Source organism: Peromyscus eremicus, chromosome 8a, assembly GCF_949786415.1.
Source record: "Peromyscus eremicus chromosome 8a, PerEre_H2_v1, whole genome shotgun sequence".
NCBI lineage: Eukaryota > Metazoa > Chordata > Mammalia > Rodentia > Cricetidae > Peromyscus > Peromyscus eremicus.
This window is the reverse complement of record NC_081423.1, coordinates 41,310,526-41,382,090: the sequence shown is the minus strand read 5'-3', so window position 1 is coordinate 41,382,090 and position 71,565 is coordinate 41,310,526. Positions and strand designations below refer to the sequence as shown.

The following is a 71,565-nucleotide window of genomic DNA, read 5'->3' as shown; positions in this document are numbered from 1 at the left end:
ACCCAGCCAAGGACTCTCCACCAGACTTATTCTTCAATGTTAGCAGGTTTGGGTGAGTCTCTTCCAAAAGATTCCTGGCGCTTGAGACTTGCAGGAAGTGAACTTACTCACCTAAGACACTGGGAATTCTGAAAAGCAGGTTCTGGACTAGCTTCTTAAAAATTAGCATATATTAGTTCCACATAATAACAGGTTTCATTATGACATTATCACACTTGTTCATAGTGTATTTTAATCATAGTCGCCCATTTTGTCCCATCCCCACTCCCGCTGATTCCCACATCTTCCCAACCAGCTCCTCTTCTACTTTGTGTCTGTTTGTTTGTTTTTGTGAGGCAGTGAGTTTCACTAGGGTGAAATGGTCAGTTTACTAGCAGCTACACCACTAAAGAAAATGTCCCTCTTCCAGAAACCATTAGCTGTGTGTAGACAGACCCTCAGGAGGGGTGGGGGCTTCAAGATGCCCCTCCCTACTCCATGGAAAAACCCACACCCATTTTTACAAGTATTAGCTCCATGAAGTCAAGCTTAGCTCTTCAAATCTGCCTGCCCATACCACACTTCCTGAGTTATTATCAAACGCAGTATTCTCGTCCAAGCCATGGCAATGTGAGTGACCTTTCCAGCTCTGTCCTCTCAGCATGAGGACAGCCCCTCATTGGCCTTATGAAAATAACCGTGAGTTCCTGAAAACAAGAATTCTCAAGTATTGTTTCCAAATTATGGAGCGATCAGGTAGGAAGAAAGATAGCCATTTCAATCTCACTCGAAAGCCAGAAGGCATCACAGTACCGCAGAGGCTCTGTGAGGACACGGCACAGCACCGATCAAAACAGCAGCCCCGGAAACGATCAGCCTGGGAGACGGCTCGGGGCATCAAAACACTTACTGTGCAAGCGTGAGGACCTGAATTTAATGCCTGGCACCCACGTGAAAAGCTGGGTGTGGTGGTGCACGTCTGCACCCTGGCCCTGGAGAGGTGGAGATAGGCGGATCCCTGGAGACATTAGCTAACCAGCGTAGTTAAATCAATGAACTCCAAGTTCAGTTCCAGACTGGTTCTGAGGATAAGATGGGGGCTGGAGAGACGGCTCAGTAGTTAAGAGCACTGGGTGCTCTTCCCACTACCCATAATCATCTGTCACTCCAGTCTCAGGGAACGTGATACGCTCCTCTGACCTCTGTGAGTGCTGCATGCAGCCAAAAAACCCATACACATTAAAAAATTTTTTTTTTAGAGAAAAGCAAGTAGAGAGTAATGAAGGAAGACACTTGACACTGACCTCTGGCATCCACATGTATGTGCACACATGTGCTCATGCACACACACATGCGCACACGTGAAAATGTGGCATGAGCTCAGTGTAGCATAATAGGCAAGGAGATTTGGCTGTTTTTTTGACATGCTCTAAAACATGGCTTCTGGCATGAAAACAGGGCAGCAAGGGCATTGATGGATTTCAGACAGTTTCTGAGATACTTCTGTCAAGTATATAAATATCACCATGGTATCTGTGATGGTTAATTCTGTGCATCATTTGGACTGGACTAGGCCACCTACCTGCATATTTCTGGGTGTGACTGTGAGGGCATTATCAGGTGAGATTGTCATTAAACGGGTGGTCTGTATAGCAGGTTGCCTTTCGTAATGGACAGGGCATAGGCATCATACAAGCCACAGTCATATGCATTGGTTCCGTTGAGCCCCAGATCCTCAAGTAATTGGAGCCTGAAGCTATCCTTCCTCATTGTCCTGCATGCCTACCATAGCTGTGACCTTGGCTCAACTTCCAGGCACCTCTGAGCTTGTCCACCATCTTGTCCTGCCCTTTCTCCATATGCAGAAACATCCAGAGACTGGCTGTGCCATTTTCCTGTGAAGCTTTCTGCACACAGGGATACAATAGGACCAGGATGATTGGGAATGGCAGGTCCTGAGAGACAGCCCCTCAGAACTTCTCATCTCCCTGGTGGCAGCAGGAGCTTTGAGTAGGGAAACCCTTGCCCAAGTCTAGGAGGCCCAGAAGCAGGACTTTGGAACTTGTCTCAAAGCATCTGTGTCCCAAAGCCCTGCTAATCATGTCTGGACCCCCAACTCCAAGCCACCCTTTGTCTGCACTGGTTCAAACAGGCCAGACCTCCACATCTGCCTTCCAGCATGAATCTTTGGAGGTGCTGCATGAACAAGGCAAAAGATGACCACTTCTAATGGGGAGCTGGCATTCTGAAGTCTGAAGGTGATGCTGACTTCTCACCAGCGACAGAACACTGGTCACGTCTCTTGACCTGCCTGAGTGATGGTTAGTTTTTGCCAATTTGCACAAACTAGAGTCACCAGGGAAGAGAGAACCTTAGTTGGGGAATTGCCTCCATCAGCTCGGCCTGTGGGCAGGTGTGTGGGACACGGTCTTGACTGATGGATGATTGATGTGGGAGTGTCTAGTCCACTGTGGGTGGTGCCATCCCTGGGCATGTGGCGTTGGTTGTAGAAGAAAACAGGCTGAGTGTAGACAAGGGAAACAAGCCAGTAAGCAGTTTTCCCCCATGGTTCTGCAGCAGCTGCTGCTGGAGTTCCTGCCCTGACGTCCCTCAGTGATGGACTTTGATGGTGAAGTATAAGCCCAACAAATCCCTTTTTCCTCCTAAGTTGTTTCTGGTCATATTGTTTTGTCACAGCAGCAGAATGCTCATGAGGACAGTGAGCATCATGAGGACAGTGAGCATGACTTTCCTCATTGACAATGTTGACCTTGTCTGGTATGGGTGAGATTAAGGATGGCTAGTGAAAGCCGCTAGTGTGACCTCTGACTCTTTGACACATTTATTCCTCTGCTGGGACTGGAACAGAGAGCTGAACACTAGGGAGGAATGGGGGAACTTCTAGAAATATGTCTCCACTTGAAAAATATAAATATGTTTTTGTAATAAAATATACATAACTTAAAATTTATTGTTTTATGCTTTTTTTTTTTTATACAAGGTCTCAGGTAACCTAGACCAGCCTTTGAATTCCCTCTGTATCTAAGGATGAGCTTGAACTTATGTTCTTCCTGCCTCCATCTACTAAGTGCTGGAATGCCAGGCACGTGCCACCATGCCTGGTTCACAGTGCTGGGGATGGAACTCTGGGCTTCATACATGCTAGGCAAGCGTTTTCTGTCAGCCGAGCCACATCTCCAGCCCTGTTTTATGCATTTTTTTGAAAAAGAGATTTGTCTTATTTTGAATCGTGTGTGTGTGTGTGTGTGTGTGTGTGTGTGTGTGTGTGTGTGTGTATGCCTGTGTGTCTCTGTATAGGTGTATCTGTGTATGTTTGTACTCAAGAGTGCAGGTGCCTACACAGGCCAGAAGAGGGCGTCAGATCCTCTGGAGCTGGAGTTACAGGGAGCTGTGAGCTGCCCATTGTGAGTGCTGGAAGCGGAACTCAGGTACAATGAAGGAGCAACCAGGGCTCTTGTCTGCTGAGCCATCTCTCCAGCCCCCATTGTAAATATTTTTACACACAGTTCAATAGTGTTTAGTACCTCTGTGCTAACATCTGTCATGCATCACTTTATACAGATAGACTCATTTTCCACTGTGTGTGTGTGTGTGTGTGTGTGTCTTCTTTGTTTTCCTTAATGTCTGCAGGGCTCAGCTATGTGAAAGACTTTTCCTTTCTGTCCAGGGCTTTCTCACATCCCATTGTGTATTTCTCCATCCATTCATTCATGAATATTCAAATTCTATTTTTAGATTAGTATGTTGGCGGAATGACTGGTTACTGATCTCAGAAATGAAGGTAAACAGTAGGGGAGAGAAGAGAGGGGCACAAAAGGCGGTTGCTGTCTGGAGGTGGGAGGGAGGTGACCAGACGATGGCAGGGGTGAGTCTCTCTTCCTGGGTCACTGACTTCAGTACGGCTTGCTGGGAATTCCCATGACTGGAGCTCAAGGTGCCCTGACCCCATCTTCCTGCCTGCTAGACTTCGGTGCTTGCATGCCATCCTTCATCCTCCACCCTCACCCTCCACCCTCACCCCTACTCCCATCCACCCCACCCCCGCTCCCCTGCACTCCAATCCCACTGTTGGGCATTCAGCCTCATCCTGCTCCACTGAAGCTGAAGCATCTAGAAAAGCATCCCTGTTGAGGGCAAGAGGGCAGGCTGCCCTTCCCCCTGTCAGGACTCAGCCAGACAGGTGGGTGGTAGGACCAGCTGGGCCAGTGAGCCCCTCCCTAGCTTTTCAAAGATGACAGGCCCCAGGCCCTCTGGGCAAGCTTCTTCTCTAGAGATAGCATCCGCGTGAGTGGAGGACTGGGGCTTCCCTGCCCTGGCAGATGCCGGGGGAGAGGACTGGGAATGAGGGTTACATGAGTGGTGGAGTTACAGCCGCACACGCCTGCCCTGGTGAGACCTGTACAGACGGAGCCAGAATGGAGTTGAAGCCTCGGGACTGCTGCGGGGATTGTGGACCCGTACAGATGGAGCCAGAATGGAGTTGTCTTCCAGTCTCCCTCCCCGCCTACCTGCTTTGGCTCCTCATCAGGGGTCATAGTCCCTTTCCTGCTACCCGCCCCCACCCCCTACCCCCCGCCCCCGCCCACCCGGCTCTATCCCTGCTGCTCCTGACTGCTCTTGCCTTTTTTCTTCCCAGGGCCTCCTCCAGATCACCGAATAGTGATACCACAAGAAAAACTGCCCATCTGTGGGTAGGCTGACCCACATAACCTCCAATAACCTTCCTTGGAGCAGCCTAAAGGGCTCATTAACAAAGGGGATATGGGGGGGGGGAATCTCATTCATCCTGGGCTGGATACAGGACTAAATCCCGGGAGTCTTTCTTTCCTGGAGCTGCTCCCTCCTACCACAGGCCTTCAGTGGTGCTAAGAACTGATTGAGTAAATGATCCTGCATGCCTCCAGGAGATCAGACGCCAGATGGCAGAAAGAAATGCAAAAGATTTCCTAGACTGCAAGACCCAGTGTCAGTCACAGAGTAGACAAGAGAGAGAGAGAGAGAGAGAGAGAGAGAGAGAGAGAGAGAGAGAGAGAGAGCGCTTGTCAGATGACTGGAAAGAATAACACACGGGAGTCTCTATCTATGGACACTGGAGAGCCATGAGGAGCAAGAAGCCCAGCATTCCAGCATCCCTCAGTTACATGCCTTCATTCCCCACCCCCCACCCCCGAAATAGGCCTAAATAACTGCTAAGGAAAGAAGGCAGACAGAGGGCTCTGGCCACTATGTATCTGCAGTGTCAAAGCTAATTAGGAAACTCAGAGCATTAGAAGGTTGTGACTGGAGATGAGGTGGACTGTTTGGAGGCTGTGATGTATGTGGCAGAGGTGGGTATGGGGTAGGATGGGCATGTGATAGAGGCATGTGTGGTTGAAGTGTGCATGAAAGAGACTCACGTGGTGTGAAGGCGGTTACTCCTGTGAAGGCCCGTGACGGGGAGCATGTGCAGTTACTGCCGTGAAGGCCCATGGTGGGGAGCATGTGCAGTTACTGCTGTGAAGGCCCATGACAGGGAGCATGTGCAGTTACTGCCGTGAAGGCCTGTGACGGGGAGCATGTGCAGTTACTGCCGTGAAGGCCTGTGACGGGGAGCATGTGCAGTTACTGCTGTGACGGCCGTGACGGGGAGCATGCGCAGTGGAGGCACCTGTGGTGAGGCTTTACGTGTGGCAGAGCTCTGTTGCAGATGCCATGCTGGTGTGTCTCTGCCTTGGGCATCTAGACAGGTATCCCTGGGAGCAGGTGTCCCCATTCTTGTGGCACTAATCTTGGGTGTGGTGTGACCTTGCACAGCTTTCCTACTGGCACACCCAAGTGTGTCCACCTCTCTGCTTTCAGTGAGACCTGTTTGAATGGGGCAAAGGCAAGTGTAAGTCTCAAAGCTGCCCCGGGGATGGTTTGGGAACGTGTTAGGTCATGGACTGCATTTTTGGGCTTCCCGCCCCAGCTTTGCCTCCTCATTCAGCAAGAGGACAAGAGAACCCCCACATGCTTCTGCCCCCATTGCTCTTCAGCCTCATGCTTGCTCTCACCTCCTTCCGATCACTAAGTAGTCCAGGCAGGCTGCAACCTCTGGGCCTTTGTACTGGTTGTTGTCTGTGTCCAGGGTTAGATCGCTGCATGGTCCTCGCTAAACCACATACATGCCTCACCCCTCAGCTCTCAATTTATTCCGTCCACTGTCACCTTTCAACAGCCTAATCTCCACATCATGAAGAAGAAAATGACACTTGGGTGGGGTAAGATCGGAAAAGCTGAAAGCTGAGCTGTGTATTGAAGTAAGAGGCCAACTTTCCACAGCTGGAAGAAAACCATTTCTAATTGTGTCTGGAACCTGCTGTGACAGAGGACGTACAAAAACAGTTTTAAAAGTAATGTAAAGGGAGCCAGGCTCGGCACGCCTTTAGTTCCAACACTCAGGAGGCAGAGCCAGGCGAATCTCTTAAGTTTGAGGCCAGCCTGGCCTATAGCTCAAGTTCTAGGACAGCCAGAGCTACACAGTGAAACCCTGTTTCAAAAAAACAAAGCAAAGCCAGGCAGTGGAGGCCAGGAGGATCTCTGAGTTCGAGGACAGCCTGGGCTACAGTGTGAGTTCCAGGAAAGGTGCCAAAGCTACACAGAGAAACCCTGTCTCTAAACACCAAAAACAAAACAAAACAAAGCAAGAACAACAAAAAAAGCAAAACAAAACAAAAAATTCATGTAAGGAACACTGGAGGTGATAATTGTGACAGTGAGTCAGGCTAAAACAGCATTTGGGTGTCCTTCCCATAGATTCAAAAATGTCCTGCAGTTTGGGGACAGATGTTTGAGACAAGCAGCAGCACAAAGCACACTAATATAGTCCCAGAATTTAACCCTCCGGGCCGGGGAGATGGCTCAGTCAGAAGCGTGCTTGCCACACAAGAGGAGAATCAGTTAGACCCCCGGACCCAGGTGGAAACAAACCTGAGCATGGTACCACACACTTGTAATCCCAGCCCTGGGGAGGCCGAGGCAGGACGACCCACGGGGTCTTGGTAGATAGTCAAACCGGCCTACTTGGTGAGATCTGCGCCAGCGAGACACCTTGTTTCCAAAACCAAATGGACCCCAAGGCTGTCCTCTGGACTTCTCCCACATCTGCATGCATGTGTACAGTCACCTGTACACACTCACACCCCCACACATGAACACACACACACACACACAAACAAAACTCAAATATCTATCTTAAGTAGTTTATAAAGTTCTTCTAGGAAAGACTAGAAAAAAAATGTTTAAAAATACTATTATATACTGTTCCCTTATGTATCATTTGTTAATTACACTAGTATTTGTTACTAAGTACCACTCTTAACAGGTCTTGTTTTATGGGATGAATAACACTGGTATAACAATAAAATGACGAATGGAGAATATGAACTAATATATCCTCTTTAAACAAACACAGTTTCAGGGTCTACGGGTCTAGCACAAATGTGCATCGTTAGCATCCATTGAACCATCACTTCATTGTTGGCTGTCAGGAGCTGGAGAGACGACTCCTCAGTTAGCTGCTCCCACAGGGGACCCGAGTTCTCTTCCTGGCTCCCCTGTCGGGTGGTTGAAAACCAGTGGTAACTCCAATTCCAGGGGGATCTGATGCCCTCCTCTGGCCTCGGCAAGCTCCTGCCCTTGTGTGCACAAACTTACGCAGAGACGCACATAAATCAAAATGAAAACAAATCTTAACATCAAACTCTGACCCAGGGAGGAAGGGGACAGGTAGGGGTCATGTTTTTTTTGTTTTCTTGCTGTCTGCAGAAGTGGGTTGAGCGAAGCAAACCTGCTTCAATAACTCCAGGCTTGGCCAAGCAGGAGTCTGGGGGTCCAGGCAGAGAAATGAGAGGAACGGACTGAGATAGATGGTGGAGACAGAAAGTGATTCCACACACAGAGCCCAGGCTTGGAATGGGGAGTCTGCATCTATATGGCCCCTCTGAACTTTGAGATGCCCTCAGGATTAGGAGTTTGCCTCAGATAGGAAGACCCAGGTTTCAAAACTTTACCCTTTTATGGTGGGGGAAGAGGGTCTAATGTAGACTAGGCTGGCCTCAAACTGCCGATGTAGCCAAGGATGCTCTCAAATTTCTGATCTCTCTGCCCTCACCTCTTGTGTGCATGGATTACAGGGATGTACCAATAAAATGAGTTTATGTGATGCTGAGGATTGAAGCCAAGGCCTTACTTTTTTTTATGAAGATGGTAAAGTTCAAATCCAGAGCCTTGTACATTCTAGACAAACATTCCACCACTGAGCTAAACCCTAGCCCCAAAGGGGCCTTTTACAAATAACCAAATTCACTCCCATCGTCCTCAACACCGTCACTCATAGAATTCCAAGAAGCTCTGGACCAGAGGAAGATCTGTCCATCTCCAGGTGCTCACACCAGCTCAGCCCTTCCCCCTTTCTTCAAAGAAGAGACAGTGAGCAAAAGAACATCAGAAAGTACCAAAGAAAGCTGGATGTGGTGGCTGAGCTGGTCATCCTAGCCCTCAGGAGTGAAAGCAGGAGCATTACTGTGAGTTTGAGGCACATATGGGCTACCTAGTGAGTACCAGGTCACGTAGCACTACCTAGCAAGACCTTGGCCAAATAAATATACACCAACAATGTCTACCCAACCAGAAAAACAACCAGGAGAATTACAGGATCTCAATAATAACCCTAAACGTAGTCTTAATTATCCAATTAAAAGAGCAGACTAGCTGATGAGACTGAAAACAAGACCCAACTACCTGCTGTCTCCAAGAAGCACAGTTCCCTGGCAAGGGGACACTCAGACTGGGATAGAGTGGAAGCTGATGCCCCAAGCAAGTGGAAGCCAAGCCAAGCAAGAGTAGCCAACTGCAAACTTAGTCAGAAAAGGAAGAGAGGTCAGTGTATGTCATAGAGGGAACAACCCATTAAAAGGTGCAGTAATTGCAAATGTCTACACATCAAACATTGGCACACTAGGCTTTATAAGGCAGACACTGAACAGAGAGGAAAGATGGAATCAAATACAACATAGTGGGTGCCTTCAATATGTCACACTCTTCAATAGATGATAGATAGATAGATAGATAGATAGATAGATAGATAGATAGATAGATAGATAGATGATACACAGATGGATAGATAGATATAGATAGATTGATAGACAGACAGAATCAACCAAGAATCTTCATGGGTAAGGTGTGCCATAGATCAAATGGACTTATGTAACATCTATAGAATATTCCTTCCAATAGCTGTGGAAAATGAGTTTTCTCAGCGGTCCACGGAGCCCCATCCAAAACAGATCATATTTCAGGACACAAAGCAAGCCTTGGTAAACACAAAATAAGGGCTGGGAAGACCACTCAGTGGCTAAAGTGCGTGCTGCACATGCATGTGAATCAGAGTTTGGGTCTCTTAGAACTCATGGAAATGTTGGATGGGTGTGGTAGCCCACCTGTAATTCCTGCCTGCAAAGGTGGAGACAAGGGATCTCCAAAATAAACTGGATAGTAAGACTAGCCCTCTCTGTGAGCTCTGGGTTTGATTAAGAGACCTTGCCTCAATGAATAAGGTGGAAGGGAGATGGTGGATGATTTCAGACATCAACTTCATGTGTACCCTCCCCCCACATGCGTGCCTATACATGCAAACGTGCACACTACAAATGCATGAAAATAAAAAAATATAAAGCAACCAAAACAATATATTTTATCTTATCAAATCATAATGGAACAAAACGGAGTCAACAGCAGGAGAAACCATGCGAATTCTTGAGTAAGTGAACTCTGGTCATTGAAGAAATCAGGAACCATAAAAATTACGAGAGCCTTTGTGATTCAATAAAGTCAGTTCTAAGAAGAAAGTTCATAGCGGCATGTTTGTCCACTAAAGGAGCTAGAGATTTCAGATAAATAACTCAAGGATGTCTCTCAAGGCTTTAGAAAGATAGGAAGAACAAGTTGAAAATCATTAGACAGAAAGAAATAGAGAATAGAACCCAAATTAACAAACTAGAGATTACAAGAACAGAGCACATGCACACACACACACACACACATGCACGCACACACGCACGCACAAGCATAAACGCAATGGAACAAAGAGTTGGTTCCCTGAAAAGAAATAAGCAAGATCAAGAAGTCTTTAACCAAACTAATCAAAAGAAAGGGAGAAAATTCTAACTAATCAAATTAGAGGTGAAAATGGGTATTCACCAACACAGGAACAGATAGAGTAAATGTGGTCCATGCATGTGCACACTGGAAGTTCTTCTTCATAAGGAAGGGTGAAGTTCTATTGTTCCAGGAAAGTGGAGGCAACTGGAGGTGGTCACAGTAAGCAAATTAAGTCTTGGAAAAACAAACATCACATTTCCTCTAATTTACAGATTTTATAGAAATCGTATACGTGCAGATGAAAAGAAAGTAGAAACAAAACTGTCTGGGCACAGGATGAGAGGGGCTAGTCGGGGGAGAAAGGGCCAGTGCTGGGTTATGGGGCGGGGTGCTCAATGATCATTATACACTTGATGAACACAGCCATCTGTAACTCTGTATAACATAATTGTAAAGACAAAAACTCACAACAGATACCAAAAAATCCAGAGGATCGGTAGAGCATACTTTTTGAAATATGGATAAACTCTTAGACAGCCTATCAGAATTTAGCCTAGAAGTTACAAAACACGTGACTGACCAATAGCCAGCCATAGAATGAAATAATAGCCAGGCGGTGGTGGTATACACCTTGATCCCAGCACTCAGGAGGCAGAGGCAGGCGGATCTCTATGAGTTCAAGGCCAGCCTGGTCTCCAGAGCAAGTTCCAGGACAGACAAGGCTACAGAGAGAAACCCTGTCTCGAAAAACAAAAACAACCAAAGTCCCTGACAGACCTGTAAGGCAGAACCAGCACCAATACTCCTTACCGTATATCATAACATACAAAGGGAAGAAGCATGGCCAAGCTTATCGTATGAAGTCAGTACTACCCCGATATCAAACCCAGACATAGACTCAACAACTGCACAAAAAAGGGAAACGATAGACCAATTTCCCTGATGAACACCAATGCAAAATTTCTCAACAAATACTTGCAACAAACTAAATTTGATGACACATTAGAAAGATCGCACACTGTGATCGGTTAGATCTCATTCTAGACTTTCGAGGATGATTTGACAGACGCAAATCAAAAAAGTAACATAATGCATGAGTGCACTCAGATAAAGAGAAATCACATGATCATTCCAACAGATACAGAAAAAGTTTATGAAAAATCCAACATCCCTTCAAGATAAAATCCCTGAAAAGAAAAACTAGAAATAAAGAAACTATACCATGACACAACAAAAGACATATTAGACAATAACCTGTAGTCAACATTATAACTAACACTGCACTAAATGTAGAAAAGCTGAAAGCAGTTTCTCTAACGTTAAAAACGAGGCGAAGAGGTGGAGAGATGGCTCAGTGGCTACGAGCGTGCACGTTGTCTTTGACCCATTTTCCACTGACTTTTGTTCAGGCTGCGAGACAAGAATTTGGTTTTGTTCTTCTAACTCAAGCTGCATCCCTCTGGACGTGGTATCCCATCTCCACAGAACCATTCATAACATGTTATTTCTACAATGTCCATTTTTGACATCGTTGGGGGGAAATGAAGGATGTAACCATACGGGTTTATTCAAGGTTCTCTGTTCACTACATTTGTCCGTGTGCTGTGCCAGCACCAGGCTGGCTTCCCTACTGTGGCCCTGAAGTGTAGTTTCCGGTTAGATGCTGTGATTTCCACAGCGTTTTCTTCTGCTTGGGATTGCTTTTGTTACTTGGTGTCTTTTGTGCTTCCTTGTACATTTTAGGACTGTTTTCATTTCTTTGAAGAACGCGTTGTTGAATTTTGAATATCACACTGGATTTGCAGATTGCTTTGGATAATACAGCCTATTGATATTAATTCTGCCAGTTTTTGAGTGGAAAGTCTTTCCATCTTCTAGTGTCTTCTTCAATTTCTTTTTTTATGTTTTATTTAAAATTTTCACTGTAAAGGTCTTTCACTTCTTGGCTAGGTTTATTTCTAGATTTTTATTTCAAAGCTATTGGGAATGGAATTTTTTTCCAGACTTCTTTCTCAATATGTTCCTTGTTGGAATGTAGAAAAGCTGCTTGCTGTGGGATGGTCTGTATGTCAAATTGCTCTGATTGTTCAATAAATAAAACACTGATTGGCCAGTGGCTAGGCAGGAAGTATAGGCGGGACTAACAGAGAGGAGAAAAGAAAGAACAGGAAGGCAGAAGGAGTCACTGCCAGCCGCTGCCAGGACAAGCAGCATGTGAAGATGACGGTAAGCCACGAGCCACGTGGCAAGGTATAGATTTACGGAAATGGATTAACTTAAGATATAAGAACTGTTAGCAAAAAGCCTGCCACGGCCATACAGTTTGTAAGCAATATAAGTCTCTGTGTTTACTTGGTTGGGTCTGAGCGGCTGTGGAACTGGCAGGTGAGAGAGATTTGTCCTGACTGTGGGCCAGGCAGGAAAACTCTAGCTACAGCTGCTGGCTCCTGGAACTTGATCATGTTGCTTTGCTGAAAGTGTAAATTCTAAGGGTTTTGTTGGAGTCCCTCCCTCCCTCCCTCCATCCCTCCCTCCCTCCTTCCTTCCCTCCTTCCTTCCTTCCGTTCCTTCTTTTCGAGACAAAGTCTTGCTACGTAGACCAGGCTGGCCTTGAATTCACAGAGATCTGCCGCTGCCTCGTGAGTGCTGAGACAGAGAGAGAGGGAAAAAACAGACAGACAAGGATTTAGGGGATGAGGAGAATCCTTATGTATTGCTAGTAGAAATGTAAATTAGTGCATCTACTAAGGAAATCAATTTGGAGCTTCCTCAAAAACAAGCAAACTGAAAATGGAAGTACTGTGTGATCCAGCTACACCACTCGAGGGTACACGCAAGCCACACCACAGACACTTGTACACTCATGTTTGCTCCAGCACTACTCATAGCAGCTTAGTTACGGAACAAGTGTAGGTGTCCATCAACAGATAGATTCCTTTTTTTGGTGTTGTATACACACACAATGGCTCATTCAGCTTTACAGAAGAATGAAATCATGTCATACATGGGAAAATGGATGTAAGTGGAGATTACCATGTTAAATGAAATAAGCCAGATTCAGAAAGACAAACACCACGTTTTCTCTCATAGGCAAAATCTAGATGTAGGGCTGGAGAGATGACTCAGAGGTTAAGAGCACTAACTGCTCTTCCAGAGGTCATGAGTTCAATTCCCAGCAACCACATGGTGGCTCACAGCCATCTGTAATGAGATCTGGCACACTCTTCTGTATACATAACAAATAAATAAATAAATCTAGATGTAAAATGTATATAATAGGAAAAAATATTCAAAATATAGTCATATCCACATGGAAAAAATAAGTAAAAATGACAAGGCTCTGTTAACTATTGAATTTTCAGGGTGAAGCAATTTGGCATATTTTGGGGGACAATTTGGTAATATATCTAAAACCTTCACATATACACACACACACACACACACACACACACACACAAACCCATATTGTCTTCTATTCGGAAATTATACTTCTAGAAATTTCTTCTGGGGAAATAATCAAGTTTGCAAAGATAAATATATAAAATTCATACAAGCATCATATGTATATAAGAAACCTAGAAAACATACAGATGCGACTCACCCATTAGGAGTTTGTTAAGGAAGTCATTGTAAGTTAAAATAATGGGTTCCTTCACCTTAACTGCAACCTGCCTTCCGTCTACACATATCTGTTAGCCCTCTGATATATATGTATATATATATAAATTTGTATAAACATATGTATTTGTTGTTGCATGATATACACGTATATATATTAAATATATATGGGTGTGTATATGTTTTTTTATAATGACTGTGTATTACACTTATAACTGAAAAACTAGTCTATAAAAAGTTTACAGAACAAGCTGCGGTAATTACAAGGCCCGGTTTGGCCCCTCGCTCGTCTGAATTGTATTTGTAGCCTACAGTCTCCTCCACACCACTTAAGTGTAATCATCTGCCTTAGTCACACTTACTCACTAATGACTTTGTAAGTGTCCCTGCAGCTGCACCCATGTGAATGCCGACTCCCGAGACTCCTGATTGCTTTTTGGCTTCTTTGGCTTTCGGCAGCCACAGAATGACCATTTTCACCACTCGTGAGAAGCCAGACACATTTTTTTTTCTTTTTTTTTTTTTTTTTTTTTTTTTTTGGTTTTTCGAGACAGGGTTTCTCTGTGTAGCTTTGCGCCTCTCCTGGAACTCACTTGGTAGCCCAGGCTGGCCTCGAACTCACAGAGATTCGCCTGGCTCTGCCTCCCGAGTGCTGGGATTAAAGGCGTGCGCCACCACCGCCCGGCGCCAGACACATTTTAAAGGTTAAGCACAGTTTACATGCTCCCATGGTCCCTTAAAAATGTATGGAAGGTTAGTGAGCTCCAATCCACGGCTAAAAATTCAAAGTGGTCCCAAGGCCACTGATGGACTCTGGGACCTGTGATAGATAGAATAATGCCCCCTGCAAACAGGTCCACATTCTAATCCCCAGAACCTGTGACTATGCTTCCTAACACGGTAAGGAAATTAAGGTGGCACAAAGAATGAGGCTGCTTATCAGCAGAACTTACAGACATGGTATTCAGAGCCCTGGGTTGGGCCAGATGTAATCACAGGGTCCTCGAATGTGGAAAGAAATAGAAGAGCAGCTGGCAGAGGGGTGTAACAGTGACTCAGCCCACACTGCTGGCTTTACAGGTGGAGGATGGACCAAGTATGAGCCTGAAGTGGGAGGGTGGCTGGGGATTCAAGGCAAGGAAGCAGACTATGTCCCAGGGTCTCCAGAAAGAACACAGCCTGCCAACATTCTGACTTCTGACAGATAGAGCTTTAAGATGTTTTAAAAATCCTCTCTCCTTTAAGCCACCAAATTCATGTTCCTTTGTTACATCACCAGTAGAAAACAGATACAATCTCCTACAAGATTGCTCTGTGACACAAACATTTATGCACTCGAACAACAGATCAAAGGAACAATATTACCAAAGTCCAACTTGATGAACCAGAGACAGGAGTATGGGTGAGGGGTTCCTTACAAGAGTATAGATGACTCAAAGACAGTTGCATCACTGAAAGCCCCCCACTCCCCAATGTGGGGACTACTCATGAACCCTGGTGCTCTATGGGACTCAAGGCAGCTCAACAGGTGGAGGAGACTCCTTTCTACGCAATCTTCCTGAGGAAAGACAGACTTGCAAATCTCCTAACCTTCAGGGATTTCCTAAGACTTGTGAATTGTTTACTTCTCAAGTCTCAGTGGGTGTCTCTTTAGAATTTCCCTAGTTTTTGGGGGGTTTGGGCGTTTTTTGTTGTTGTTGCTTGGTTGGTTGGTTTTTCAAGAAAGGGTTTCTTGTGAAATAGAGCTGGCTATCATGGAACTCTCTTTGTAGACCAGGCTGGCCTCAAACTCACAGAGTTCCTCTTGCTTTTGCCTCCTGAGTGCTGGGATTAAAGGCATGCGCCACCACAAACTTCTCTATCTTAAGGAGCTCTTTTTCTGGGTGGAATGCTTCAATGCTGAGGAAATGGCTACACAACAAAGCCATGATCATTTTCACACCTAAACCCAGTCTTGTCCAGAAACGAACTCCTTTCAAATTAGTCTTGGAACTAACGCAGGAAAATTCTTCCCATTCCTTCCCTGCTAGAGGGACAATGCCTGGTAAAAAATAATCCTACCTTGCCTCTGCTTCCACCCCAGCTCATTCTTTACATATTTGGTAAGAAAGGAAGCAGAGACCAGCTCCCTTCTGAGCCTCAGCATCCAGAGCTCTGGCTCCCACTCAGCATGGCAACTCAGTTTACAGGGAAGCGAAGGAGCCCATTTCAATGCTGCTACACAAGGCAGTGGCGGTTGGCACGAACAACCGTTTCGGCTGGCCTGTGGTACAGTGTGCTGTTGGAACACAAGGTTTTCCTCACACAAGGCAAGCCTGTCTGTGTGTAAACTGCAGGCTACCATCTTTCTTAAGAAATTTTGTGCCACCAATGGCTGTCAAAGACCAGGCTGAGGTTATTTCAGATTGTACCAACTTGTTTCATCTCTGAAGCAGGAAAGTGATGAAGACACGGTTATTCCCAGTTCCCTCAAGAGGATTGATCACCTGAAATTAGCATAGAGACAGAGGCTAGGGCATGTGTGGATTACCATTATTGCTTTGGCAAGCCTGATAAGTGAGTGTGTGTCCACTAATAGAAATACTATCACCTGTGATCAATCCTAATGGGATCACCTGAGTGAGTCCTTTCCTCTGGGGTTAATTACCCTCTGGCCTCATTGAGAAGTGAGACCGATTGTTGATTCAGCAGCAAGGGACTCATTACTTTCCTGGCTCCTTCAGGGGATCTTCCTGGTCTATTGAAAGCTTCATCTCATTGAATTCAAATAATAGCCAACTCAGGTATTGAGTATAAAGTACAACCACCTTAGGAAAGATCCTTCTTAGGCACTGAGATGAGTGGGGGGTTGGGGGACCCAGTTTCCATGTCAAAGGGGATGCGTTTATGCAGTTAAAAAAAAATGCCCAGCTTCCCACAAGCCCATCCTGGCCTCTTGCCACACTTGCTGGCTCTTGCAGATGGGTGGGGCTGTGGGGCTGTGGAGCTCAGCTTGGCTTTCTGGGAATGGGAAGTGTTGGCAGGGGCAGAGGGAGCAACAAGACCTCATTAACCCACGCCTCCTGGGATCCTCCCTGGGGGTTTCACGGGAAACTTTTTTCTTTAATTGGTGTTTACATCCTGTGATAATGAAGGCAGTCAACAGGGAACTTACAGTGAGAGGAATATACTTTCTACACAGCAGCTAATCAGAGAGTCCCAAGAAAGCACAGCTCTGCAGTGTGAGGGTGGCTTGGCAGCCAGACATGATATAACTTCATTAACTTATATTCTTGGTTACTTTTAATTAGCTTTCATGGTGTGCTGAAGGATTTTTTTTTTTTATAAATCTTCTATAGATCGTATTTATTCATTTGAATGCAGATATATACTTGGATATATACACATATGCAATTTACTTTTGAAGTGTTTTATGTATTTTCCACGTAGAGGGGGTTTGTGCACATGAGTTGTGCTCGCTAGTTTTATGTCAACTTGATACAAGCTAGAGTCGTTTTGATTGATCTATTTAATGTGCATAAATGTTTTGCCTGATGTATGTCTGTGGCTCATGCCCATGGAAGTCAGAAGAGGTTACCCCCTGGAACTGGAGTTACAGATGGTTGTGAACTGCCCTGTGGAAATAGAGCCTGGGTCCTCTACAAGAGCAGCAAACGCTCTTCACCACTGAGCCCTAGGCTACAGTCCCTAGAGTAATTTTTGAGAGAGAACTTCAATGGAGAAAATGTCCTGAATTGGCCTGTTGGTAAGCCTATGGCTCATTTTCTTGATTGATGGTTGGTGTGGAGGGTCCAGTCCACTGTGGGCAGTGTCATCCGTGGGCTGGTGGTCCCGAGTGCCATAAGAAAGCAGGCTAAGCAAGCTATGAGGAACAAGGCTGCCAGCCATGTTCCTCCATGGCCTCTGCCTCAGCTCCTACCTCCAGGTTCCTGCCTTTGAGTTCCTGCCCTGACTTCCTTGGATGATGGACTATAAGCTGTGAAATGAAATAAACTCTTTTTGCCCCAAGTTACCTTTGGTCATGGTGTTTTATCACATCAATAAAACTCTAAGACATGAGTGAAGTGTCCACAGAGGCCAGAAGAGGGCATCAGATGGCCAGGAGCTAGAGTTACTGCCAACTCTGAGCAGCCAGATGTAGGTTCTGGAACCTCAACCCAGGACCTCAGGAAGAGGTAGTGTGTAGGACGAATCGCAAAACCGTCTTATCAATAAAATCTGGAGCCAGATATTAGGGTGAATGCTGAAAGACTGGAGAAACAAAACAAGCCACAGCCAACCTCACCAATTCCTCAGCCTCCAGAGCGTGAGTTCCTGTTTCCTCACGCCTTATGTACCTTTCTGTGTCCTGCCATATTACTTCCTAGGATTAAAGGTGTGTGTTCTTCCCAAGCAAAGACATGAAGTCTCAAGTACTGGGATTAAAGGTGTGTGCCACCACTGCCCAGCCTCTATGTCTAATTTGGTGGCTGGCTCTGTTCTCTGATCCTCAGATAAGTTTTATTTGTTAAAGCACAAATAAAAATATCACCAGAGTAGTGCATGCTCTTAAACAATCTCTCCAGCACCTCAGAATATTTTAAATTTATAGAAAAGTATGCCTGTATGGCACACACACACACACACACACACACACACACACACACAGAGAAAGTTTTTGGTGTTTGTTTGTTTGGTTTTGGTTTTTATCATAGCTCTTGGGACGAAAAAAATCAGAAGGGCTGGAGACATAGTTCAGCAGTTAAGAGCACTTGTTGCTTTTCCAGAGGACTGGAGTTCAGTTCTCAAACCCATATCTGGTCTCTGCATGAACCTACACCCATGTGGCAGACACATGCATGTAAATGAAAAATAAAAACAAATCTTTTTAACAATCAGAAACTTTTTTAAAGGAAAACAGGGAGGAGCGAGGGAAAGAGAATTACTTTCTCACAGTCCAAGTTCCTAAGTGGCAGTGTCTAATGAGGTCAGACCTCCTGGGATTGGTACCACACACTACTCGGCCCCTCTCCTGCTGAAAGGCCATAAGCATAAGCCAAGTCATAAAAGGACTCCTCCCTTCCCCTCCCCTATCCCATTGCCTACCTGATTATAATATTTTAATTCTTTGAGAATTTCATGCAATGCATTTTGATCATATTTACCCTCTGCTCTTCCTCCTATTCCTCCCATATCCATTTTCATCTCCCTGCCCTTGATTTCATGTCTTCTTCTTCTCTTTTCTTTCCTTTTTTGGATAACCACGGAGTCTAATTTGTGCTGACCATAACTCTTGGGTGTGGAGCCACACCCTTCAGGAAAATGACTCCCTTCCCCGGAAGCCATTAACTGTCACAGCTCCTTAGTTAAAGGGTACATTTGACTTTGAATTTCTATTAGCTTTTTTTTTTTTAACAATCTGGTGAAATAAATTTTGTATACTAACTGTGTCCATCAGATATACGGTATGTTTGAGGAGTGTCCAAACTTTTGACATTGCAACATGATCATTTATCTTCAAGGGTTATGCTTGAGTATCATACAAGTGGGTTATTTTGAAGTCCATTTTTTAAAAAAGCTCACCTCGCAATGTTTTAAGTAGTTTTATGGTTTTGTGTTGGGCCGTGCTCACAGGCTGGGTAAGCCAGACTTGGTCTCATCACTAAGTCAATCACCATTCTCACGTATCCACGAATCAGGTTTTGGCATCAAGAACATTTAAGTTCTGCCCTCCGCTTGGGTTTGGATGAGTCACCCCAGAAACTCTGAAATCTTAGCATCATTACTGGATATTAAGGGGGGGGCAAAGTGAGCTTTTAAGAGGTGATTAGGGTTTGGCCCTAAGTAGTATCCATTCATGCAATTAGCTGATTAATAAGTGAATGGCTCATCGTGGAAGTGTCTGACATCAGAACCAGTCTGGCCAAATCTCTCACCCTGTCTCTCACCATGGAAAGCTCTATTTCTGCCATCACCAGATGAGGCACCCTCAGCCTAGAGCTAGAACTGTGAGCCCTCACACCCCCGATTTCTTCATCATTAACACGATCTGTGGTACTGTGGACAGAAGCAAGATGGACTAAGACACTCTCCCAGCAAATTTTCAGGGCACCATACATGTCATTTACTGCAGCCACTGAGCTATACGATAGATCAGAACATGTTTATCCTGTCTGAAGTCTTCTACTTCTCGATCAGTCCTCCACACTCCCCCGTCCATGGTAACTACCATTTGATTCCATGTTTATGAGCTCAGCCTTTAAAACATTCTTCGTGTAAATGGAATAGTGAATTGTCTGTCTTTCTATGCCTGGCTCACTTCTCTTGGTATAATATCAGGTCCATCCATCTTGACACAAGTGACAATTTCATTCTTTTTTCTTTTCTCTCTTTTTTTTCTGAGACAGGGTTTCTCTGTCCAGGCTGTCCTGGAACTCACTCTATAGACCAGGCTGGCCTCTAACTCACAGAGATCCACCTGCCTCTGCCTCCCGAGTGCTGAGATTAAATACATGCACCACCACGGCCTGGCTGACAGTTACATTCTTTAAAAGGGTGAATTACACTCCATTGTGTATGTGTACATTTTCTTTTCTTTTAAAGATGTGTGTATGTGTGTGTATGCAGGTGCTCCTACATATGGCGGCCAGAAGAGAGCATCAGTGCCCTGTTCCATCTTCTATTCTTTTAAAGATGTGTGTGTGTGTGCACGCACATGCACGTGCGTATGCAGGTGCTCCTACATATGGCAGCCAGAAGAGAGCATCAGTGCCCTGTTCCATCCCTCTCTGCTTCTCCCTCTGAGGCAGAGCCTGAACTGGGTTCACATCTCGGCAGCCAGCAAGCCCCAGCAATCCTCCAGCCTTCCACTGCCCTGGGAGCTGAGGTTACAGGTGTTCAGGCATTGCAGGGATGACGCCACTCACATAACTGCAGAACAAGCACCCTGAAGTCCGAGCCATCTCCTAGCCCCTGTGCACCACATTTTCTTTATGTATTGCTTGATGGACGCTGGTTGTTTCCGTTCCTTGGCTTTGAGAATAATGCTGCCATGAGTATGGTAGTACAGACGTTCTCCTATATACTGAGTTCATTTCCTTAGGATACATGCCCAGTTGCCGGAGCATACACTAGTCATATTTTTAATCTTTTAAGGTACCTCCAGAACATTGTCCACAATGGCTACTAATTCAGATTCTTACCAACCACTGTTAGGTTCCTCTTCTTTATATCTTTGTTCTTACCATCCACTGTAAGGGTTCTCTTTTCTTTATATTTTCACCAATATTTGTTATCTTTTGAATTTTTGTTTTTTAGATTTCCATACAAGTATATGCTGTATGTCGAGCATATTCCTCCCAAGAACCCCCACTAGGCCTTTTCTCACCTCTCCCCCTCCCATTAGTCCCTGTCATCACCTGGCTTTACTTCCGCTTTCATGTCATCTATACATCCATCCGTGCCTACATCCATACATAAAGATTCCCCCCACACACACACCCCGTCTCTGTCTCTGTAGTATTGGGGATTTGAACCCAGGAGCTAGGCAAGTCCTCCTCTTCTGAGCTAGCTCCTCAGCAATCCCACTTTTCTGTTTTTGCTTTTGTTATCTGCGCTTTGTCATCAAATCCAAAATACCCTTGCCTAGATCAATGTCAGGAAGCACTCCAAGCAGGAAAGGCAGTTGACGGAGAATCAAAGAATGAGGACTATGGGGAGGGGGGTGAAATCTCTCCACCCCCCTCCCCATAGTCAGCTCATGGAGAGTCAACTCAAAGGGAAATGCGGACGGTCCCTCTGGGAGGAGGGGAAGCCCAGGTACCATGGCTCCTGTTGGAAGGGCCGAAGCTCAGGGACCCTGTGCAATTAAAAGTGAATGATTTAGGAGCAATTTGGTGGTAATCACTGTGTTTTGTGCAAATTGGCATTTTAAGAAGGGTTTAAACTAGGCACCAATGTGGTGCATATACATACATGCAAGCAGAACAGTCATATACATGAAATAAAGCTTCAAAAAATTAAAAACAAAACCGGCAGTGGTGGCTCATGCCTTTAATCAAGGCACTCAGGAGGCAGAGGCAGGCGGATCTCTGTGAGTTCGAGGCCAGCCAGGGCTACAGAATGAAATCCAGGACAGGCACTGTCTCGAAAAACCTAAATAAATAAATAAATATAAATAAATAAATAAATAAATAAATAAATAAATAAATAAATAAATAAAAACAAGAACCTAAAAGCTCATGTGGTACCCCCAAAGATGGACTTGGGGTCACTGGACCCTATATCTATCTGTTCCTCAGCCCAGTGTGGCTCTTAACTCTCCTCCCTCTGCCTTTCATCATTACTGCATTACTCGGGTCTTTAACTGGTGCACAGGGGCGAGGGGCCAGGCCTAACCTGTTGGGACCACCCAACTCGGGCTTTCGTCTCCTAAACTCTAGTTATGCAAACACTAGCCTTTGCCACTGGCCCTCTTTTTCAATGTTAACGTAGGTTGATCCTCTTTTTGAATAAAACAAAATAAAACACGTTCGATAGAGCCGTGGAGTTTTCTTCTATACACCTCATGGGTGGGAGGCAGAATTCCTTGGGACAAAGTCCTTAACAGAGCAGCGACTCATATGACGCCGGGGCTGAAGTTGGACTTTTGATTTCCAAGGGACAGGGACACCATTTTAGTTACCATAACTGTAGTCCTCAGAATCCTGGGTGCTCCACATCCTACAATTAACCTCTGTATTTTAAACAAACCAACGGGGTTGCCAAATGAGCTATGAGGACTCACAGCTGTCTGAAAAACAAATCTCACTGTATTTTATTCGGCAACCCTACCTATAATGAAGAGAGCAGCTCCTCACAGTAAATAATTACCCAAGCATGAATGTTTTGAGTATGGGGATTGAGAGAACCGCCAATAGCGGTCTACATTCGCTTTCTTCACAGTCACCTCCAAAGCCTTGCAAGGCTTGCTGACACTTCCAGGTCCGAAGTGTGAGCGAGGTCCATGATCAACAGTTCCGCCATTTCCCCAGGTGATGCTATAGGCAGTATGAGTCTAGGTGTGAGCATCATTGCCTGAGCTAGAGAAAAAGGTATTTGGACTCTGAAGAGCTGAGGAAGCTTCTGGGCCAGCACCGCAGGTAGCCCGGATCTCAGAGGCAAGTTCGATCCTCTCTAGGTGCCCGGGAGGCCTGTGCTCTTAAAGATCAATGATGGCTAGGCTAGGGGGCGTGGCTGTCCTGGGGGCTCGGCCGAGTCGGGGGCGTGGCGTAGAGGTGGGTCCAGACTTGGTTGCAGCTGTGGCGGCTGCGATCTGAGCCGCCCAGGTAGGTGTCGCCCGGTCGGCGCTCCAGGCAAGCTTCTGGCTTTAGTGCGGCGACAGCGGCGAGTCCTGATGCGTTCCCCAGCAGCGCCCATGCCGTTCGCAGTCATTGCTTGTGCGTGGAAAGGGGGCTGACGGGACCCAGACCAGGACAGTGAGCCGGCGAACGCTGAGCTCCGAGTGCCGCCAGGGGACGCTGGGGCGACAGGCCTGAGGGCGGGGCCGGCTAGGCAGAGGACAAGCCAGGTCGCGGTGGATGGATGATGACCTGTGGGCGAAGTCAAAGGCCGGACCGACTGAGTCCTGGAGACCCGGCAGGAGTGGGTGTGGCATGGGCGGGGCAGGCTGAAGTGGGGTGGGATGGAGGGTGGGGACGGCTGGATGGGGGTGGAGTCTGGCGAGGATGAATTGGATTGTGGGCGGGGCGAGAGCTTTCTCACTGAGTTGGGGGTGTGGCAAGAAGGCGGGGTCAGGCTGAGGGTCTATCTAAAGTCGGCGGGGTCGGGATGGGTCTAGTGAAGGAAGAGGATGGAGTTTGGGTCAGGATGATGGATGGGGAGTATGTCTTAAGTGATGTCCCTTAAGGGTGAGGTGAAGCGTATCAGGCTTGGTTTAAATCTGCTTTTCCGTAGCCAAGGGTCCTTGTTCCTCTCCCCTTTTTTTCTGTTATTGTTTTGAGACTGGGTCTCACCTGCTAGCCCAGGCTGAACTCTTCTCAACTCTCCAGCCTCGATTTCCTGAGGGCTGGCATTATAGGTTGATGCTATTGTGCCTAGCCCCTTGTTTTCTTTGATACAGAAATTTTACAAAAGGAAGGCGCTTATGTCAACCAAACTCTTGGATCCTTGAACATGGCTTAGGGTTGAGGCATTTGTATTTACAAAATGCTTTTATAAATAAAAATCACTTTATTGCCGGGCAGTGGTGGCGCATGCCTTTAATCCCAGCACTCAGGAGGCAGAGGCAGACAGATCTCTGTGAGTTCGAGGCCAGCCTGGTCTACAGAGCGAGATCCAGGACAGGCACCAAAACTACACAGAGAAACCCTGTCTTGAAAAAAAAAAATCACTTTATTGTAATAATCCCACAAAAAAAAATCACACAGCTATATTAAGGTAGTCACTCAACAAACACTAGCCAGGTTCTAAAGTCTGTATATCTCAATAAACTTCTGTACGCTTAAAACAGCTGTTTGAAGCTCTGGAGCTTCTTAGGGTCTACACTTTTGTTTTTCTAGTTTCATAGTTATAATTTTTTCTTCTTCTTTTTTTGAGTTTTTGTTTGTTTGTTTTGGAGGGGTTGTTTTGTTTTGTTTTGTTTGAGACGGGTTTCTTTGTGTGACAGCCCTGGGCATCCTGGAACTCACTCTGTAGACCAGACTAGTCTCAAACTCACAGAGATCCACTTGCCTCTGCCTCCTGAGTGCTGGGATCAAAGGTGTGCACCACCACCGCCCAGCTAGTTCTTTCTTATTTGTAATTGATAGTGAAAAATATATAATTGATGGTATAAAACACTTTAAAATTATTTTTTGTTATTGTTCTGTTTGTTAGATACCAGGTTGGATTCAGATTCCTTATGTAGCTCAGGATGACCTTAAACTTCTGATCCTTCTTTTTCACCTTCTGAGTTCTGGGATTACAGACATTTGCCTCCAAGCCTGGTTTATTCAGTGCTGGGGATGGAGCCCAGGGCTTTGTATATACTAGGCAAGCATTCTACCAGTTGATCTCTAGTCCTAGCCCTAAAATAAAATTTTATTTTAAATTGTTTTCACAATTTAAAAAAATGTTGCAAAACAAATTGTTTTTTTTTTTTAAAAATCTATCTTTAACTCACCCAGATTACTTCAAGCCCTCCACTAAATAACCATCTTCTTTAACAGAACAACACAGTTGTGCAGGCCTTGTTTAAATCTCTATTCATCTTAAGGATTTTTTGTTCAGGGGGTGGGGGCTCTAATTACATTGAGATGCCCTGTCTCCTTAGATAAGTTGATGTATTACACAGCACTGTTGCTGATTTCCTTTCCCCCAAGATCCTTCAGAATGGTCCCTGAGGCCCCAGGTTTCAAGCCTCATCAGTTAAGAATGGCCACTGGGTCTTGGAACAATTCTGCCCTCCACCCCATCTGCCCGTCTCCTGCCCTTCGGGCTGACCTGTGCTTTGCAGGATTCAACCATTCCCTTCCATCACCTCCACTAGTCTTTAAAGACTCCTTCCTCAAGAGTCTTCTCATTTACTCTGGGCTTCCATCCTGGGCAGCCTTCTGTGGCTCTGTCCATAAACCCTGAGAACAAACACATTCATAAGGCTAGGCCAGGTGTCCCTCCCAAGTCCACAGGACTGTCACTCTCAAGCCTGGTTCAGCTGTGCCTGGGCAGGTGTCTGGGACAGGCTGTGGCAGAATGGCTGGTTGGGGCTTGCCAGGCAGCCTGCTGATAAGTAAATGAGGCCTGCCTTGGGCCCAGCAGAGGAAAAGGCATGAGCTAATGAATAGAAGGCAGGGCACACTCCCTGTCCCAGACATCACTGGAAGTGGGGGAAAGGTCAGACATCTCTTATCAAATTCACCCCAAAGCACAACAGTGTGTCTTCATCAGTGTTTCAAGGCAAACCTGACTACCTATCTAAAGCAAGTTATGGGAGGGAGATAATAAAGAGCCTTAAGTCTGCTCAGGATGTGATGCCAAAGAGTTCGTGGCATGCTCAGGTTTCAAAGCACTTTTGACTTCGGTCATTGCGTGGGAGAGGTGGGATCTGAAGCAGTCCCCTGCACTGGGAAGCCACGCCCATCGTCCTTCATTACACACAGACTCCCTGTTTTCACAGCCCGGGGAAAGTGGGGACCAAAGTGACCCCATTTGCCCAGATGACGTGAATGACTTGTCAAGGTTGCACAGCTTCTCGCTGGTGGCTCCGTGTTCCACATTTCCACCAGGCTCATGTGTGTGTGGAGGGGCGTAGAACTGGAAGACCCAGGTCTTCCCTACAGGCCTGGCAGTTGCTTAGAACAGTGAGGACAGAAGGCACACACTTGCCTGTGGACTTTGAGGAGATTCCTCTCCAAAGGGTAGAGACTGTTGAGTGGGGAGGTGACTCTAGGTACTTGTCATCTTTAACCTTGGTGAAATCTCTCAGCAGGTTGATGTACCCTTCCCCTCTTGTATGGGGCTGCAGTCTTCCTGCTGGGCAGTATGACTCGATGTGGTCACATGTGTTTCTCTGTAGGTGTCCCTATGCTGTGCATTTATGTAAAAGACACATAATTGAATAGGAAGAAGGGAGCCGTTGAAAGGGTCCTGAAACAGAAGTAGTGCTTCTGTGCCAATGAGACGGCCCAACGGGTTAAAGCACTTGCCACCAAACCTGATTCCCAGGACCCACATGGTGGGAGGACAGAACTGAGACTCAAAAGTTGACCTCTGACCTCTACATGTGCACCATGGGTGTGTATCCCCTCCCTACCCCCATAAGTAAATGTCATTTCAAAGGAAACTGATCCTGATCCAAAGTCTAGTGCCCTGGGGGTTGCCATGATTGCACCTTTCTCTTAGAGTGTCTTAGTTAGGGTTTCTAACGCTGTGATGAAACACCGTGACCAAAAAGCAAGTTAGGGAGGAAAGGCTTTATTTGGCTTACACTTATATATTGCTGTTCATCACCAAAGGAAGTCAGGACAGGAACTCAAACAGGGCAGGATCCTTGGGGCAGGAGCTGATGCAGAGGCCATGGAGGGTTGTTGCTTACATGCCTGCTTCCCCTGGCTTGCTCAACCTGCTTTCTCGTAGAACCCAGGACCACCAGCCCAGGGATGGCACCACCTCCCGCACTGATCACTAACTGAGAAAATGCTTTACAGCTGCATCTCATGGAGACATTTCCTCAACTGGAACTGTATAGCCCTGAACTCATGACGATCCTCCTGCCTCACCCTCCCAAGTGCTGGGATTACATCATTTCCAACCCTGGTGTTTTTTTCAGAATCATTAGTGATTTGTGTGGCTGAGATTTGTTCCTTTCTTATCGTGTCCATTACATCCATTCTGTGAGCCATTAGGGCTACTTCTGGCTTCCTGTCCTGCCATGAGCATTCCTGAGCATAGAGCAGTACTCCCTCTAGGCCAGGATTCTCTGAAGGTGTGTGTGATGAGGGAGAGACGCTCTGGGTCTGCGCAGCTGTCGTCGGGATGCTGCTGCCCCCTAGTGGCAAGTGCAGGACATGCTGAGCACCCTGAAATTGACAAAACAGCTTCCCGGCTCCCACAACTGCGAGGCCCGCCCCAAACATACACAAAGAATTGTCTAGCTCCTATGCGGGGTTGGAAAACCCTGCCTTAAATATGTGGAATGGATTTCGGCTCAGTCAGGTGCTCTATGTTCAGCTTGCACGGCTAGCGTCCCTCACTCTTCAGTGGTCTTGCAGCCTCTGGACTCACGCTTCTCAAATCTGCTTCTCGTCCTGGTCATGCCGGCCTTTAGCGTGTTTGTTTGTTTGTTTTTCCCGGATTTTGTACCTCCAAAATGATATCTTGTGGTTTTAATTTTCATTTCCTGAGTAGTGGAAATTAAATGTGTTTTCACATTTATGTTTCTTTTATCCCCATAAATCTTTTTGTCCATTTTCCTATTTTATTGTTGATTTTTTTTAACAGTTACCGGGATTTTTTCCCCTGCATGTTCTAGATTCTTTATAATATCAAAATATAAATATTTTACATTTGCTGCAGATAACTTCCATTTGTGACTGTCACTTGATAAACAGGAACGTTCTTACTTTATTTTTAAATTCGGCATTATTACTATTGGTTCTGCAGTGCAGGGGATACCCTTGGGTCTTCCTACCTGCTGAGCAAGCTCTCTGCCCCTGAGAGCTGTGTCACGATGTAAATACAACAGAATTTGCCAGTCTTCACAGTTCCTTGGGAGTTGGGTCCCTGTTCAGTGTTAGAGTCAGGGCCTTGGTTATCTCTGGCTGTTGGTTTCTTGTCCTGTCCCACAGGCCTTTCTTATAGGACAGCTTAGCTGTGGGAGCTGGCTTCCCTCAAAGTGAGTGGTAGAGACAGACAGAGGCAGTGTAGCAGGCCAGTCTCTCTGTGGCCTCTCCTCAGAGGTTCCCAGAGGGGACATCTCACCACATGGCCCTATTCTGATTGTCAGAAGTAGTAGGTAATGTGGTCCCCATGCTCACACCAGGGCATAGACACCAGGAGCGTGAGGACCATGGGGCTCTCATAGAGGCTGCCTACTACAGATTTGTAGGAGGGCCAAGGATGTTTAATTTTTCATTCTAAAAAACAAACAAACAAAAAAGCCCTCCTCTATACTGATTTTCATTCATTCTTTAAAAGTTTACACTTTTTTCCCCCCCAAGTGTGGTGGCCTTTAATCCCAGCACTCAGGAGGCAGAGAGAGGCAAATCTCTGTGAGTTCCAGACCAGCCTTGTCTATATTGTGAGTTCCAAGGCAGCCAGGCTTATATAGAGAGACCCTGTCTCCACAGACAAACAAAAAGTTTAACAGCATGGTGGCACACGTTTGTAATCTCAGCATTGGGAAGTAGAGGCAAAGGGGTCAGAAGTTCAAGGCACCTCTCGGCTACAAAGTGAGTTCAAGTTCAGCCTTGGATCACATGAGACCTTGCCTCAAAAAAAAAAAAAATACTTACAAATAAACACTTTAAAATTTTGGCTTTTTCATGGTTAGTTTTTAAAGTTTTTAAAATGTATATGTTTGCCATGTGTGTGCAAGTGCTGTGGAAACCAGGAGGGGGCGTCACACTCCCTGGAGCTGAAGTCACAGGTACTTGTGAGCTGCTGCCTGGTTCGGGCACTGGGAACCAAACTGGGTTCTTTGGAGGAGCAGCAAGTGCTCTGAACCACTGAGCCCCCACAGTTAATTCTCAATATACTTAGAATTGGTCTAGTACACTGACCACATGTGGCTATTTAAATTAAAAACTCAGCGTCTTCGGCCATATTTCAAATGCCCGGCAGCCACTTGTGGCCTGTGGTTTCCAAATTGGATAGTTCTGAGGCAGAATAGTTCCATCTCCACAGAAAATCAGGTGATTTTGTGTCCCCGGCCCAGAGAACACGTCAGAATGTCTGGAGATTTTTGTTATGTTGTTATTGTGCCGGGGGTGGGGGTGGGGGACAGGTAAGTGCCGAGGCAAGTGTGTGGTGGTCAAAACAACTTTGTGGACTCATTTCTCTCCTTCTACCGTCACGTGTGTTCCAGGGACCAAACTCAAGTCGCCAGGCCTGTGTAAGCAAGCCTTTTACCCAGTCTTTTCAGCCCCTGGCAATTTTGTATTTCAGCAGTTAAGGAGGCTGGGTATTCTACAGGTGCCTAGTGAGCAGAAACCAGGGATGATGCAGGGGGCTGACTCTCCCTCCACCCCCACCAGCAAAGACTTATCTAGCCCCAAATGTCCATAGTTGTGTCAGTGAGCTACACTGATTTAGAATGTACGTTGGTTTGTGCTCTGAGATGGGACAGCCAGTTGATACTATTTCCTGTGTGTGTCCCATCCTTCTCATTGGCAAGCCTTAAGCAAGAACTGTCGCTTTAAATGGTAAAGAGTCTGTGGCTTTGCTCATTAAAAACACTGACTTTCGTTGTCTTACAGGCTCTTAGACCCTGAATAAGGACATCCTCTCTTCCCAGCTTGTGATGGCTTCAGACTCACGGTAAGGGATGCATACAGTGCTCGTGGGAGCACGGTTAGCCCTAGTTAGTGACTTTTTAAATCCCTTCATCCTGCCAGCCTCACTGTGTAGTTCAGAAGGCATAAAGGAGGAAAGTGGTCAGATTTGTGGACGCCCTTCAGGAGCACGGCTCCCTGCCATACCACATAGTCTTTGATAAGGTCTTTACAAGCGTCAAACTGATGTCCATTTTGAGGACAAAAGGGGTGAAGGCCACAGGAACTGTTTTTGAGTACAGAACCGAGCGTTGCCCCCTCAAGGATCCCAAAGAACGGAGGAAAAAGAGAAAGGGCTCGTTTGACTCCAAGGTGGACGAGAGCGAGGAGATCATTGTGTGCCGCTGGCGCACCAGCCGCGTGGTGAATATCTGCTTCAATGCCGTGGGCATAGAGCCAGTGAGGCAGACCAGCCGCCACCCGGGAGCAGCCAAAGCTGGGGCACAGGTCCACCAGCCATCCCTGGGAAAGCTCTATCAGAAGAAGGCCAGAGAGGTTGACCAGATGGACCAGAACATCGCCGAGGACAAGGTGAAGATCCGCGGCATGAAGTGGGACTTCTCCAGCTACATCATCGACACGGCCCTCAACAATACATGGTGGCAGCTGCACCGGGTGTGACCCGGCGGGTGGAAACCAAGAGCCGCTTCGATATGATTGGACATTGGATTGTCCATCAGGACAAGAGGACCCAGTGTGCCCTCTGCCACTCACAGACCAACACCAGCTGTGAGAAGTGCCAGAAGGGTGTCCGTGCCAAGTGCTTCCGGGAGTACCACATTCCGTGAGACCGGAGAGCTGCTTCTTCCAGCTATAGTGACATCACTGGGATCATCTGCAGGTTTTATTTGTGGCGCTTTTGATGCCGATCACTGATGACTTAGTTTTGTAGTCTCTCCCAGGCCCCGTCACAGTCCTCTTTTTGATGTGTTCTATTATGTTCTATTATGCCTACATGTCATGTAAATTAGTATTTATGTTAGTAATTGTACATATTTGCAAACCTGCATTTTATATTCTTACTTATTTAAATGTATTCAAATACAAGTTTTGCTTTTGTATGTATTTGAGTCTGGGTAAAGATAACCAAAGCCTTGTGAGTAGTGAAAAGTAAAATGTTTTTGCCATTGTATGCATAGTCTGTGCTCTAAGGCAGAGGCAGCAAGATGTCCTAGCAGTATGATGAAAAGCTTCCTGACCTTACATCTATCTATCTCATGCCTGCCCACAGCTATCAAACTATGGGGGCATAGACAACCTGCTGTGTATCTATTCAGAGGGCCTGAGTTGCAGAGCTCATATTTTCTTGATAAAAATGCTTTCCTAATGAGGCTGGAGAGATTGCTCAGTAGTTAAGAGCACTTTCTGCTCATGTGGAGGACCTGAGTTTACCCAGCACTGGCAATGTTCACAGTCACCTTTAACTCAGGCCCAGGGTATCTGCCACACTCTTCTGGCTTTTGCAAGCCCTTGCACACTTGTGCACAAGCACATACACATATACATAATTAAAAATAAAATAAATCTTAAAAAATATTTTCCTAATGAAAATATATCCATGTGGAATCTGCTTTTATAAATAGCTTGAGGTAAGCTTCCACTTTGCCCTCCGAGGGGTTCATCTGTAAATTTGTTAGAAGCTGTATGCATTTCTCTACTGATTTAAATTTCATCTTCATACGTTCCTGAACTTGGAGTAAACACATTGAAATAAGGAAGCACTCTGATGTTAAAAAGTCTGGTAGAATGTATTCCAGAAGAATAAAAGAAATTTGTAAAGAAGAAAGAAAGAAAGAAAAGAAAAAAAGGAGAAGAATTAAGTGCATAGGTAATCTAAGAAAACAAGCTGAATTTCTTGTTATCTAGGAAAGACAAATAGAAGAAATAAAAACTGAATCTGCAGTTGAATTGTATAAAATTATAAAATTTATGTGCATCTAAATTCAGGGGTTAGGGGGATAGGTCTGTTGGTAAAACATTTGTCTTGCCAGTATGAGGAACTGAGTTCAATCTCAGAACCCACATGAAAAAGAAAAAATAAAATAAAATAAAGCCAAGCAGGGGAACATGCATTTGTAAACCCAGCACTCAGATTACTGGGAGACAGACAGATCCCTGGGGTTCACTGGCCAGCCAGCCTGGCTGAATTATCAAGTTACACATTCACTGACAGACCCTGTCTCCAAAAACAAGGTAGCTAGCTCCTGAGGAATGACACCTGAGGTTGTACTCTGGCACACACACACACACACACACACACACACACACACACACACAAACACAAAATTAAAATATTCAAGTTAGTAATAGGAGAGAACCAACTCCACCTGCCCTCCGCTGCATGCACACGTCCAGACACACAGCACACACACCAGCGTTGTTTTTATTTTGTTACATTTATCACAAACACAGAGACGGCAAGAAAAAAAACTGCAGTGTTCTATGAGGGAACAGAAGAGAAGTGATCGGAGTGTGTGGAAAGACACTGTCTGCTGGCAATAAAGTGCTGAGCAGCAGTGACAGACCCCTCCTTCACTGACCACACTTGCTGTGTAAAAGCGATGGGTTGTGGGCACAAAAGCTGGTGGTGGGCTCTTACAGTATCCAGGGAAGTGAAGGTCTGCTCAGCCTTTCTGGACAATTTAATAAGGTCTGCCCAAAATCCTAAAGGGTGTTAACACCCATAGAATAAAGCAGATGTTCAGTCTGTAGTGATAAAAAGTCAATGAAGTGGAGGAAGAAACAGAGTCTCCTCCCAACAGAGTCCCAATGAGTCACTGCAGAAGTACAGATGGGCTCTAAGTCCGCTGTTAGAACACCACCTAGAAATATGTAGGCAAGGGTGGAAGTGGGTAGTGTCTCTTCCCATGACACACCAGTTTCAAACGGAAAAACTTGCTACAGGCTGCAGGAACGTATCGTAAGAACTCAGCTGCTTATGGCAAAGCCACTGCCTGAAGGGATCAAGGAATTCCTTCAGAGGAAGCCAAATTCCAAGGAGCTTTTGGTGTTATTTGGCTTGTTATATATCAGCTGAGTTCTTGTGATATATTCCTGAGGCCTGTAGCAAAAAAAAAAAAAAATCATAAGAAAAGCAGGCATCTCTTCCATCAAGCCCCAGTACCACTCCAGATATTGACATCACAACCTCTCTCTCCCCCGCCATTCCTGCCCCCAACACGGTGTGCTGCAGTACTCCTGCCCAGCATGCAGAGTCCAAATCCAAACCAGGGAGAAGCAAGCAGACTCAAACTGAGCAACATTCTGCAAAGCACATGAGTACTGGGAAATGTGAGAGCCATGGAAGACAAGAGAAGGTCCCGGGGTTACGTGAGACCAAGGAGGTAAGACAATGCGAAGTGTGGTACTAGCTCACCACACATCAAGAGGCTTACTAATGAGAACAGTGCAACAGCTGGGGAAGCCTGGAAAAGGCCAAGAGACTAGCTGACAGAATTTGTAAACGTTAATTCCCCAGCTTTGATCATTGTACATTGGTCGTCTGCGCAAGACCGGTAAGGGGAGCCAGTCAAACACTGGAAGCTTTTCGTAATCTTAGAATAATTTCAGGCTGGACCTTCACATAATAGTCATGCATTTGAGGCCTTGTTTCCACCTGTGGAAATCCAGCCTGGGGCAGGGGAGACGGCAGCCCTTGAAGTGCTTCTGATCTGTGGGAGGGACACCTGGTTGTGGCATGTGGGTGATGGTCAGAGGACAACTCGCAGGGATTTGTTCCCTCCTGCCACGTGGGGTCCAGGGGACTGAACTCTGGTCAATCTTTCTTGTTCCTGGTAACACTCACATACACTATGTGGTACATATTCAAAGATGTGTACCTTTACATTTTTAAAAAGAAATCTAGGCTAGGCACTTTCAATATTTCTTTTTTATAGGTACCATAATTCTTCATTGGTCCTTTGGGAGTTTCACATCATGCGCCCCAATCCTGCTCAGCTCCCAGTCCCTCCATATCCTCCCCTCACCCCTGCAGCATCCCCTCAAAGAAAACCCCCCAAAAACGATTCAAAATAAAACAATGACGACGACAAACCCACCTTGCCGCTCTGTCTTTCCAACACCTCATCATTCATCCTAGTGGCATTGGGAGCTGCAGTGTGTCACACAGCATACCTTTTGGTCCAATAGTCCCATTCACAAAACGTTCATCTTCTTGGTCTGGTTCAAGGCCTCTGTCAATCATCTTCACGGACCCTCACTGAAACGCCTCTCGGATAGTCTGCTGTTGTCCCCAAGTCATGGAGGTCCCTGCCATTATTGTTCAGTCACTCACTCCAGCAGGTCACAGATGGGGTAGATGTTAGGGTGGCCTAACCCAAGGTCCAGGATGTGGGTCTGGGTGGTAGCTGAGCTGGTAGGTCTGAGCCACTAGGACTGTCCCCCTCACCTAAGGGGCAGAGTCATACTAGGCCCGTGTCATCGGGGCCAGCTCTCCCACAACCATGGTGAAGAATGGGTCCATCTCGCCTGAGTGGGAAGAGGGGTGTCCAGCTCTCCCATGGGGGGTGGGACTTGCTCTCCTGCTGCGGTGTCCAGCAAGGAGCAGGGCCAGATATCCCAGAGCCAGCAAGGGGCGAGGCCAGCTCAGCATGGCCCTCGGATTTCAACGCCCCTGGTTCCTATGACCCTGTGGCAACATGGGCCATCGACCTCATCACAGACCCCAGTTGCAGCAAGAACACAGACCCAGACATGGCCCTCGGCAGCAGCCATGCCTGGACGTCACCATGGCCCCAGTGGCAGCACAGGGCACCCAGATCAGTATGGCCCTGGTGGCAGCAAGGCCCTCGAACACCAACATGGTCTCAGGTGGCTGACCAGACCCCAGGCATCTGCACAGGTCTTGGTGGTAACAGGAGCCAGGGACATCAATTCAGACCCTTGCTGCTGCTGGGGGGGGGGTGTCATGGACCCAGACATGGCCCTAGGCAGTAGTCCAGGCCCAGATGACACCATGGCCCCATGTAACAGCACAGGCTACCCAGATGGGCAGGGACCAGATGACAGCACAGCCCTCAGGCACCAATACGGCCTCAGATTATGGCCTAGACCCTGGGCATCTGTGTGGTCTTTGGTGTTACCATGGGCCATGGACATCAAAACAGACCCTGGCTGTGATAGGACCATGGACCCAGACATGGTGTTCATCACCATGGGACCCAGATGTCACCATGGCCCCAGGTGGCAGTACAGGCCACTCAGGCAGCATGGCCCCCACGGCAGCATGGTCCTTGACGCTGGCATGGTCCCAGGTGGTGGCTCAGACTCCTGACATCAGCATGGCCTTTAATGGTATCAGGAGCCACAGACATCAACACAGACCCTGGCTGAGGTAGGCCCAAGGCACTTCCAACATTTCTTATCAGGAAGCTTGCTGTTAGCTGGGGGGTGGTAGCACACACCTTTAATGTCAGCACTCAGGAGGCAGGGGCAGGTCTACAGAGCCATTTCTTTCTTTCTTTTTAAGATGTATTTATTTATTTAATAGATTTATTTATTTATTATGTATACAGCATGTATCCCTGCAGGCCAGAAGAGGGTACCAGATCTCATTACAGATGGCTGTGAGCCACCATGTGGTTGCTGGGAATTGAACTCAGGACCTCTGGAAGTGCTCTTGACCTCTGAGTCATCTCTCCAGCCGTCCCCCCCCCTTTTTTTAAAGATTTATGTATTTATTATGTATACAGTGCTCTGCCTGCATGTACACCTGCAGGCCAGAAGAGGGCACCAGATCTCATTATGGATGGTTGTGAGCCACCATGTGGCTGCTGGGAATTGAACTCAGGACCTCTGGAAGAACGGCCAGTGCTTTTAACCTCTGATCCATCTCTCCAGACCCCTCAGAGCTATTATCTCTCCAGCCCCCTCAGAGCTATTTCTAGGACAGTCAAGAGAATGTTAGATTCCCTGATACTCCTCATGTTGAGCAGATCGGTCCAAGGGCGGAGTTTTTTCTTTTGCTTTGTTTTTTTAAACAGTCTCCATTCAGCCATTGCCTCCCCCTGTTTGGTGAGTCACCTGCCACAAGGGACCAGAGCAAAGCATGATTAATCAACCATGCTTTTGGGGGAAGGGGAAAGATTATTGAGAGACAAGAGTGAAAAAAATATCCAGCTGAAAAGGGAATTGTTGATAACAGCTTTCACAAATGAAACCCAGCAGAGCCCAGAAAGGTCACAGAGTTCCTTCTGCAGTTGCCAATCCTTCCACTAGGGGGAGCCTCCCGCTTCCTCTCCGTTTTCAGATGGTGCGGCCTTTTCGGAGTTTGCCCATAGCTCCGAGTGCGGTTGATGGAATCTATACACCAATCCAGCGTTGGGATCCCAGCGCCCGGAATTTCTAAAGACTTAGGAACAGGCGAGAGAAAGGAGAAAGATGAAATAGCGGCTTTCAGAATTAAGATTCCTCCAGGAAAGAGCACGCCAGGAGAGGAACCAGGTACCTAAGAGAGCCGGGATGGGACAGGGAGACACATCATCCAGCAGAAAGGCCATCTACAAGTGCGCATGTCCTGGCTTTTGTTTCTTTTCATTTTAAAGCTTTTATTATTGTTTAGCTTATTGTACAAAAACAAGTTTCATAATGGCTTTTCAAACTCTTCCTTTTTTTTCAGACATCTATTTTTGTGCATGTGTGCATAGGTATGTGGGTGTGCATATGTATGTGGGTGCCTGTGTGTGAGAGTGTCTTTGGGTGGTGTGTGCATGTGCTTGTGTGTGTGAATGTGTGTAATTTGATGAACCCTGGATAAGCCAATCATCCTCTGTCACACGTATGCCTGATGAAGATTTCTGCCATTCTCTCCATGTCCCTTCGGGCTTCTGATTGTTTTGTCTGCCAGGCAGCCATTTCATTCATACCCTCCCCTATGCAGTTCTCACATGATCTCTGGAGCCATGGAGTCTTCATGGAAGTCCTTACCTGTATCTTGACATGTTTTCCCTGCTTTTCTGTAGTAGTTTCAAGTCTCACATTAACGCCTTTGATGAGCTTTGTATTGACTTTTGTGCAGGGCAGAGAGAGGAATCCAATTCCATTCTTCAGCCACATGGATATGGGGTTTCCCCAGCATTGTTTGTTAGACTGTTTCCACCTTGTGTGTTTGGCACAGATTACAGAAAACCACAGGCCTATAGCTGTGTGGTTTTTTTCTGGGTCCCCTGTCCCATGCCATTGGTCTGTGTGCCTGACTTTATGCCTGTGCCACGCTGTTTTTAGTGTGAGGCCTCTGAACTATAACTTGAAATCTGGTGTCGGATACCTTGTTCTTAGCACTAATCTTCCTCGTCAAGATGACTTTGGCCATTTGAGATCTGTCCTAGTTTGCTCCCTATGCCCTGACCAAAAGCAACTCGGGAGGAAAGTATTGCTTTGGCTTACACGTTGCAATCACAGTGCATCATTGAGGTACATCAGGGCAGGAACTCAAGGCAGGAACTGGGGCAGAGGTGTGGAGCAAGGCTGCTTACCATGTCTTGCTTCCCATGGCTTGCTCTGCCTGCTTTCTTAGACATCCCAGGACCACCTGCCCAAGGATACCATCCACAGAGGGCTGCTCCCCTTCACTTCCATCATCAATCAAGAAAATCCCCCACAGACTTGCCTACAGCCCAATCTGATGGTGACATCTTCTCAGTTAAGGTTCCCTCTTCCCAAACTATTGTGGCTTGTGTTACATTGGCAAAAACCAGCCAGCACAGTTAGCACAGTGAGTTCTGTCCTATTATGAACCACACATTATATTTCTGGAAAAAGAAAAAATCCGTTCATTGTACCTGAAAGATGGCACATCCTCTGGCTGCCTGCCCTGGATTTCAAGGAGTGCCATGGTGGTGCAAGAAAAAGTATTGCTGCCGTGAGAACCAGCCCACAGCAGCTCAGGAGTGAAGGAAATCCAGAGAGTCAGTGAACTAATCACCCTACATGACTTTTCTACCTGAGGGAGTAAAACTCAATTCTCTGGGGCCAGAGAGAAAGAGAAAACACACACACACACACACACACACACACACACCCCTTTAGGGTCTCTCCATCATCGCCTTTCTCGTCTCTTTATTTTTCTTACTTCTATCCAGATGTTTCTCTTCTGTCTCTCTTGATGTCTTCCTTCTAGCTTTCCTTCTACATCTTCCCTGATGTTTTCCTTCTCTCGTGTCTTTATTTTCTCCCTCACAGCCTATATACCCCAGCAGAGTCTTTCAAACAATATAAAAATTACAATGTGGTTACATTCTTTTTTTTTTTTTTTTTTTTTTTTTTTTTGGTTTTCTCTGTATAGTTTTGGTGCCTGTCCTGGATCTCACTCTGTAGACCAGGCTGGCCTCAAACTCACAGAGATCCATCGGCCTCTGCCTCCCGAGTGCTGGGATTAAAGGCTTGCACAACCACTGCCTGTGGTGGTAGTGTGTTCCCCAAAATATTGTGCACCCTGATAAACTTATCTGGGGTCAGAGACAGAACAGCCACTAGATACAAAGGCTAGAAAATGGTGGCACTCACGCCTTTAATCCTAGCATTCCAAAGGTAGAAATCCCTCTGTGGATCTCTGTGAGTTCACAGCCACACTGGAAACAACCAGGCATGGTGACACACACCTTTAATCCCAAGAAGTGAGTCTTTAATCCCAGGGAGTGATGGCAGAAAGCAGAAAGATATATAAGGCATGAAGATCAGAAACTAGAAGCATTTGGCTGGTTAAGCATTTGGCTGGTTAAGCTTTCAGGCTTTAAGCAGCACAGTTCAGCTGAGATTCATTCTGGATGAGGACTGAGAAGCTTCCAGTCTGAGGAAACAGACTAAGATTCCTGCTACAACTGCCCCACTACATTCTATTTTTTAAGTGAATGACTACAATAAATATAAGTAAAAAACTGTAGCACAAATTGTTAGAAGGTCTTATTAATAAAACAAACCTGGGGGCAGGTATTGGGGTGAATGCTGAAAGATCAGAGAGACAGAACAGGCCACAGCCACCTCACCTTGCCAGTTCCTCAGCTGGTCTTGTTTCCTCAAACTGGATGCCTCTCAGCTGAACTGCTTCTTGAAAGTCTGAAAGCTTAACCCACTCTAGTTCCTGGTCCTCATGCCTTAAATACCTTTCTGCTTTCTGCCATCACTTCCTGGGATGAAAGGCATGTGTCACCATGCCTGGCTGTTTCCAGTGTGGCCTTGAACTCACAGAGATCCAGATGGATTTCTGCCACTGGAATGCTAGGATTAAAGGCGTGAGTGCCACCATTTTCTAGCCTCTGTATCTAGTGGCTGTTCTGTTCTCTGACCCCAGATAAGTTTATTAGGGTGCACAATATTTTGGGAACACAATACCACCACATGTTTTCCATACCTCTTACATGATTAAAAATTTTACATATTAAAGGTGAAAAACAAGTTATCCCAAGGACCCACAAAGATTCATATCCAAGCAACTTGTTATAGATTAACAGAGTTTTAAGCAAGCAAGTTATTTTTCTCAACTAGTTCCTTTACTGGCAGGGTGCATTTTGTGGTTACAAAGAAAGGATCAGTCACTGTATTATTTTTCTCAAAAGGTAACCTTATAAGGAATCTTAAAAGAATCACAAATCTGTTGGGTCCCAGGGATACACAAATAATGGAGGACAGACCACCAAAGTCTGAACCAGAAGCAAACTTTATTCTAAAAAAAAAAAAATTATTACAGGGCACAAGAAGCTTGCCAGTTAACTAGGACCACAGCCAGAGTTTGGGCTTCTGAAACGATGGTGATAAGGGGTGGAGTTCCAAGCCCCTTTTTATAGTAAGAAGTAAGCATTAGGCATGGACAAAAGAATTTTTACAATTTTCAGGTTAAGCTCAGAGACATATTGCATTTTGAGATTTACAGTTTTCACTAACAAGGTTTCGGTTAAATGATGTTTTTAGAAACCTGCAGCTTCCCTGACACAGTAGGTTTCCCATAGCCAGGGAGGGTACGAAACAATGGAAAGTCACAGAAGGGCATTTGGTTAAAGTTTATAGGATGGGATGGATGCCAGGAATCATGTACAAACTTCTATTAAAAGTTGACTTTGGTCCACGGCACTTGTCGGCCACAAGGGGCTAACCCCTGGCTGTGGAGAGCCATTGTTAAAAACTAACCTATGGTCACTGACAGAGCCGCTTGCTGTAAGGCAAAAAGCCTTTGTTAAAAGTTAATCTTAGTCGCTGACAAAGCTGCTAGTTGTCAGTTCTCATTTCTTTAGGTTTATAATCTTATATTTCTATATTCCTGGACCCTTCTGTTGGGCCCTGACCCCCCATTCCTTGAGTAGTTGTTGCCTTGCTTGCTGACCTTGATCAGATGTCCTCCCTATGCTAATTCCCTGCCGGTTTCCTTCCTCCTGAAGAGCTTACCAGAGGTTCCTTGTTTGTGTGTCCTGCATTTGGTGTAAACAGCTAGGATGCAAGTATGTAAAACATCTGTAGTGAACTTCTGCCCTCCAGGGCTCTCCCACTGTGCTGTAAGCCTGTATTTAAGACCTCTTCCCTCCTTCAATAAACGGCATTCAGCATTCTACTGAGACAATGACCCGCTGTCTTGTCTCTGTTTTTAATCCTCAGCCTCTCACTCAGACATGGTGAACGGGTGGTAGCATGGGCACTACAAGTGGAGGTTCCACCGAGATCCGAGAAAGAAGGGACGTGCTGAAGGACACCCGAAAGAAGGCTGGCCAGCATTTAAAAAAAAAAAAAAAAGGGTAAGAGCGGGTGGGTGATTGTTATGGGTGAAGCTAGTTAGCAGTTGCTCCTTCAGGAACAGTTAATTGGACTGCTGATGCAACAGGGCACCACCATTAAGAGCAGGATGGCTAAAGATTTCATTCAGATCCTCCAAAATGTCAGTCCCTGGTTTCTGGTCTCTGGGGGATTTAATATACCATATTGGGAACACGTTAAGATGGACTTACAAAAACGCTTGCATAAAGAAGGGCCTGGTTCCACACCCTTAGCTGCTTTCTCTTTGTAGTGCTTGGTTGTTTAATGATACTGTCAAAGTTCAAAAACAATTAACTGAAGCTAAAACTGTGTGAAAAGAGGCTCAGGTAGAGGAGGTCCCGGCCCCGGGGCGCCAGGCAGGAGTGCACAGTGGGAGTGTCTGTGTGCAAGGTGCACAAAGGTGCATGCGGCAGCATGTGAGACAGCCTGGAGCGGTGGGAGGGCAGGTACATGCTGGTGAGAGATGGAGCCGTGAGGCCACGATGGAGCACAGACCAGGCGGGCTCTGGCGCTGGAGCCCAAACACCAGGCAGAGCAGGAGCCGCAGCCGCAGCCGCAGCCGCAGCCTCAGGCCGCGCCAGGCCCGGGCAGGGTCCTGAAAAGCTAGGCTGCTTGCAGCGGCGGCACCTAAGCCCCCCAGCGGCTGAGCAGTGACCTCCAGCCCCACACACGATTACCGGGACCCAGCGCACGGCAACCGCTCCATGATGTCATGTCCTATTTGTGTTGAATTTTTACCTGTTCCTCATTTGGGATTTAATCCCCGAGGACTTTTACCTAACCATGTGTGGCAAATGGATGTCACACATGTGCCTTCTTTGGAAAACTACAATATGTCTATGTGTCTATCGATACATATTCCTCTTTAACTTTTGCCTCTGCTCATTCAGGTGAGAAGGTTAAGGATGTAAAGAATCATTGTCTTCATGCTTTTACTTATATGGGAGTGCCAAAATGCATAAAAACTGATAATGGTCCTGCCTACAGCAGTACGGGGTTTTCAAAATTCTGCCAAGATTTTTCTGTTGTTAATAAGACTGGTATCCCCATAATCCTCAAAGACAGGCTATAGTAGAACGCAGCCATTGTACCTTAAAAACATATTTTGCTAAAGTAACAAGGGGGGAGCTAGGGGCTCATCTTTCCTCTCCACATTCTATTCTTTCCCTTGTTTTATATATTTTAAAATTTTTATCAGTGGATTCTGCTGGAGTATCCGCTGCAGATAAGCACTGGAGGGCTCCTGTTGCAAATCGTCCTCTGGTGCAAGGGAAGGATCTTTCTACTGGCACTTGGAGGGGACCCAATCCGGTGTTGGTGTGGGCCCGGGGATCTGTTTGTGTCTTTCTGCAGGACAATGAGGTTCCTCTTTGGGTTCCCTAGTGCTGTGTGCGCCCTGTGGTTGCTGCTGAATCCCAACATGGCAGAGACCTATTGGGCCTTCGTGAAAAACTCTCCCCTTCTGATGCCAGTGGGGACTGAGAGCCCAATACGGCCAGCCTTGGCAAGAATTAGTGTAAGCCTAGGAACTGTAGCCATGCAGTTGAATTCTTCAGAAGGTAATGTATGGTAACTGCTTTTTTCAAGTATGTTTGAGAATGTGTCACCCAGGCACCTTGGAGATTAAAGGGTAACCCTGACATTTGGTAGTATGGTTACTGACCTCCATTTGTTAATAGTACCATGCCAGCTAAGCCTTTTCATTTTTGCAATCCTCATGGTAACTGCTTTTTTCAAGTATGTTTGAGAACGTGTTACCCAGGCACCTTGGAGATTAAAGGGTAACCCTGACATTTGGTAGTATGGTCACTGACCTCCATTTGTTATTAGTACCATGCCAGCTAAGCCTTTTCATTTTCGCAATCCTCTTCAAGCTGGTGTAGTACCTACTTTTCAGGAATGGCCCTGTGCAACATTTATGGCCTCCTGAAATTCATCTAGCCCCCTTTGAAGATACCTTAAAATTTGTGAGCCTGAAATGTAGCCATTATGAGACCATTAGTTCTGCTCCTTGTGTGCTGTCTCTGTTTCTCTTTGTGGCTCTTAATTGTTCTTTACAGAGCTGCCAGCTTAAGTCGTGCTGGAATCAAGAAAAATGGGCCTTGGTGGTTCGTGTTCCTGGAGTTGTGTCCATGCCAGTGGACCATGGCAGTAAGACACAGATGGTGCTCACATGCTCCAGAAGAGAATCTGACTTCACTGTGGCTGTTGTTGCTACTACAGTGGTAGCGGCCACCACTGCTACTGTTTCTGGGATTGCTATTTTATAGTTGGTTACTACAGCTAGTACAGTGGAGACCCTGGCAGCAAAAGTAGCTACCATAGTTAATTATGATAAATTTAATTCAGCAGTAATATACATTTCGATTGGCTTTGGCAGTTATAAAATTTATAAAACTCAAGTTCCAATTACTTTTGGGATACCATCTTACGAGGACTCCATTTTGCTGTAAGGCTCATTAAGGAAGGGAATGGCTCAATTGCTCTTAGCCTACTGGCTATGGGTGGGTTAGGACTTCTGTTGGTCTTTTCTGTGTCAAATGCACAGATTGCAAGCCCAGCACCATTTTGAGATCTTTGGCAACAGTTAATCCTACAGTTCACACATGTTTGAGCCTGTATGATAATGAGTATTCAGTGATGGGTAATTCCTGGGGGGGCACTCACCGACCTAAGACAGAGAGCCTGTGTGGCCTGGGCAGGTGTCTCCATGACGGGTAAGGTGATGTGCTGAGGTCCCATGTAACCTAAGACAGAAGCTCATTTTTCTTTTTAGTAAGGGGGGGAATCTGTTGGGCCCTGACCCCCATTCCTTGAGTACCTGTTGCCTTGCTTGCTGACCTTGATCTAAACTTGATATATGAAAAATAATCAGTCATCCCCACTTTAAATCCTCAGGGTGCATACCCATTCATCAACAGTGTTTTATTAAATCATATCAGGAAGCTGAGGGCAGAAATGGGCACAAGGAATTAATCATCATCTTTGATCGCCAACCCATCCTAACAGGAAAGCAGGTCAACTAATAATAACCTACCTTCTTTGTTCTTGTTCCCTGATTTCAAAGAGCCCCTCACTCAACTACATGTCTTTCTAAACTTTAGACTGTTTCCTTGGGTTTTTTTTTCACCTCCAAACTGTTAACAAAAACATCTTAATCTAACATTAAGTCATTGTCAAAGCTTTGTTTCAGCTATGACGCACTCTAAAACCCATGAACACATTTCTCAACATTAAGATTAAAAGAACTTGAGCTAACTCAGCTTCTAGGACACAATTGTCTTTCTTAATCATTAGCCTAAGGCACAGTCTATGTGGCTCCTCAAGAAAAACTAGTTGTGTGACATTTCCTTGTTCTATTTTTCTATCTTGTTTTATGAGGAGCAGGAGTAACACTATATCTTGTCTTTACCTATCTTAATTTTCCCACTAAACTAACCTTTAGCATAATCCCTTACTATAGTTATTAAAACCCCTCAATCATCAAAATTCTATTTAAACTGGCATTACTTCAGTTAAATAGTACAGTTTAAGAGAAAATGATCCACAGGTAAAAATGCCCAGTAGAATGGGATATTTTCATGAGATAATCACACTACATTAAAGGCAGTGGGGATCCCCCTACACCCATTCACATCGTGCCAGATACCAGAGAAATATGGCAACAGCAAACATGTAAAGGCACAGCAGTAGCAAGAGACATTATGGAGCTAAAGTCCTCCAGGGACTTGCCTATATGAGATTCACCCATCAGTGCTTGGCTTCCTGGCAGACTGACCTCATGAACTTCAGTTGCCACCTGCTGCTCCTCTGACATAGCCACCAGCAGAAAAGTATCAGGTCAGGACCCCCAAGACCAAGTTGTCAGCACAAAGGCAGTTTATTTGCCCCAAAGGGATGGAGGGCAAGGAATAAGAAACAAAGAGATAGAGGATTAGGGAGAAGGAGAAGGGAACAAAGGAGAAGGGGTAGAGATATTTGTCCCAGAGGACAAAGGACTGCCTCTGGATAGAGTAGACAGACATGGCCCATAGACTAATGGCAGTTTATAAAGTTAAAGGGGTGTGTACCCTGTGTTAGGATGAGGTGTTTCATTTTAATTAGGCATATTAATTAGGTGAGCCAAAGGGGGCTTTTGATTGCTGGATTCCAATACTTTGATAGCTGGACCTTGGTAGTCAGCCTCAGGATGAGAAGGAAGGGCCAAATAAAGGAATAGACCTAGGGAGTTAGCTTTAGGAATGTAATGTAATGGCAAAGCAGAGGGAGTCGGGGAGAAGGGGAAGGCCTGCCTGAGCCGTTTGCCACACTCTAGCTGGCCAGAGTCCCTTCAGGTGGCTCACTTGGTAGCAGAAATCCTTTATTAGCACAGCCCATTTGGGCATATTATGAGGACAATGGGTAAGCGTGGCTAAAGCAGGATCTATAGTTGAGAGATTAATCATACAGCTGGAATGGGTGACTGCAGACTCAAGTGGAGGTTTGATGGCTTTGCATGTCATTTTTGAAGGAATATTAACTTTTAACACGTCCAGCTCTGAGTCTTTTAAGCAGGCATAATCTGGAGTTATAACTGGGAGATTTTAGATGGAGGGTTTTATTTTATTTCAGTGTGTGTGTGTGTGTGTATGTGTGTGTCTGCAGATAAAGGCAGACAATCTAAAAAGCTTAATAAGCATTTTTTTCTTCTAACATCATTAAGTTGCAGGTTAAGTACCTGTAACCTAGAGGCCATTCAACAGAACACTATAAAAAACTAGGGCCGGGCGGTGGTGGCGCACGCCTTTAATCCCAGCACTCGGGAGGCAGAGCCAGGCGGATCTCTGTGAGTTCGAGGCCAGCCTGGTCTCCAAAGCGAGTTCTAAGAAAGGCGCAAAGCTACACAGAGAAACCCTGTCTCGAAAAAACCAAAAAAAAAAAAACAAAACAAAAAACAAAAAAAAAACTAGACATCTACAGGAACTCAGAAAATGTTGGCATCGGGTTGCTTTTGTTTTCTCTACAGATTTGTAATCATACTGAATGAGCTTACAAATCTTAAGATACAGAAAGTTTATATTTTAGCAAAATTTTAGAGAGTTAAATAAAACCAAGAACAAAAGCAAGAGGTAAGCAACAGTGATTGTTACTGGAAGCCATCTACATTTTTAAGCTGTTTCAAAGAAAATAGCATCTCTCCCTGGGCTGTTCTGTTGTGTTTTTCTCTTCCCTGTCAGAGTCAGAAGATCCACCTGACTCAACAGATGTTGGTCAAACTTTTAAACAAGCATGCTTGGGTTGGAAGAAGAGAGGCCAAAACCCCACTCCAGAGCCAGCTTTTCAATAAAGTGAAACAGCATAAACCAACACGTCAATACTATCCACACTCAAATGACACGTGAATACCTGCACAACTGCATCCAGTGACCAGAAGTGGGACCAGAGGAAGCAGAGAACAAAGAAAGCTCAGAGATAAGCGATTTTGTGGGACTTAAAGAACAGGCTCCAGTGAGCCACGGGGAGGGTCAGAGACAGCGAGCTCTAGGAGGGAGCTGGGAGAGAGAGCTAGCTGGGGAGGAAGCAAAAGGCTCTTGGTCCGGCTCTCAGGTCAGCAACAAAATGTACAAGCACAGTCACAGATCCATCAAACAAGGGCAAACAACATAAAAAACAGAGCGTCCACACAGTCAGAGAGGATCAGACAAACCCAGACATGTGGTAGCCACCATCATTCATACACCAGAAACAGAAGGACAGAAGGATGTCTCCTCTGTCCCAGAGACTGGGCCTATGATTGCATTCGACCTCCCCTATGCCTCTACAAATGTTGGGACAACGAAACAGAACAGAACAACTCAGCAATCCCTCCGAGTCACAGATGCCTGGTGGCCTGCAGTTCTTACTTTCATTTTCTTTTCAATTTGCAAATGTGGTGGTGGCAGCAGTCTGAGCTCCCTGGAGCCTACAAGTCCACTTTGGACTTGCTCCCTCTGGGGCCTACTTCCTACTTTTAATTTGTGGTAGCCATGGTCTCAGGCTCCCCAAACTTACAAGTCTACTGGAGCCTATCCAGATCTCAGGCTCCCCAGGCTTTCAAGGCAATCCCACACCGCTGGCCCTGAGTCTGGGGTAACGCTGTGATCTCCAAATGTGTGGCATTTGTGTCCCCTGGGAAAAAACCATAGGCTCGATCCAATTATAATCAAAAGATTATTGATTACTGCTAGCAGAACGACAATCTCTGAGGAAACAAGATTGCCACATAAAACAGTGAGGGAAGGATTTTTAAAAGGGGAAAACCACAAGTGAGCCGAGGCTATTCTTCTCTGTCAAGATTAGGTAGGTCAAGGCGACCTCAAAATGAATGGGGCTGTGGTGGCACATGCCTTTAATCCCAGCACTCGGGAGGCAGAGGCAGGCAGATCTTTGTGAGTTCAAGGCCAGTCTGGTCTAAAGAGTGATCCAGGAAAGTTCCTTTAGTCCTTCAGTCTAGTTCTTCCCATCTACTCCATTCCTCTCCAGTTCTTACCATGTAGTTCTTCTGTTCTCTCTTTTCCTCTCTCTTTCCTCCTCTCTGTCTCCTTATTCTCTCAGTTCTCCCCAAGTCTTTCAGGAATCCAGTTAAAACCCAAGCAATAGCAGTCCTCTGCCAGAGCAAGGTCACCAGGCTTGAATTCTTATGGGGTCATAAGGGTAGGTAAGAATTTTCCTCAGGCAGTGACTGTCAGGCTTTCTATTACAACCCCAATGCAAGTGGTAAAAAGAGGAGGTCAACTGAGTGCTAACAACCGGTTAGTATATCAAAAATGGATCTATGTGCTGAGTCTACATTCCTAGAAGTGGTTAGGTAAGAAGTTGGGGTCTATTAGTAAGGTTGTATAGGAAAGCAGGGTCTCACCCTAAATTGTACAAGAAATAAAGCTATCTGCCTGACCTAGAAGACAGGTGGTGTTTCAGTTTGGCCTTGGATGCTTGATAGGTAATTTAGATAAATACACTCTTGGGAGTTCTTGGAAGCATGCACGGAATTACAAGAAAATCGCTGTAGGAACCAGTTAATATATATACAAAAGCTAAAATATCACCAAGAATTTTTTTTTTTGGTTTTTTCGAGACAGGGTTTCTCTGTGTAGCTTTGCGCCTTTGCTGGAACTCGCTTTGGAGACCAGGCTGGCCTCGAACTCACAGAGATCCGCCTGCCTCTGCCTCTGCCTCCCAAGTGCTGGGATTAAAGGCGTGCGCCACAACCGCCCGGCTCACCAAGACTTCTTAAGCCATGGCTTGACCTTTGGAAAAGTCCTTAACTTTTCCAAGTAGTACCTTTTGTGGTAGTAGCTGGATTTCATTACATTTTCCTATGGCTTGCAGCAATAGGCAAAGGGCTACCTTCAGAAGCAGAGTGTTTCAGAGCCTACATCGCTGCAAAGCCAATCCAGTGTGGGTCAGAGGTTATGAGAGCTGTATCCCTGGAGTTGCCTGGCAGCTCCACTGTTCAGAGACCCCCTCTACACAGAATTGCTATTACTTATATAACGTTGTGGAGAGGGGCCCTGTGAATGTTGTTTACTTCTTGAGCCTGTGAGCATCCCAGGAGGGGACATGTCAGTTCTGTGGAAGTAACCACTCTACAACCAGTAACTGTCCTCACAGCAGAACCTCCTTCCCAAGCTCTCAAGTGAAAGCAAGTCTGTCCCTTAGCAGCCTTCTAGCTCCCAGGCAATCAGAGCTCTTTCATAGTGTCTCTCTGTAGCTCATTCTGCTCTGTTTGGAACACTATACTGAAAGCAGCTGCGTGTTCATGCTAAAGTGTAGCAGACTCTTCCGGGGAGATAAGGTCTGAGGGTAGCCTCAAATATTTACACGTGAGACTAGCTGAGCCTCCTGCATAAGTTTACTTCTGTGTGTCAGTTCCTCCTTGGTAAATAAAGAGAGAAGACCTTGGGATATGAGGTGTGGAGAGAAGGCTGCTGTGGGGGAGACCTTTCGTGGTTGTGGAAACAGGTTTTGATACATTTGATGTCACAAGTGAAATTTGAAAAAGAGAATGTGTGTGTGTGGTTTGGTGTGGTGTGTGGTGTGTATGTGTGTGTGTGTATGTGTGTGTGTGTGCACCAGGGTACTTGCCTGTATGTGTGTGTAAGAGGTTAGGGGTCAATATCATGGGTCTTCCTCTATTACTCTCCACCTTATTTTCAGAGACAAGGTCTCTCACAGAACCTGGATGTTGCCGTTTTGACTAGACCAGTTGACCAGCAGGCTCCTGGGATCCACCTATTTCGACCCACCTCCTCACAGGCATGCACTACCACACCTGTTCTTTTACACAGATGATAGATATTCAAAGTCAGGTCCTCCTGCTCGTACAGTGGCATTTGGCCCATCGAGGCATCTATCCAGCCCTGAAACTTTATTCTTAAAAAGCCACTATATGGGAATTGAGAGAGATCTCAGAGATCACGAGTGTATACTGCTTTGCAGAGGACCCAAGTTCGGTTCCCAGCACCTATATCAGGATCACAACTACCTCTCAACTCTAGCTGAAGGTTATCCAATGCCTTTGGCCTCCCTGGGTATCCCTACTTATACAAACACCCACACCCACCCACACACACAAACATAATTATATCTTATAAAAAATCCATTATTGCTGGGGAGTGGTGGCACACTCCTTCAATCCCACCACTTGGGAGGTAGAGGCAGGCAGATTTCTGTGAGTTCAAGACCAGCCTGGTCTACAGAGTGAGTTCCAGGACAGCCAGCGTACATAGAGAAACCCTCTCTTAGAAAACCAAAAAAAAGGGGGCTGGAGAGATGGCTCAGTGGTTAAAAGCACCAACTTCAGGTTCAGTCCCAAACACCCACATGGCAGCTACAACTGTTTATAACTCCAAAACCTGACACCCTCAAAGACGTACATGCAGGCAAATGCCAATGGACATAAAATTAAATAAATTATTTTTTTTAAAAAAAAGAAAAACCTGGGGCTGGAGAGATGACTGAGAGGTTAAGAGCACTGACTGCTCTTCCAGAAGTCCGGAGTTCAATTCCCAGCAACCTCATGGTGGCTTACAACCATCTGCAATGAGATCTGGTGCCCTCTTCTGGCGTGCAGGCATACATGCAGGCAGTACACTGTATACATAATAAATTAATAAATAAATAAATCTTTTTTAAAAAAAAGAAAAACCAAAAAAAAAATTTATTATTAAAAACATTTGGGGAGTGGGCAGGCAGTGGTGGCGCACACCTTTAATCCCAGCACTCGGGAGGCAGAGGCAGGTGGATCTCTGTGAGTAGGAGGCCAGCCTGGTCTACAGAGTGAGTTCCAGGACAGCCAGGGCTGTTAAACAGAGAAACTCTCTCAGTCACCCTCCAAAAGATACATTTGGGGAGCTCAGGAGGAGTACGTGGAGGAAGGAAGGAGTGGGAGTGATATAGATATAGTACTCATGGGAAGTTATCAAAAATAAAAAGAACAAAAACCAACACATATTTATATTGTATACTCTTATTAGTTATTTATGATAGGGATTAACACCATGCATGTTACATGCCATACATCATACATGTGTGTGATGAATATATAATGAGTACATATATTTCTGTATCTGTACATAAATATGTATGTATATACAACTAGCAAAAAGAAAATCTACATTTATGTTCTAAGACATAGAGAGAATTTACACCCTGCTTTTGCAGCGGGCTAAGAGTGAAATCACAGTCAGCATGTCAGTTTCCTCAGTGCTGGGGCCAGGTTAGATTCCCCATGACAAACACACACAACCTCAGCAGTAACACCCACAACTTTCAAAGAGCAAGCCCACTCACTTTAACAGTGAGCATACTGCAGCGAAATCCACGCTATAAACTCAGTGTGAGAAATTATTTCTGACCATCATGAGGATGACAAACAAAACTTCTGTGACTTCTTTGCAGACCTTTCCTGGGAGTCTATCGATTTACACTACCAGATTTGAGCAGGTGGAATGTGAGGCTAGCCAGAGCTTTATTCCCCTCAACCCCAATCCCACCACCACTGACAGGTCTTAGTCCATCCCATCCTTACCCAGCATATAAAGTAGACCTACCTTTTACATTTACATGATGCTTTTTGACAAAGTTCTTGTGCCAGCAAGATAATACAGTTGATGAATTTTTCTCAACAAATACAATTGGCATTGTCTTCCTGTCTCAAAACAGGTTTTGTTTCTTTCTTTCTGTGTATCAAAACCATAGCCTCCTGTGTGCTAGGCAAGCTATTTACTAGTGAACTGTGGGAACCCGTTTTCAGGTTCCTCGAGGCTTTACTCAGCAGATCTGCATAGACAGGATGATTAGGACCACAGGTCTGAGTGCAGGTGTCCGAGATGGTCTGCACTTGGCTGTGCTGCGGGGAGGTCTTTTGCTCCACCTCTTGGCAGCTCTATAAATACCGTGGGGCAGAAACTTTCACAGCCTGTGGAATAGGTTCCAGGCCTTCTCAAGACTATACTTTCTTTTCTATCTGTTTATCTCCACAATCTAAATCCTTTTATCCAATATTTCCTGCTGCTCGCACATGAGAAAACTCTGAGGAGCTGTGGGGTTGGTGGGTAAACACCCCACAGTGAGCCACACCCAATCTTCTTCACACTATTAATCAATAAAACTCCAATGGACCCCTCTTCTAAGACAGTACCTACATGGTTAATATTGAATGTCAATTTGGCAGGATCTAGAATGCAAACAGACCTTTGGGCACACTTATGAGGGAGTTTCTCGACTAGGTTCAATGCGGTTGTAAAATCCACTCTGAACGTGGATGGAATCGTTCTATTGGCTGGGGTCTTGGGCTGAAAGAAAAGAAGAGTGTGCCAAGGAACGGTATCCCTCTTTCTCTCTCTGCTTCCTGACTGTGGACACAATGTGACCAGCTGCCCTGTGCTCCTGTTGTGATGACTTTCAGCGACGATGGGCTGTACTGTCAAACTACGAGGCAAACATAAACCCTTCCTGGAACAAGTGACATGAAAGCTGGGGGGTGGGATGTGACACTGTAATGGTGGGAAGTGGGGGAGTAGTTAGTGTCCAGAAAGAAGTGGAGGGCAGAGGGCTGAGACAGTTAAAGGATGGCCTGACGGAAAGAGAGGTGACAGAATGCCGGGCAGCGTCTGTCTTAGATAAACACACACACACACACACACACACACACACACACACACACACACACACACACACAAACTGAGGGAAATGGGAAAGCTCCATGCGGAAGAGAGGAGGGTCCGAGTGTCTGGCCTGTAGAGTTAGGGGTGGCTGAAGAAGTTTAGATCCAATAGGGGACTGTGAATGCACAGAGTGTGAAGGGCAATGACTAGACTTGACACCATTGACGCCATTGAGGACAGTGTTGGGTACTTAGAATTCTTCTGTTCAGAACTTGGTGAATCCCATTTCCAGTGGTGCAGAGTTCATTCCCCTCTCTTTACACATCGGAGGAGAGGTCAGAGACCAGGCCTCTATCAGCCATGCTTTCAGACCTTGGACAAAAGCAAGCTCTTCCTCATTCCCGAAGGGATGCACTGCTTCCCAAGATAGGGAAGAAGAAGAGAGAGGAAAGAGAGATGGGAAAACCAAGAGGCCTCTTAGAGAAACAATATCTATCATAGGTGCAAAGATAACTGTGTGTCAAACGTGAGATTCTGTACAGTCAAAATAAGGAAATTTCTCCTATATTGGGATCCCAGATAGTTCAGCTAATAAATAAACAAAAGGTACAAAGCAAAATCCATTATGGTGTTTCCTGATGGGGACACCCATCAAGAAAGGTGGACCATTAACCTCAAGGAACTTGGAATCCAAAGCTCAGGTAAGCTCAACTTCAGGTAGATGTAGGGTACAGAGCTGGGGAGAGGACCTCAGTTGTCTAGCCCTTCTGAGGAGGGATAATGGAATCTTTCAGGATTTCCCACAGAATATTCTTGGTTTTCTTTGCAACTTCATTAAGCACATGTTTCAGTTGAATGCATCTACGATGGCGAGAGTCAAAACAGCAACGGATGGAGTTAACTCCTGTAGAGAAATATTGGGTTCTGGAACGACACAGCTGAGACACAGTCCAGCCATCTTGTTGGTCTCTCTTTGTATTCTGGGATGGCTTGGCATCCCTGGAATAAGCATCAGGCTGGTTCATAATCAGAGACACCTGGTGGAGAGATCTCTCATCCACACCAAAGATTTCTTGGAAGACTTTCTGACACTCTCCCTGATTACCTGGATTATTAATTCCAAAACCTTTTAGATTATCCTTATCTATGTTCTGATTAAAGGATTCTACTTTCTCATTAATAGTGTTCTCACAGATTTGGAAAAGGGTTCCTAAGAGACCCTCAAGTTTGATGCTGGGGATGTCTTTTTTCAGTGTGTCTCTAAGTTTCGGGAAGTCATGTGATGAAGGCTTAACGCTAGATACCAGGAATATGGGGGGCACCTTCACCCCCTCCTTCTGGAGGTTCTCCTGAATACTCTCCTGGATACTCCGCAGTAACTGGGGTTCTGAGTGGGCACTTGTACTGAGGTCCCTGTCCAGCTTTGTCCAGACAACATAGAAACTCTTTCTCATCCTCTGCATGGCTTTGGCCAGCTTCACATGGTTTGAACTGAACTGCTCAGAAGCGATGATAATGATAAGGTCATATTTGTCAAACTCCATCTCCTCCAGGTAGTTCTCCATGCTCTGAGCTGTGACCCCTGTGCCAGGCAGGTCCCACAGGTCCACATTGGGAAAAATGGAGGAGAAGTAACAGGCTGGTTTCTGGGTGGTCCTCACCACCCCAGTGGGAGCTGAATCCTCTTCCTCATGTCCAGTGAGCCTAAGGGCATTGATGAAGGATGACATGCCATTGCCAGAGTCCCCAGTCACGGCAATTTTCACTGTGCTCCTTGATACTTCCTGAATGATATCTTTGACTATGGAGACCACTTCTCCCAACTTTCCATCTTTCACAGCAGTTTCAATATTCTTGACAACTTCCACAGATAAAATACTGCTGTGTTTGTGAATGGGTATAGCATCGGAGAAGCATGTAAATTCTTTATCCTCGACAGACCCAACTATCTCTTCCATGTTGGTGAGCAATGGAGCAACCTGTAGATACATTAGGAAGGAAGTTAGGAGGGCTGTGAACACAGGCACCCACAGGAAAACACTGTTCCTTGTCCAGGCTTCAGATCCACAGCCAATCGACATCAAGACCTGCTGATTACAGACAGAACTAGCTGAGCCCTCCTGTGCATGAGCACATTCTTGGAGTGCAAGGATAGTTCTGTAGCTGTTACTGCAACACTGAACCCCAAAGCTAAGCACTGCAATGTCAGGCAGTTCTCTTACTGGGTACAAATGTCCATACTCACCCCTTCCTGGTTGCCAGGACCACCGAGGAAGAGCATGCAGAGCAGGGAACAGCCTGTGCCAGCTCCCTGTCTGGAGGACCCACAAGTCTTCACTTCACTCAGCCTTGTGCATCAGAGGCTGGTCATCCCTGTTGCACTCTGAAAATTCGTGCTTTCCTCTCCCCCATGGCTTCAGTAGTAGAGGCGGAATGAACACACTGCTATATGTCAGGTTCAACAGCAAAGCCTCCCGGTTTCCAAATAATCTCATCTGGGTCTGGAGAGACCGCTCAGTGGTTAAGCGCACTGGCTGCTCTTGCAGAGGACCTGGGCTTGGTTCCCACCCCACCGGGTGGCTCATAACCACCTGTAACTACAGTTCCAGAGTTTCCAAAACCCTCTTCTGGACTCCAAGAATACCTGCCTGCACATGTGCATATACAGACACTCAGGCACACATACACATAAAACTAAATCTTTAAAAAAGAATAAAAATTCCATCAATTGTAAGACAGCATGTGAGTTGTCTATTATCACTGCAGCTATTCTTATTAACATACAGACTGAAATTGTTCTGTGAACAGGTTTCTTTTTAATGTTTTGATTAGCACATATAATTTTTGGTTGTTTTTGTTTTGAGACAGTGTAGCCCTGGCTGATCTGGAACTTGCTCTGTAGACCAGGCTGGCCTTGCACTCAGATCTGCCTGCCTCTAACTCCTCAATGCTGTGATTAAAGCATGCACCACCACACTCAGCATTTTTCGTATACATTAATGATATAATACTGAGTTTCATTATGACATTTGCACACATGAACATCATGTGTTTTTTATTGTATTCACACCCACCTGTTCATTTTTCTAGTCCTCCCCCTGTTCCCAGTGATGTCTGTCCTCTTCCCAGCCTGTCCCCCTTCTACGTTCATGGTTGTTTTTCGGTTTTATGGGGTTTTTTTTCTTCTTTGTGGCCCAGTGAGTCTCATTTGAGTGTTTACAAAAGCAGGAGTGAGAATTGGCTTACAGCAGCATGTGCATTTTCTCAGTGGCTAGGGACTGAAGAAAATGTCCCTCCTTCCTTCATCATCTATTTACTGTGTATAAATCCTCAGGGAGGGGTGGGGACTCACCATACCCTCCCCTTTCCATAACAGGATGTCAACAGGCCCCGTCCTGTGGTGATCTTGTACAAGTAACCACAGCTGCAGTGGGTTCAAAAGTGGCACTGCTAAGCTAGTCCAGAAGTCAACATTTTACACAAACACACACACAGACACACACATAGACACACACACACAGACACACACACAGACACACACACACACACACACACACACACACACACACACACGCATGCTCTCTACAGTTTTTACATACTTCCCATGTCCTCTTCTAAGCTATTCTTTGAGCCATGGGGACACTGATACAGAGATACAGATGACCTTAGGGTGGGCCATTCAATCATGTTTCTGTTCTTGACTAAATCCTTGCCAGGGCACTGAAGTATTTTGTGGGGCAGGATTGGGAAACATAATTTTCCAACATCAAGGATGGAGGTGTGGGGGTTGGAGAGATGGCTCAGGGGTTAAGAGCACTTACTGCCTTTCCATAGGATGTAGGCTCCATTCCCAGCATCTATATCAGGTGATCCACATCCTCCTGTAACTCCAATTCCAGAGGATCTGACGCCCTCTTCTGGGTTCCTGAGGCACTGTACAAATGTGCCTATGCTCCACACAGACACACATATGCACATGATTAAAAATGATACCAAGCTGGGCATGGTGGTGCATGTCTTTAATCCCAGCACTGGGAGGCAGAGGCAGGAGAGTGTCTGTGAGTTCTAGGCCAAACAGTGAGGGCTACATAGTGAGACACTCCCCCCCCCCCAAAAAAAAAGGAAATTAATTTTTAAAAGATGGAAGATGTGGGATGCATAAACCCATACCCAGCACAGGTAAGCACTAGAGTGTTGGCCTTCTGGAGTGGACACTGAGACATATTAGTGTGAGGACAGGACTCCAACCATTTCACAGGATCACACCAAATCTTGAGATGCAAGACAGCAGCATATAACACCTTAACCACTGTTCTTAGATAAAGGCCCTACATGGGACAGGCATGTGTTGTTCCACAATTTGGAGTGATTGATGGGACTCTTCCTCTTGAAATTTTATTTTCCTGTTTTGTGTGTATAAAAGACTAAAAGCATTTGAAACTCAGCACCATATATTTGGGAAATTTCCTGTGAGTCCCACATAGCTTTTCTGTCCTTTAAGAAGCTCCCTGCCAGCTAGGTGGTGGCAGAGCATGCCTTTAATGCCAGCACTGAGCAAGGGAGGCAGAGGCAGGCAAATCTCTGTGAGTTCTAAGCCAGCGTGGGCTACAGAGTGAGTTCCAGTATAGCCAGGACTACACAGAGAAACCCTGTTGAAAGAAAGAAAGGAAGGAAGGAAGGATGGGAGGAAGGAAGGAAGGAAGGAAGGAAGGGAGAAAGAAAGGAAGGAAGAGAGAAAGAAAGGAAGGAGAGAAGAGAAGAGAAAAGAAAAGAAAGAAAAAATCTCTCTGCCAGAATTACTCCTGAGTCCCATGAAATAACCAGAATGTGCGCAGGTGTTTTCCCTCAAAATCCAGGGCTCTTGTCTGTGGAAGGTGCTTCTCAGGCACCCTTAAGTTTTTGGTACTGGTTTGTTCTCCATACTCCCAGTGGGAGCATCCTCTGTCTCTCTTGCTCATCTTCTGGGATGGGCTCTCCTGCCTGCAGCACACCACTGCTCCCCACAAACTTCTGTTCATCAGCCTGAGGGGCTGGCTTTAGTCTCCACATGGAAAGAGTAGGCTGATACCCCATCCTGAGTCCCCAAAGCTGCTGGTTTGGTGAATTGTGGGCAAATTCCTAAATTCCTAGTTGTCTGCAGATTACTGGAGTAGCTGCCTTTTTCACTCCTGTGACAAAACACCAGGAGGAGTCCTGTAGAGCTGCTCATGTGGACAGCTACAGGAACCACGGCTCAGCCACTGACCAGGCTTGGCCAAGAGCGAACCCTCAAGAGGTCAGTCTGGAGTTCAAGGGGCCCACACTTCCCTATCTGAGGGCCCTGTTCAATTTATACCTCTGGTGTCTCTGATTCACCCCTGGGCACATGGGTCAGAGATCCATGTGGAGGATGAGGAACAGGCCCTCCTGGCCTCTGAAGGGAGCCCGACAAGCAAATTCACTAGAGAGAGACAGCCAGGCCTGGGAGGAGACCTGTGAGACATGACTCAGGGATCTCCTAACATACTCACAGGAAGAGGTGCACTTCATAGAAGCCAGAGCATGCTCTCACACACATGCATGCATGCATGAATGCACAGGTACACACACACACACACACGCACACACACACACACACACACACACACACACACACACACAACTGAATGAGGGGTTGTGCCGTGTGGTTCACATAGGCTACATGTGATTCTACTGGAATCAGTTGATTTGTATTTTATTTTATTTATTTATTTATTAGATAGAGTCTCTCTACAGAGCCCTGGCTTTCCCGAACACATTATGTAGACCAGGCGGGGCTCGAACTCACAGGGATCCATCTACCTCTGCCTCCTGAGACTGGAACTAAAGACATGTGCAATAATATCCAGAGACTTGTGTTTTATTATACTTATTCCAACTGCACAACTTTACTAAAAAGTTCCTGATGACCCACCAATATGTCATGACTTAAGTAAAACAAAAACTATGGGTAATAGGGGGTGCAAGATGCTCAAAGCCCCTGTGAGGGTCAATTTCAGTTGCCTGCTTGATTGGATTGAAAACACCTGAGGCATTAGTGAGGCCCACCTTTATGTATATCCCTGAGACAGTTTCCAGAAAGGGTTACCTGAGGGAGCAAGACTCACCTTGGATGTAGACATTGCCATCACGGATTGGGGTCCGGAACTGGAAAAAAAAAAACAAAGGAATGAAATGAAGCTGAGCCCCAGCATGCACCTCTCTGTATGTCCAGACTGTGGATACCTGAGATCAGCTGACTCGAGCCCCTGTGGCCACACCTTTCCCACCCTGCTGGGCTGCATCCTCTCTAACAGGAGCCACATAAGCCTTCCTCCCTTAAGATGCTTCCTGTCAGCTGTGTTGTCAGAGCCGAGAATCCTAATGAAGACTGACCTTATCCATATGTGAAAATGCCATCATGAAACCTGATACTTTAAAAAATGTTTCCGTTTTTGCATTTATTTATTTATATGTGTGGAAGGTGTGTTGAGCATGGCAAATGCACACGTAGAAGTCAGGACAACCTGTGGGAGTCAGTTCTCTCCTTCTCCCATGTGGGTCCTTGGGATCAATCTCAGGTCATCAGGCTTGGGAGCAATCACTTCTACCCACTAAGCCAGCTCACTGGCCCACAACCCATTATTTTATGCAATTATTATAGACTAATAAAGAGTGTACATTTTAAAATGCAAATCACAGTCTCACATCCGCTGTGCTAGTCTAGAACTCCCTGTGTAACCTTGACCTGAATCTTCTGCCACACTTCCCCAGTGCTATGCTGACAAATGTGAGCCACCTCACCCAGCTGAGCCTCCATCAAAGGTGCTGCAGAGACGGGGGAACCAGCCTAGACTAGTCACAGTTCTGAGCTGTCAGGGGCTTTTGTGAACATAGATCCTATCGCCCCCCCTCAACCTCTCCTTTGTTCCTACTCTCTTCACCATTAGGCCCACCCCATGGGATCCACCCCAGGGTCCTTGGGAACAGCCTTGGACCCTGCGAGCATGCTCTGGGATGTATTTAAAGTGTGCAACACGAATACACACTCTCATGCTCCATGAAGGACTGAGCTAGTGCCTGTGGTGCGCCAGTTTCTCTAATGCAGATGAAATACTTGAACTGGTTTTTGCCTTGTTTCGATTTTTCGGCTGTTTGTTTTAAAGGGGCCAGTGAGATGGCTTAGCAAGTAAACGTACTTGCCAGCAAGTCTGACAACATGAGTTCAGTTGCAGAAAGAATCAGCCCCACAGGTTATCCCCTGACATCCACATGCACACAGACACAGACACACAAAGACACACACTGAATAAATAATTTTTAAAATAACTGAACGGAATTATTAAATATAAAGATGTATATATTATAATATGAATAGAAGATTTGCTTAGGACCTCAGTCTTTCAAGTTCCAGTCTCTGTGAGCTCTGGAAAAAGAACCAATGTGTTTACATAATCCTGGGACATCCCAATATTGTCAGTGGGAAGTTCTGATGCTGGACTCTGGCCGGTGGCTGAGAGATTGAGTGGAACCCCATCTGCTTTTTCTGAACTAGGCCTCCTAAGAAGACGCCCAATCCAGGGATAGGAGGTAAGAAAGGGGCACATTGCCTCTCTACTGGTGGGTTGGAAAGACTCTTTTCAGCCAACAACACAAGGGACTGTGTGGTCCTGAAGAAGATCGGGGCAGGTGCCTGCTGCACACAATCCCTGAGAGGAACACCAGACTCCAGACTCTCCTGCCCTGAGCAGTTGATAGGCCAAGCTGCACTTAGGAGCCTCTCACCTACCTGCTCAGGAGCCTTGTAAAACTGGAATCCAGGCCCAGGATGTTCAGGAGGAGACAGTGGAGCAGTGGAGGGCTGGGGTCCTCCTGGGAGGAACGATAGAGGGGGAGAGCAGTTGAAGGGAAGCCTGAGCTCCTGGGCTTCCTCTCAGACCCTGCTCCACTCTGGACCCTGCTCCGCTCCGGACATAGCTCTTCTCAGACTCTGCTCCACTCTGGACCTTGCTCTACTCCTCACTTGTAGGCAGGAGCCCTGCCTGCCTCCCCCGAGGGAGGGGCCTGCAGCCAGACTAGCTTTCAGTTTCTGTTCCTGGAAATGGTTCGTTTTCAGGATTCAGCTGCACAAGTTCCACACTCTCCTTCAGAGAGTGGGGGCAGGGTTCTGTCAGAGGGCCAGGCTTGAGGGTGGGAAGTCTGCCCAGGAACAGTGACATCCAATTGCAGTCAGAGCCTTCTGGTGTGACCCTGCTGCCTCCCTTCCTGGAGCCCCCTTCTTGCTCAGATGATGGCACCTCACCCCTTCAGACCCTGTGAGCCCTAGTGCTTAGAGAGCTGCAGACCCTTCATAAGACTGCCCCTCACAGCTGCTGTGCCTGCTCGGTAGTTCAATGGCTCCCTCCCACCCCACTCAGCTCAGATACAGGACTTCCTCCACCAGGGAGGCCCCTCTAACCCACCCTAAGTCAGTCTACCCTAAACCAGAATCTCGTGCCTCCATTGCTGTACCAGAGTTCAGGAGACACAGAACCTGGTTCACACTTGCTCTGATCACATGATAATAGGCAATGTCTTTCTTCAGAAACTATACCCTGGGTTCTTGATGACCCTGGGAGTAGAGGAATGGAACTCTTGAGCCTCCGTCCGTATTTTACACCATGGCCAGAACAAGTTTGGAGATTTCAGGGCAAGGCAGTGTGAACAGATAAATGCCAGATCCAGAGGTTATCCTGTGGACCATGGGTCGTGTGGCTACCTTCTCACAGTCCCTGGCTTCTAGTTCCCTCTCAGTCTCTGGGCTGTTCTGAGCTCTTCCAAGCCCCTGTCTTGCTGTTCCAACAGATGGAGAAGTGCTTCCCACAGTCACCCAACCTCATCCTCCCCTCCAGGCCTCAGCCTGGGATGGCCTCCACGAGACAGCCTGGCTGTCCAGGACCCTGTTAGCAACTCCCCAGATGTCTGATTCTCCTTCCCAGAATAGCACAGCCCCTGGAGCACCCAGCCCAGAATTTTAGAGCCTGTGATCTCATGCTACTGCAGGTCAGCAACTCCTACTTCACACCAACATGAATAGTTCACCTTGTGTACGTGTCTTGGACCCAGAGGAGGTCAACTGAGTCTCCAGGAAATATTAAAAGCAGAGGCTCCAGGCTCTGCCATGATTACTACTGCCTGTGAGGTCCTGAAGAGCCCTTTATCCTCTCCACAGATCTCATGTCTTCATTCTAATCTGAGAGCAGAGAGGGGCATGACCATACCCCTGGGGATACTTCATAGAAGTCTCATTAATTTATACAACTAATATGTGTCAATAAATAGGGCAGCGATTTGCCTTAGGTGGCAATGAACTTAGCTAGCATGCACAGGTCACAGGTTCCATCCCCAGCACCACATAAAACTGGGTATGAACCGGCCATGGTAGTGTATGCCTTTAGTCCTAGCACTCTGGAGGCTGAGGCAGGCAAGTCTCTGTGAGTTCCAGGACAGCCTGGTCTACATAGACAGGGCTACATAGAAGGCCTTATCTCAAAACAACAACAACAACAATAAAATCCACTGGAGAGGGGGCTGCATGTCTCTCATCTCAGCACACAGAAGGAGGTAGAGGTAAAAGGATCAGAAGTTCAAGGCCATCTATGACTACATAGTTGGAAGCCAGCTTGGGATACAAGAGACCCTAGTGTACACACACACACACACACACACACACACACACACACACACACTTCTCTGCTTGGGGGTTGAGGTACCTGGAGAAATGGCTCAGCAGTGAGGACACTTATTTGCTCTTCCAGAGAACATGAGTTCAGTTCTCAGCAACCACGTCAGGCAGCTGACAACTGCCTGTAACTCCAGATGGCCTCTGAAGTCACCCATACACACGTGGCTTCCACAGACATATGTGCATAAATAAAATACATCTCCTTTTAAAAATCTATGTAGGGCATTTGCAGCCCGGAAAAGGGGCAGGACAGTAGTGACAGGAGGGTGACACACAGAAAGCAAACAGAAGGACACAGAGTGACGCAGCCGTTTATTTTCTGCTGCTTCGCAGAGACGCTGCAGATGCCAATATGGAGTTAGGAAACCCTGTGTGACCAGAGGGACAGAGGTAGAAAGGGACAAAGTGTGCTTTGTGCGTTGATATTGGGCAACAGTGCGGGATGGCCAGAGATCCTCCCAGGGAAGTCACCTCAGTCCAGGGAGTGCTGCAGCTCTCTTCCCAGGCAGCCAGGCAGCCTAGACCTGCAAGTAGGGCTGTGCCTGTCCCTGAACCTCAGGGTACATCTGGAGGACCCATCCTTGCTCCTCTGTGTGAGCATGGACATGCAGTGAGGGCTGGGATCACAGGGTGGGTTAAGGGTCCCCTGCCTTGTCCTGGGACACACTGGACTCAGATTTCCCAGTACTCTCACTGACTCAAGCCACAATAGTCTGTGACTCAATGGCACTCTCTTCAGGAAAAATTGAGAAAATCAGAAAACGATGTCCACAGAACTGGAGGGATGGCGCAGGGTTAATGTCGTTTGCTGCTCTTCCAGAAGACTAGTGTTCAGTTCCCAGCACCCACAGCGGCCGCTCACAACTGTCTGATCTCCAGCTCTAGGGGGTTCAGCACCTTCTTCTGGCCTCTGTGGGTACCTGCACACACACACACACACACACACACACACACACACACACACACAGAGAGAGAGAGAGAGAGAGAGAGAGAGAGAGAGAGAGAGAGAGAGAGAGAGAGAGAGAGAGAGATTTTGTTTTGTTTTTTTGTTTGGGGTTTTTTTCTTTGTTTGTTTGTTTGTTTTTCGAGACAGAGTTTCTCTGTATCTTTGGAGCCTTTCCCAGACTATCTCTGTAGACCAGGCTGGCCTCAAACTCACAGAGATCCACCTGCCTCTGCCTCCCAAGTGCTGGGATTACAGGCGTGCACTACCGCCACCTGGCAAGAGAGGGAGTTTTTAAGTTACTGTCTAAAAGAGCAGATCTAACCCATACCAAGCACCAGTACCAGAATTAAACACTAGCAGAGACTCTCAGGACCTTGGTGACAGGGGAATGCGCATGCTCTCTGAGTGAGTTTCCTTTCATCAGAGTCAGCTCCAGGCACCCATCAGCAACAGGAGAAGAGTGAGTGTCTGGTTGACAGGATGCAGGTATGGACATGGGCTGAGGGGCAGAAGTGTCTCCTATCAACCTGGACAGACTGGAACCTCCTCCAAGAGCACCGCACTTGTTCTCAAGTAGGGGTGTTAAGAATGTAATTACTGGCTGGATGTGGTAGTACACACCTTTTTTTTTTGTTTTTTTTTTGTTTTTTTGGGTTTTTTTTTTTTTTTTTTTGAGACAGGATTTCTCTGTGTAGCTTTGCTCCTTTTTCTGGATCTTGCTCTGTAGACCAGGCTGGCCTCGAACTCACAAAGATCCACCTGCCTCTGCCTCCCGAGTGCTGGGATTAAAGGCGTGTGCCACCACCGCCCGGCGATAGCACACACCTTTAATCTCAGCACTCGGGAGGCAGAGGCAGGTAGCTCTTGTTTAGTTCAAGACCCACCTGGTCTACATAGTGACTTCCAGGACAGCTAGGGCTACAGAGTAAGACCCTGTCTCAAATGACAAACAAACAAAAAAGAATGTAATTACCCAAGACATCTACTTTGCAGATAAACAATGTGTCCTGTAAAGAGCCTTGGGAAGGTGAGGGTCTGGTCCAATTGGCAATGTGCTCTCCCTGGCACGCACAAAGCCCAGGATTCCATTCTTGGTACTGCAAAAAACTGACCATGATGGCACAGACTTATAATCCTACATTTGAGAAGTGGAGGCAGGAGGATCGGAGATTCAAGGTCATCCTCTGATATATCCTAGGATACATAAGACCCTGCCTCAAAACAGCAACAGCAGCAGCAAGAAGCAAAGTAACTTCTGAATGCTTCTTACTGAAGAACCTATCTAGCAGGGCCTAGCTGAGGACACATGGAAGCAGAGCTGAAACCTATATCCATCCTCTTCCTCTGTGTCTTCCGTACTCAAATAGCCAGATGCTGAGTATACTGAGTGCTGGGATCCATTCCAGAGTAGCCAGGAACCCTTCTCAAGGTAAATTTTTAAGCACAAAATACTTGGTTGACATACTTAGGGTAATAAGAATAGAAAGCCAGGCAGGGCATGGTGGCATATGCCTTTAATACCAATACTCAGGAGGCAGAGGCAGGCAGATCTCTGAGTTCGAGGTTAGCCTGGTCTACAAAGCAAGCTTCAGGACAGCCAGGGCTGTTACACAGAGAAATCCTGTCTCTGGGGAAAAAAATAAAAAATAAAAAATAGCCAGAAGTGGAACTACGGAAGCCAAACATTGAGGAGAAGTAATTTAGAGACTTTCCCAGAACTAGGACTTTGATGGATGAGGTCTCTGTTTGTTTTGGCAGATGGTGCTGTGTGCTAAGTTTTTACTTCCATCATGGAATCAGTTCTGCTAAGGCCTGGGGGCCTATTACAGCCTTCACCCCACATACAACTCTCTCTCTCTCTGTTTCTCTCTCTCTCTCTCTCTCTCTCTCTCTCTCTCTCTCTCACACACACACACACACACACACACACACACACACACAGAGGTGTGGCCTAGTGGGAGATAATCAGGTCATAGGTAATAGTGTCATTGCTCTAGGAAGACATAAATCATGTTCTGGATTCAGCTGTTTCCCTTAAGAATGGGCCTTTGACAGAAAAAAAGGAGCCCGGACCCTGGATCTCTTGTGCTCTGGCCTCTCCCACAGGAGCTCCTGCCATTGTGATGACCTCACCAGAGGCCAACTTGATGGGTCACCCACTGGGAACTCCCAGACTTCAGGACTATGAGTTAATAAACCTTATTTCCTTTTATATTGCTTAAACTCAGGTACTTTGCTGTAGCTCCAGAAAATATACGAAGACTTTGATGTCTGGGCTTGAGGAAACCACTCTTCCCTGTGCTGGCACAGGGCTCAACACCCTTGGTGGTCTTGAAAACTGGTCACATGTTTAACTAGACACAAAGACATCTTCAGCAGGCCATCGATATGGCTCAGCAGGAAAAGGTGCTTGCCACCAACCTGATGACCTGACTTCAGTCCCTAGAACCTACAAGGGAGAAGGAGAAAATGGACTCCACGTGCTGCCGTAAGCATTCAAACACACACATGTGGTCACACGGGTACACACACAGCCCCAACACCCAGATTCTAAGGGACAGTTTCCACCTCCCTCTGCACCCTCCAGATCTGTAAGTGCCATTCTTAGCCAGCTAAGTCAACACCAGGGGTATCTAGGGAAAGAGAAAATAAGAAGAAAACTAGTAATGAAGGCAACTTTAATGGCTTAGGAGGGAGACGTGCATGACAATGAAAACTGAACGCATAAAAGCTATGTGCTGAACCAGGAAAGCGAGGCTGATTATCTTGGTGGATACTTGTTCTTTGAAGGAAGGTGATAATAGAGTTGAGTGTGGGAAGGTGTGCGGATTTTCTTAACTCCTCTAGCAATATTAAGCCTTATGACAATGTGTGGCTGTAGTTTTTGATTTCTAGTAGATAGCTAGGTTCTTAAGCCAAAAGAAGACCCTGAGGCAGCCTGAATTTGACTTGATGGTAAGCCAGACCCTCCCCAGTGGACTTAAGGAGAGAGGGTCCTGTCCTTCAGGACTCTCCTCAAGAAGATCTTGGTGTCCCGAGCAACTAGTTCAATGACAATCCGAAGTCTCCGGTGTCTGAAGCCACGGACGACAGAGTTCCACAAGCCATACCACAATGGGAATGCTAGACCCTTGAGGAACATGATAACAGGAAAACACATCATGAGTCTCAGTCTCCAGTCCATCTTGTGCAAGTCCTGGAACCGCATGGCCCTGTAGCCCATCTCCAGTGTCCCTGTCCTCTGAGCCACCTGCTGAAGTGACCAATCATCCACACCAAAGGACTTCTGGTAGGTCGCCAGACTCTCCTCAAGGTCAGCAGCGTCACACATGCGGCTCACGGGTGTCTCCAGGTGATTTGTGGGCACACCTTCTTTCAGAGAGAACGCCTTCCTGTCGATGCTCTTGTCGCAGATTTCAGAGAGGATCTCTAAGGAATCTGCGTACCTGATGCTGGAGAGGTCTTTTTTCAGTGTGTCTCTAAGCTTCGGGAAGTCGTGTGATGAAGGCTCAAAGCTGGATACCAGGAATATGGGGGGCACCTTCATCCCCTCCTTCTGGAGGTTCTCCCTGATACTCTCTTGGATACTCTGCATAAGCTGGGGTTCTGAGTGGGCACTTGTACCGAGGTCCCTGTCCAGCTTTGTCCAGACGACATAGAACCTCTTTCTCATCCTCTGCATGGCTTTGGCCAGCTTCACATGGTTTGAACTGAACTGCTCAGAAGCGATGATGATGATAAGGTCATATTTGTCAAACTCCATCTCCTCCAGGTAGTTCTCCATGCTCTGGGCTGTGACCCCTGTGCCAGGCAGGTCCCACAGGTCCACATTGGATAAGCTGGAGGAGGAGTAACAGGCTGGTTTCTGGGTGGTCCTCACCACCCCAGTGGGAGCTGAATCCTCCTCCTCATGTCCAATGAGCCTAAGGGCATTGATGAAGGATGACATGCCATTGCCAGAGTCCCCAGTCACAGCAATCCTTACTTGGTATCCACACATTCTCTGCATTATATCACTGACCACATGGATCACATTCAACAGGTTCCCCTCTTTCACAGCTTTATCAATTTTCTCACTGACTTCTTGAGAGAAAATGATCTGGCTGGAATAGGACGGCTCACTATCACTCTTGAGAATAAACCATCCACTGATGAGAGATTTTGCCATGTTTACTAAATGTATAAAAGCCTGCAGAAGAGACGAGACAGAGAGTCAGACACAGGATGACACAGGAATCCACAGAAGTCACATACCCCAGCCATGGGTTCAGATCTGCCACCAGGGACAGCCAGGGCACCTCACTTGAACAGTGTGCCACCTCTTCTGCGATGGGGCTGCTCTGCAGATACACGGCCCTTCACAGTGCACACTTCACAGCCGCACTGGTGAGGTTTGAACCTGAGCTGCAGAACGTCAGCTGGGTCCTTCAGCGGGAAAATGGGTGGGCAGGTCTGACCACTGCAAAAGCCAGCTCTCCACACCCAGACTTTCACTGTGCTTCTCCTTAAGATTCAAATAATCAGCCAGGTGTGGTGGCCCATGCCTTTGAGCCCAGCTCTCAGGAGGCAGAGGCAGGTGGATCTCTGTGAGTTCCAGGAAAGTCTGGCCTACACAGCGAGTTCCAGGTCAACCAGGACTACATAGAGAGACCCTGTCTCCAGAAGAAAAGATTAAATTTCCGTTTCTGTGTGTCTGCACTATGAAAATTGGGATACTATTCACTAGTAACTGCCTGCACAGAAGCACCTCTAACCCATCAACTTCAGCAGACAGCTCAAACCAACTTCCCAAATAGTCTAATGAGCCTGAGGTGTTTTGTTCATTTGATTTTTAGATTTATTTGTAGGTATGCATGTTTTGCCTGGATGTATGTCTGTATACCATGTGTGTTCCTCCTCTCCTCAGAAAGTGGAAGAGAGTGTCAGATCCCCTAAGAGGGGAGTTACAGTTGTGAGCCACAATGTGGGTGCTGGGATCAGAACTCAAGTCTTCTACAAGAACAGCCAGTGTGCTTAACTGCTGAACCACCTCTCCTAACCTACTAATTATTAATAAGCAGTAAGATTTGTGTGTCCCTGTGTGTTGGCATTGGAACTAATACAAGGATTCAGACTATTCTGCAAACAGGGCTTGGCCAAATCCTTACAGTAAGATTGAAACATTTGTGAGCCAAGGTTGTAATGAGAATTGCTTTTGGTGACCTAGTGGGTTGTATTCAAGATCTCAACTCCCCACATTGTTCCTAGGTGATGGGCCTTCTTCACAATGACACTATCAACAGGGATTGTTGGAACATGGATTTGGGGGAAACATAAATCTGTGTTCCAGGGTCAGGACCAAAATGGCTCCAGAACAAACTATCTCTGATGTCCTTAACAGAAGAAAACCTCTATCTATTAAGATGATCAGATGGCAGTTGGGCCAGTAGAAAACTTACCCATCTTGCTATGACTGCCTCTCTGACGGACCCACCAATGTGTTTTAAATTTATCTTGATTTATGGCTTTTTTTTATTCTGTAAAACTATAAAAACTTCATGAAGCTTCCATGTTAGAACATGAATGTAGGGTAACCTACATCTCTATTCCTGCACCATGGTAACTCAAAATGGCTCCAGAATAAACTACCTCTTATTTCCTTTTTAAAAAAAGAAAAAAGAAGAGAGAGAGAGATTGCTTGGAAATCAAAGTTCTTATTTGTACATCACTACCAATGTTTAAAAAAATTAAACCCAAGAGGCTGGGGTCTGGAACTCAATTGATAGAGTGCTTGCCTAGCACTCATGCAGCCCTGGGGTCAATCCCTAAGGCCACAGTAAACTGGGCACGATGCCATATACTCAGATTCCCAGCATTTGGGAGTTGGAGGCAGGAGGATAGGAAAATTAAGGGTATCCTCAACTACATAGTAAGTTTGAAGCTACTCTGGACTACATGAGACCCTGACTCAAAGGAAAAAAAAGAAAGAAAGAAAAGAAAGAAAAATCTAACACTTTCTGTGTGTATCACCATCAACCTCTTTAAAAATTTTCAAATCCCCCTGGGCAGTGGTGGCACCTGCCTTTAATCCCAGCACTCTGGAGGCAGAGACAGGGGGATCCGATGCAAGCCTGGGCTACAATGTGAGTTCTAGGAAAAGTTGCCAAAGCTACAAAAGCTACAAAGAGAAACCCTGTTTCAAAAAAAAAAAAAAAACACAAGGAAAACAACAACTCCAAATCTCAGTAAGATGTAGTGGTAAATGCCCTTCATCCCAGCAGAGGCAGGCAGATATCTTGAGTTCCAGGCCAGCCTGGTCTACAGAGCGAGTTCCTGGACAGCCAGGGCTGCACAGAGAAACTCTGTCTCAAAATTAAACAAGCAAGCAAGCAAGCAAACAAACAAACAAAAACTCAAAACTCAAGACCATCTCTTTAATCCACACAGTGTATATCAGTTCCATGAAGAGCTCCCAGCCAGACCCACCCCTGGATCCCACCTCTGGATCCCATGAAGCAACTGAACTCTTGTCCTGTCCTCACACTGAAGTGTCGGGTGTCTGCCCCATAAGGCCTACTATTCCATCTGTGGGACCACTTCCAGGGTTCAACTTCTGAGAGGTGGTAGTTTCCTGTGATGGCCCCATCCAGATCTCTCCTGGGGTGGCCTTCCCCAACCCCAGGGGTGGCTTTTCCTCTTTCTCCACTGGGGTGGCCTCTCCCCTAAGTCCTCTCCTGGAATGTCCTCTCAGTCCTTTCCTGGGATGCTTCCTCCCCTTGTTCCCCTCCTGGGGTGGGTCCACTTCTGCTCCCCAAACACTTCCTGCTGCTCCTTACACAGTCCTTGGGCCTGGGCATGACCTCTACATGGAAGGAATAAGCCAAGAGTCCACACCAGTGTTTGAAGACTCACTCTGCTCCTTGAAATGCAGACAAGTTTCTAAAGTCTCAGTTTTCTGACCCAACACTGGGTAAGCCATGCTACCCACCTTCCAGACCTTGTGTACACACGTGATGACTGAATGCATGGGATGCTCTCTACACAGCTCTCTGCTGTCTGGGAAAGCCATGCTACCCACCTTCCAGACCTTGTGTACACATGTGATGACTGAATGCATGGGATGCTCTCTACACAGCTCTCTGCTGTCTGGGAAAGCCATGCTACCCACCTTCCAGACCTTGTGTACACACATGATGACTGAATGCATGGGATGCTCTCTACACAGCTCTCTGCTGTCTGGGTGAAGGCTCCTTAGTCTCAACTCAGCTCTCTGGGCTGGTGTTCCTCTGGTTCTTCCTTCTCCCTTCAACTTTATGCAGTAGGAAGGTCTACGTCCGTGGGCCTGAACTTCGCGGGGCTCTCACAAGCCTTATGATCATTAATCTTCTTCAGAACCTATTAGAAAAATGATATTACAACACCTGAGTACAGATGGAGAGATATATTGTTAGAAATAAATACAGAGGTCTTTGTGCCATGTTTCCATGCCGACAATGTCATGCTCATAGATGTCCCGGCACAGATTCTCAAGAGCATCAATAGTGCTGAGGGAAGAGGCAAATGCCAGGACCTCATCAGGCCATGCTACAAGTCATCATTCGGTTCCTACTGTGAGGATGAAGTGTGGACACACTGGTAAATTTTAAATCACTGATAATCACAGACCTGGGAAAATTGTTGTAAACCTTACAGGCAGGTTGACCAAGTGTGGGGTGATCAACCCTAGATTTGATGTACAACTCAAAGGCTTAGAAAAAAAAATGGCAGAACTGTCTGCTCTCATCAGTCAGCTTGGCTTCATTGTGCTGACAACCTCAGCCTTCACAGACCACAAAGAAGCAAGACAAAAACACACAGGAGGGAAAATACTGGGATTCTTTTTCTAGAAGTGTAAAATACATAAATAAAAAGCCTCTGTGAACTGTTCTAAAGAAGGAAGAAAGTGAGGGAGGGAAGGAGAGAGTGAGGGAAGAAAGAAAGAAAAAAAAGAAAAAGACACTAGCAAGCACACTCACATGTGTGCACATTCACACTCATGTGTGTGCACACTCACATGTGTGCACACTCACACTCATGTGTGTGCACACTCACATGTGTGCACACACACAAGCCTCACACTCTCACATCTCAGGAGAAGGTCATATACACAGTTTATGTGGCTGCACTTTGGTCTGCTCTACATCACTGCGTTCTGTCAAACTGGGTTTCGTTGTGTTCTCTCAAAGATTAAAGATGAACGCTAGCACCCCGGTGAAGAGCCAGCTTCTCCAATGCAGATAAAAACACTCAACTGACTTAGACAAAAAGTTCACTTAAGAAGCTAGCCTCCGGGCTGGAGAGATGGCTCAGAGGTTAAGAGCACTGCCTGTTCTTCCAGAGGTCCTGAGTTCAATTCCCAGCAACCATATGGTGGCTCACAACCATCTATAATGTGATCTGGTGCCCTCTTCTGGCGTGCAGGCATGCATGCAGATAGAACACTGTATACATAAATAAATAAATCTTTAAAAAAAAAAAAAAAAAAAAAAAAAAGAAGCTAGCCTCCAAGCCAGGAGCCCTAAGTCCCTGGGTGTTCCACATGCAGTACACATGCACTTTACATAATCCTGGGACATCCCAATATTGCCAGTGGGAAGTTCTGATGCTGGACTCTGGTCCCAAAGGGAACATCAATAGAGTGGTTAAGGTAATATGAGTGAAACCCCATCTGCTTTCTCTGAACTAGGCCTCCTAAGAAGACCCACAATCCAGGATATGAGGTAAGAAAGGGGCACATTGCCTCTCTACTGGTGGGTTGGAAAGACTCTTTTCAGCCAACAACACAAGGGACTGTGTGGTCCTGAAGAAGATCAGGGCAGGTGCCTGCTGCACACAATCCCTGAGAGGAACACCAGACTCCAGACTCTCCTGCCCTGAGCAGTTTATAGGCCAAGCTGCACTTAGGAGCCTCTCACCTACCTGCTCAGAAGCCTTGTAAAACTGGAATCCAGGCCCAGGATGTTCAGGAGGAGACAGTGGAGCAGTGGAGGGCTGGGGTCCTCCTGGGAGGAACGATAGAGGGGGAGAGCAGTTGAAGGGAAGCCTGAGCTCCTGGGCTTCCTCTCAGACCCTGCTCCACTCTGGACCCTGCTCCGCTCCGGACGTAGCTCTTCTCAGACCCTGCTCCACTCTGTACTCTGCTCCTCTCAGACCCTGCTCCACGCTGTACTCTGCTCCACTCTGGACCCTGCTCCACTGTGGACGCGGCTCTTCTCAGACTCTGCTCCACTCTGGACCGGGCTCCACTCCTCA

At 46.4% G+C, this 71,565-nt stretch overlaps 3 protein-coding genes and 1 pseudogene across 3 annotated transcripts; 2 read left to right on the top strand and 2 right to left on the bottom strand.

Annotated features, from left to right (window-relative positions):
* The first annotated feature begins 29,713 nt into the window (after nt 1-29,713).
* On the top strand, nt 29,714-30,532 carry Pgbd2 (piggyBac transposable element derived 2). Its single transcript, XM_059270633.1, is given in 3 exon segments — nt 29,714-29,730; nt 29,837-30,360; nt 30,363-30,532. Coding segments are annotated over 3 exon segments (711 nt in total).
* Nucleotides 30,533-49,994: 19,462 nt separating this feature from the next.
* LOC131916957 (immunity-related GTPase family M protein 2-like) lies at nt 49,995-71,343 on the bottom strand. Its single transcript, XM_059270622.1, has 3 exons — nt 71,233-71,343; nt 57,754-57,793; nt 49,995-53,607 (listed from the first exon to the last, which is right to left on the bottom strand). The coding sequence occupies exons 2-3, from the start codon at nt 57,772-57,774 to the stop codon at nt 52,387-52,389; spliced, it is 1,242 nt and encodes a 413-aa protein (XP_059126605.1). The 5' UTR covers nt 57,775-57,793; nt 71,233-71,343; the 3' UTR covers nt 49,995-52,386.
* On the bottom strand, nt 64,957-71,344 carry LOC131916956 (immunity-related GTPase family M protein 3-like). The gene is made up of 3 exons (XM_059270621.1): nt 71,233-71,344; nt 69,443-69,669; nt 64,957-66,484 (listed from the first exon to the last, which is right to left on the bottom strand). Exons 2-3 carry the CDS (start codon nt 69,479-69,481, stop codon nt 65,276-65,278), a joined length of 1,248 nt encoding a protein of 415 aa, XP_059126604.1. The 5' UTR covers nt 69,482-69,669; nt 71,233-71,344; the 3' UTR covers nt 64,957-65,275.
* Nucleotides 69,773-70,160, top strand: LOC131916958 (small ribosomal subunit protein uS8-like; annotated as a pseudogene).
* Nucleotides 71,345-71,565: the final 221 nt, after the last annotated feature.

What these genes read in the sequence shown, in the direction of transcription:
- LOC131916957 (XM_059270622.1), bottom strand. Translation starts at nt 57,774, where the DNA reads ATGGCAATGTCTACATCCAAG. An exon ending in TGGCAATGTCTACATCCAAG is followed by an intron (nt 53,608 to 57,753) that starts GTGAGTCTTGCT and finishes ATGTATCTACAG; the next exon opens with GTTGCTCCATTGCTCACCAA.
- LOC131916956 (XM_059270621.1), bottom strand. Translation starts at nt 69,481, where the DNA reads ATGCATTCAGTCATCATGTGTGTACACAAGGTCTGGAAG. An exon ending in GTGTACACAAGGTCTGGAAG is followed by an intron (nt 66,485 to 69,442) that starts GTGGGTAGCATG and finishes TCTCTTCTGCAG; the next exon opens with GCTTTTATACATTTAGTAAA.